We start from the raw sequence: 72,089 nt of genomic DNA, 5'->3' as shown, positions 1-72,089 counted from the left end.
TCTGCACTCTCTGCCTTCTACAGGCTGACTTTCAACCCAGAATTTCACCAACATTTACCACAAGATAGATGACATCACAAGCTTCAAAATGGCATATGGAACGTCCCTATCGGACCTCTGTGGAGGGAGATATGCTCTCTCGAAGTTCGCCGAAATTATGCCAATTTCTAGAAATTTCGCCAGAGTTTCCTTTGTTTTTACAAAAATCCCCAAGTTTGCTAATGTAATCTAGGACCTCAAATGTACCTAATAATCATTGGGTGGCACACACAAGGACCAACAATGTCTTAGGGCACTTACAATCCATCACAGTTTATTTTACATATATAAGATACTTATCACTTTGATTCCTTTATCAATACTTAGTAAGTTTCAATCATCAAAGTTCAATTGCATGCATTACTAATCATACACATAATCATAATCCTAAAATAGGCCTATTGCCCTTTTATCGTATTACACATGCTTCAAATTACACAAGGTCCATATACAATATTTACAATTATCCAATTACAACATAATCCATAAATCTCCAAATGCTATAAAATACTTGTATCTAGACTTAGGCAAAATAGCATGAACAAATATGAACATAAAACTCATCCTATCAATAAATACAATGTTCATGCCCTAAATCTAGCCTAGGCCCAATGGCCATCAAAATGCAAAAAACATAAAGTCCTCCAACGCCTCATCCTACGGGCTTCTTGCCCCCCGCTCCTGTGCCACTGCTACCTCCTGAAATAATGCCCCCAAGACGGGGTGAGATATACGAATATATCTCAGTAACACAGAGGTTCCGGAGAAAACTCCGCTCAATGGCTCACTTTGATGCATATAAATAATATAAAACAACATCTTGAAAAACGGGATAAGCAAGGGATTTAGAGAAACCGGGGATCATAGGAATATAAAATACGACGAAGCTGGAATGGTAGCTACTAATACCACGCAACGTCCTGCCTAATGGCTCGGCATATAAGCTTACGGGTCTCATCCAAGGCGTGTTCCAAGAACATCCAACCAAGGTACCCCTCCCATCCATATACACCCGAGACTTCCTAGTGTGCTCCTATCCGGATCACACACCACGACCCTAGGTCAACTGGAACTCCCTCTCGAAGACCTATCCAGTGGAAGTCCGCTACGCCCGAAGGCAAAACTGTCTACTGGCCAGAGACTCGGTACATCCTATGTACCAACATACATATTAAATGCATGATCATGTTATTCTACATTACTTACATACATTTCCTACCATCACCCTCAACGGGCATAGTGGAACACACAAGGGAATCAAACCCCAGTACCAAGAGGTTACCTTAGTAAACCTCTCCACTTAGCTCCAAAGCAGTATATTCTCCGAGCTCGTTACTCAATAGAAATGTCTACACAGAGGACATTCCCAATTACTTAAAACTCATATAAACACATGCAAGTTACCAATTATACAAGCATGATTCCAATCACTTACCTCAATCCCAGTTGGTCCAGGACCAAGGGCAATCCACCGACTCACGGTTTGAGGTTCAAATCAACGTACGACAACCTACAACAACCATGTACGAATCATCAGTACACGACATTCTACCAGAATACGAAAAACGTCAAAAACATCCCCTACACCTTGTAGGTTCGGCCAAACATGTGTAAATTCACATTTTATTTTTCTAAATTTTCTTTCTCATTTTCTTAGGCATCCTTAGGTTGCCGAAAGGCCATATCAAGTGTCGTTTTTCATTTTACGTCTTTTAAACGTCGTTTTGCTTAATATTTTGCTCTATGTCCAATTGAACACTCAACACCACCAACTATTTTTTCATTGGTTTTCCAACCTTCCAACCACCACACAACCCATCTAATTACCATTTAATTACACAACACCTCATCCAATTAATTTTTCAACATAAATCCTTCACTTTTCCCTAAATGGCCGAATTGCACCAAGACAATTCCCAAGAGGTTTTCAATCCAATTTCATTATTCCACATCTCATACAATCCTATTATAACATCATACAATCATACAACAACTTACCAACACAATCCTAACAACAATCCCAAACACAAAGTCATGACACCATCAAATTTTTCTAAGTTAAAAATCATATTTTTCACCAATAACTTTTATTGCATTTATGGCTTCTACACATCATTCTAAGACATATTCATGTACAAACATTTTCCATTTGAGCTCTCTAACAACCCAAATCAAGCATACAAGCTCTAGGTTTTCATGAAATTAAATCATCAAATCAATCCATGAAAGGTGTTGAATCTTACCCACAATCAAGTCACAAGAATCCTCCAGGTGATCTCCAAGCAATAGCTTAAGCAAACAACTTCAAAATCACAAAAATCCTCTCAATTTTCGTGACTGGTTTTGCCCCATATTTCTCAAATAAGAGGGTTTCAAGGAAATCTAATCGGTGGGTTGTGTTCAGATGATGATTTCCAACAACTTTGCTCACAAACTTTTCTTGATTCGGGGTTGTATGGAGGGAGTTATGAGGGAAAGAAATTTTGGAAGCAAATCTCCCCTTCCATGGAAGGCAAACACAGTTTGGAGGAGGAAGGAGGAGAGAGAAAAATCAGATTTGTGGTGTTGTCCAAGTGGCAAGGTCTACTTAAGTGAGGTGGGTCTCACCGCTACCTCACGCGATTTCAAACTAATTTGAATTTTTCTCCTATTTTGCTAAACGTTCACAATTTCCTAAACCAATTAGAAACTCTAATTATTAACATTAACCATTTTCCTTTAATTACCCTTGATCAGATGAATCTGGAGTTTTCCGGTCGTTCGGAGAAAATGTTGTTTTAAGCTGTTGCGCGCGCTGTTGGCACGCTTCCCAAACTTATTTATTTCCATCAAATTTTATAAGAAATCATATTCCTTATTTTTATAAACCATTTATAATTTGTATTCAAAACCTAGAGCTCAAAACTCAATCGGCACGTTTTACGGTGCAATTGTACCGCGATATTTTTACCTGGTAAAAACACTATTCACTAAATTTTTTGAAACTGGCCTAGCCACTCAATTTCTCGTTCTGAATCCATTTCCAGGGTTATTTTTATCATCTGAGACCTTCTACTCATTTTTTATCTTCCTAGGGTTGCGTGTTGGCTAATTACCCTTTTGCCATTTCTTTGTATTTTGTCCTAATTTTCAGGATTTTCACTAATTCTTCACTTTAATCCTCATTTAATATTTTAATATTTAATTTAAAATTGCGAGGTGTTATATTAGGGACAGATGGACCCCATTTGATTCTTTATGTTTATGAGTTAAATTGTCTCTGAGATTTTTCTCTTTTTATATTTGAACGAATTTATCTATTTTTCATGCTTTCTATGAGTTTTCTCCTTGTAGATTGATTTATGGGAATTGTATGAAAATAGGGATGTTGGTGCATGAACCTTGAGTTGATAAATTCATCATAATCCTTGTGATATAAGAATAGACATAGGGCAATTATGCAATCTTTGAATTCTTGATCTTAATGCATGTTTTCTTGAGGAACAACTTGAGAACTAGAATTCTTTCAAGATCACATAGAATTAGGGTAATAAGGGATTGATCCTTAATTAATCTAGAAAGAATTGATTGGCATTATATTAAGAGTAGTTTATTGACTGTTTAACTTATAGCATAAAGAAGAGATTGGGGGAAGCCAAACCCTTAACTACGTGTTTTTCTTGATGGTTAAAATCAAAACTTTTTCTTTGCTTGCTTTTAAATTCTAAATTTGCATGTTCTTGTTTGTTTTTAATTTTTATTCTTTTCATCTCAAATTTGATTGTCCAACTAAATTGTGATTAGTGAACTAGTGATTGAAAACCAATCCTCGTGGGAATGATCTCATACTCAAAGTACACTTTTATTACTTTTATGGCTGGTGCACTTGCCAAAGTCACGACATAAAGGTGGTGAGCTTTTTTGCACAAGGTAAAATTCTTGTCCTGGGGTTAGTCCCTTTGTGTGCTCCACCATGCTCTTTGAGGGTAATGGTTGGATTTATAATCTCTAATAATGCATTTTAGAGTATGTTTGTGCATATTGACATGTGTGTTGCATGTTTTGGTATTTTTACCTGTATCTCTTGTCAGTAGATAGATGTTGTAGGGACTTTCACTGGATAGGTCTTTATGGGGGAGTTCCAGTTGGTCTATACCTTAGAGTTGTTATCAATTGAGGAGCACTATAGGAAATCTCGAAAGGTATAGTTGGCTTCGGGCCTGATTTGCGTATTGGCTTTGGGCCTGATATACATGATGGCTTTGGGCCTGATATGTGTGTTGGCATCGGGCATTACACGTTGTTGGCTTCAAGCCATGTTGTATGTTGTACTTTACATTTATTATCGTTGCATGCACTTTGAGTGAGTCATTGGGCGGAGTGACCCTCTAGGACCCGTGGTTTACTGAAATGTTAAATCTCACCCTATGTTTTGGGGATTCACATTTCAGGTGCACATAGTGGTGTTGCTAAAGCGTTGGACAAGAGGCCCATATACATTTTGCATATTAGACTTAGTGCATGAACATTTTGCATAGCATGATTTGATGTATACCATGCATAGGATTTGTTGATGTATTATTATGGGGCTAAGTCTAATTGTTATGGATCGTTGGTATTTTGGCATAATGATGTAATAGTTATATTTGTTTAGTAGATGTGAATGTAATTGGATATATTGAAGACATTGGTATGTAATATTGATGTAGTGATGGAAGGGCTTTAGAACTATTGTAGATTAATATGGTATAATGTTGATGAATGCATGAAAATTGGATAATGTGTATGAAATGAAAATGATGACAATTGATTAAGTGGAAGGTGATAAGTATCATAATGAATAATTTGTGAATCAAGTTAGTGGTGGATGATGACTTGTGGTTTAAGTAATGTTTAAAACTGATGTACATTGTGGGTTGTAAGAGCACTAAGGTATGTTGAACCTTTATGTGCCATTCTATGGTTATTTAGGTACCTTTGGTGAATTGGAATATACTTGAATAAGGTGAGATTAGTTAATAAAACAAAAGAGATGTTGTCAAATATTCTAAGGAAATGGCCAGATATACACCTAACTTTGAGAGACCATATCTTCCTCCACAATGGTCCAATTGAGGCATTCCATACCTACCCAGCTTTCTTTTGATTGCGGATTGCTCTGTTTCGCTCGGTTGGATGCAGCCTCTGTCTGCAACTTTCAAAATTTCATATCTCCCTCATTTCTTATCCAAATTAGGCTTATAATATATCAAAGTAAATATTACGGTGTCCCCTATAACATATCAAATTTTTGAGCAATATGACTTTTAGATCGTTTGGAATCTCATAAACAGTGAGGGAGGTTGAGTGCCCTATTTTGAGTCTGTTGGCAGATTTAAAGAATTAACTTACAAAGAGTGTACCCGGAGTTATAGAACTCCAATTGAGGCGTGTGATACCTTTTTGGAAAGTTATAAAAGTCTAGTTTAACATATCAAAAGTTGGTCTTTTTTAGTACGGTGACTTAACTGCAGTTTAAATAAAACCGCAGTTACCTTAAGCTAGAAAAATATCAAATTGTATAATTATGATTCGTTGGTTTTTGGGAACCACTTAGCTACTTTAGATAGGTGTTATATGATAGTTTAGCATTAAAAATTATATTTTCACATTTGTATTTCAGTTATGATCACAGTTGGTAAAATGTTAAGACATATGTTTTATAAATGCAAGGATTTTTGTAAACGATATTAAAAAGAAAAAGTTTTTCCATATTTTTAAATGAGCTGCTGTGATTGTAACTGCGCTTAATATCATAATGGATGATAACATAACAGGATGCACACGAGGTGTTACAAATGACAGAAGTGAAGTTTGACCTCAGGAGTATGGGCTTCATCACACCCGTCAAATGGAAGCTCAGAACGATGAACTCGCGCATCATCATGGCCACCAAACCGACTTCATATGGGAAATAGAATATACTACATGGCTGGCCAACCCTGTGCTAATAAGAAAACCATATGGGAAATGGAGAATGTGCATGGATTACATAGACTTGAACAAAGTTTGTCCAAAGGATCTTTTCCTGATTCCAAGCATTAATCAGCTAGTAGACAGTGCATCTGGTTACAAGATCCTTTCTTTCATGGATGCGTATTCCAGATACAACTAGATATCCTTGTTCAAGGAAGACCAAGTGAAGACAACTTTCATAACGGGGGAGGCAGTGTATTGTTATTATAAGATGCCTTTCGGGTTGAACGCGAGATCCACTTTTATGAGGATTATGACAAAGGTGTTCAAGGAATAGATGGGAAAGATACTGGAAGTATATATGGATGACATGATTGTAAAGTCGACAAACATCTGGACGCATTTATCCGACTTAGAAGTGGTTTTTGCTCAAATCAAGAAGCATAATATGCGATTGAATTAGGCAAAATGAGCATTCGGGGTTCTAGAAGGGAAGTTCTTAGGTTTTTTATTGAATGAAAGGGCAATTAAGGCGAACCCTGATAAATGTCGGGCTGTGTTAGAAATGTAAAGTCCCAAAAATATTAGAGAAGTCAGAAGTTGAATATGCGAGTAACAGCCTTGTCCAGGTTCTTGGCTAAATTGGCTCAAATGCCATTACCCTTTCTTGCATTGTAAGATCCATAATCCATTTGAAAAGTTTGACTATTACTCTTAGACAACACAGTTGAAAACGCTCTGCTAGGGTTTTCCTTTTCATGGAGGAAAATATAGCTACTGAAGGCCAAACTTCAAAAGAAGAAGAAGATCTACTACAAAGGAGTAATAAGAGAAATAAAGATGGAGGTAGGGTGTTTACTGAATCACAGTCTAGGGTTCCTAGACATGAATCTTGGATGGTTGACGACGGTAATAAAAAGATGACTTGGCGAGAGATGCTCAGGCAACACAATGGTGAAACAAATGACTGGGAAGGAATGGATTGGAATTTGGAAGAAAATGTTGATCAAAGTGCACCTGCGGAGGAAGAGGATGTGAATTATGGTGGGATTAAAATGTGGACAGAGGAAGATGGTAGAACTCATTTTGGTTGTACTAGAAAAGCAAGAACAAGAATGCTGAAGGTTTGGGAAAAAGCTCTCATTGTAAAACTACTTGGAAGGAATACAGGAGTGGCTTTCATGAAAAAAGAAGATTGAAATACTATGGGCTAGAGCTGGAAAGATTAACGTTACAGATGTAGGTAATGGATTCTATGTGGTGCAATTTAGCAACAAAGATGATCTTCTTTTTGCTCTAAATGGTGGTCCTTGGATTATTTTAGGCCATTATTTATCACTCCGACGTTGGGAGCCAGCTTTTAGACCAAATGCTGCAAGTGTGATGAAGATTGCAGCTTGGATGCGATTACCGGGTATCCCACTGGAGTATTATGATGAAGCCTTTTTCCGCCGTATTGGTAACTGTCTAGGTAAAATGTTGAAGATCGATAAGACAACTAATGAGCATGTAAGAGGACAGTTTGCTCGAATTTGCGTGGAACTGGATCTTGCTCAGCCTTTGAAGGGTGAATATGTGTTGGACGGAGCAACTAAATAGATAGAATATGAAGGCTTAGGCCTTATTTGTTTCCATTGTGGGCGCTATGGACATAGTAAAGATTGTTGTCCTGAGATACCAGTTGAAGGAAAGGTTAATCAGCAAAATCAAGACGGGAAAAAAGATGAGGCTGAGTTTCAGAAAAATGGATTAGGTCCTTGGATGGTGGTGCAACGTCAACGTCGATCAAGAATTCAAACTCCAATAGCGGATAACAGGAAGCAGGAACCGGTTCGAAGGGAATCAAGGCGTAATCAAGGGAGTAATCAAGGGAGTAATCAAGGGAATAATCAAGGGAGTAATCAAGGGAGTAATCAAGGGAATAATCAAGGGAGTAATCAACCGCAATCAAATCAGCCGGTTATGATTGATAATCAATCAAATTCCCGTTACGCTGCTTTAATGGGCTCTAATGAAGATGATATTACTCATGATATCCCAGCGACTAATCCGGATGCTGTTATAAATGACGTCAATATGGTGGGCCCTCCTGTTAATATTGATATTAGTACATCTCAAGGGTCCAACCACAGAAACCCTAGAAGTCGTCCTAATGTTGAATTACAGGAACACCCCAACCGATTTACGTTAAGTGGGATTACGACAGGTCATGAAAAAGAGAATCAAATAAATGGGAAGATAGTTGACAGAGGTACCTCAAACAATAATACAACAAACTTGAGGAGGCAAGTTGCGATTCATAATAGTAAGGACATTGGAGGTAAAAGCGGTGGAGATTCCATGGTGGCCAGGAGTACTGTTGCTGATTATAACAAAGATTGTTATCAAATGGAGGTGGATAAGGATGGTCAAAATATCAACGACTTAGATCATGGCTTGTCCCAACCAAAAGCGCCTGATCCAAGTAGAGATAAAGGAAAGCATATCCCAATAAAACCATAAGCTCAATATTGAGGTGGAGATGATTTCAGAATCTGAAATTCAGTGCAATGACAATGGGATGGCAGTGGACCCACAATCCTGCCAAATTACCATTGATTAATGTCTTTAGTTACATGGAATTGCCGCGGGGCGGCTAAAAAATGCTTCAAATCAACGTTTCAAATGATGGTTCGAAGGCATAAGATTGAGGTGGCAGCTATTCTTGAACCTCGAGTAAGTGGTTCAAAAGCAAAACAGATAATAAAAAAGCTGGGTTTTAATAATTCAATAGTGGAGGATGCTCATGGATTTACGGGAGGTCTTTGGTTACTATGGAATAATGATAGGTGTCAGGTTAAAGCATTAAAACAGACCCATCAATTTATTCATGTTCGTGTTACATTGGCAGATCATCAAGCTTTTCTTTATACTGTTATCTATGCAAGTCGTAGAGAAGAAATTCGGAAGAGACTTTGGGATGATTTACTTCAGTTATCAGAAGATATCTCGGTTCCTTGGTTAATTGCAGGTGATTTTAATGAAATTGCCTTTCCAAGTGAGAAACGTGGTGGTGCTCCAGTTGATACTAGCAGATGTAATAAATTTTCTTCTCTTCTAACTGATATAAAGATGATTGATCTTGAAGGAATAGGTTCTAAATTTACATGGCGAGGACCAAGACTTCTTCATTTAGATAGAGTCTTTAAACGTTTAGATCGAGCTTGTAGCAATGCTGAATGGAGGTTGATGTTTCATGAAGGCCAGGTTCGAGTGCTTCCTCGTATTAACAGTGACCATAATCCTATCCTTATTACCTTAGAGCCAAGCAAAGTTGATGGGGTGGAACGCCCTTTCTGTTTTCATTCTTTTTGGTTGGATCATCAATTTTTTAACAATTTCATCAAGGAAAACTGGCGTCAGGATCAAAGAACAGTTGATAGTCTTCGTGATTTCACTCCTCTTATTAAGTAGTGGAATAAAGATGTGTTTGGTAATATCCATCATAAGAAGAACAAGTTGATTGGTAGGCTTGAAGGTATCCAGAGGGCAATTTCTGAGCAGAATAAAAGCCATTTGGAAAAGATTGAAGGCAAGATAAGGGGTGAACTTGAACAAGTTTTAAAACAGGAGGAACTTTTGTGGTTTGAAAAGTCTCGTGCTACTTGGATAGCTCAAGGAGATAGGAATACAAAGTACTATCATACAAAAACAATTGTTAGACGTAGAAGAAGCAAGATCTTGGAGTTGAAAGATGATGCTGGAAACTTGATTAGAGAAGATCACAACATTGCACGGGTAATAAATGCTTACTTCTCTAAACTATTTTCTGAAGAAAACCATGATCGTCCTTGGGTCCAGACTCTTTGGCCAAAGGTGGACGATGAGACTGCTGTTAACTTAGGTGCTCCAATTTCAAAAGATGAAGTCAGACGAGCTTTCTTTTCTATGAAAGATTCGAAAGCTCCAGGGGAGGATGGCTATACCGCAGCATTCTACAAAAAGAACTGGGAATTTATTGGTGAACAGATTTGGAGAGATATCAAGTATTACGCAGAAAACCCTTCCAGCATTGAGGAAGTCAACGGTACTCTGATCTCTTTGATCCCCAAAGTTCCTAAGCCAATGTATGTTTCTCAATTCAGGCATATTTCTTTGTGTAATGTCATTTATAAGGGTATGAGCAAGATCATTGTGGACAGGCTTAAGCTTACAATGGAGAATTTAGTTTCTCTTTACCAAGCTAGCTTCGTGCCAAATCATTAGCTTCAGGATAATATTATAGTAGCAAAGGAGCTGGTTCATTCTATGGGGAGAGTAAAAGGAAAGAAAGGTACAATGGCAATCAAACTGGACCTTGAAAAAGCTTATGATAAACTCAGTTGGAGTTTTATCTATAAAGTGCTTATTGAAGTTCAGTTTCCTGATTGGATGATTGGTGTTATAATGGCTTCTATAACTTCTAATCGTTCGAGGGTCTTGATAAATGGTGTGGCTTCGGATTGCATAGTTCCTAAGAGAGGAATTCGTCAAGGGGATCCAATCTCTCCTTATATTTTTGTGTTGTGTGTTGAGAAGCTTTCCCACTTGATCGCTGAAAAAGTGACTATGGGTTCGTGGAAGCCTATTAGAGTCTGCAGAAGAGGGCCGAGTGTATCCCACCTTTTATTTGCAGATGATATCATTCTCTTTGCGGAAGCAGATATGGAGCAAGCTAAGGTGATTATGGATTGTATTAATCTCTTTTGTGAGATGTCGGGGCAAAGTGTTAGTGCAAATAAATCTTTGATTTATTTTTCCCCGAATACTGATACTCAAGTTGCTGCAAGGATTATCAACAGAATGGGCTTTAAGCGTACTTCTAGTATTGGCAGATATTTAGGCTCTATTGTTAAACAAGGGAGATATATTAAAGCAAACTATGGAGCTATCAAGGATAAGATACGTTCAAAACTGGATGGTTGGAAAAGCCATTGCCTTTCTTTTGCTGGTCGAGTTACTTTGGTGAAATCGGTCATTGCTGCAATCCCTTCTTTCCATATGCAGAATGGTCTTTACCAGTAACGTTTTGTGATGAAATTGAGCAGATACAAAGGGCTTTCATTTGGGGAGATCAGGATAGCAGAAGGCGGGCTCATTTAGTAGCTTGGGATCAAATGTATAAACCCAAAGATAGAGATGGTTTGGGAATAATTAATCTTCGACTCCAAAATGAAGCTTATATTCATAAACTGGCGTGGAAGGTGTTAACTAAGAAAGATGATTTATGGGTTAAGATTTTAGTAGCCAAGTATGGTAGAGGTCAAGACTTAAGGAGAGGTATAAAGGCAAAATCACATGACTCTAAACTTTGGCGTGATCTTGCTAAATGTTGGAGTAATTTCCTTGCTGGTCTTAGATGGGAAATAACAGATGGTTCTGAAGTAAAGCTTTGGACTGATAACTGGTTGGGATGGGAGGAAAATTTGCAGCAATTGTCGAGCAAACAGGTGCCGTGGGAGGAGAGTCAGAAATCAATTGCAGATTACATGGTGGATGATGGTTTCCGTCTTGAAGTTGTTCATCAATTTCTGGAGTCAGATTTGGCTGATGCAGTAACAAATCATCTCAGGCTTATTCCAAGGAATGGGGAGGATAAATTAGTTTGGATCAATAATCATCACTCAACTTCTTTGGTTAAGGTCGCTTACTGTAATCTTATGAACTTCCCAGCAGATGTTCACACTAGCTTATGGAAAAAAGTTTGGTCGTGGAATGGACCTGAACGAGTGAAAGTGTTTATGTGGATGACTTTGCTTGCTAAACTTTCAGTGCGCAGCAGAACCAGTAAGTGGAGCGGAGGTTCAAATGTCTGTCCAAGTTGTCCAAATCATGAGGAAACTATTATTCATGTTCTTCGTGATTGTAGACATGCTAGGAAAATTTGGCAATCTTGGTTTACAGGTTCGATACCCAATTCCTTTATGAATTCGAATTTGCAGGATTGGTTGACTTTAAATATCGATAACATGTGGTCCTCCAATAAAGTGAAGGACTGGAGGGATATTTTCTTTACTACTTGTTGGTTTTTGTGGAAGTGGAGAAATTTGGAGATCCATGAAGATCACTTCTGTCATGATGAGCAATCGCAGACTTCAATTTGGATGTTTGTCCAACAGATTCTGCAAGCCCGAATTTATCAGCACCGTGGTGATTCCAACGATAGCGTTTGGACAGCCCCCAAGCAAGGGTGGGTTAAGTTGAATTGTGATGGAGCTTCTTCTAGTGGCATGAAAAAAGCTAGTTGTGGTGGTATATTAAGAGATCACAATGGATCCTTTTTGGGAAGCTTCTATTGTAATTTAGGTTCCTGCAATCCTCTTGATGCAGAATTATGAGGATTACTGAAAGGTTTGGAACTGCTTTGGGGAACATGATTAAAAAGAATAGAGCTAGAATGTGATTCTAGCCAAGCCATCCAGATGTTAAAGGAGCAGCATGAAGATCCTAGGGACTCTCAAGTCACTAGCAGATTGAGATTATGGTTAAAAGCAGATTGGACTATTCATCTTGTTCATACCAAGAGAGAAAACAACAAATGTGCTCATTGGTTAGCTAAAGCTGGACAGACTAATAATCTCCATTTCAAGATTTTTAAAGGTCCTCCTCCTCAGTTGATGGAACTTATAGTTGCTGATGCTAGAAATATGTCTAGCTTGTTAGTTTCTGATTTGTAATTTCTTTCTGTTTCTGGGGCTTAGCCCCTCTTTATTTACAAAAAGAAAAAGAATGTGAGGCCGATTTCAAAGATTTAAAACAAACATTAGTATTCACACCATCCTCAGTAAGTCGGAACCAGGTGAGATGTTATACTTATACTTATCTATTTTGCAGGAAGCAGTTAGCTCAGTCTTCATCTGGGAACATGAAGACGGAGGCATGAAGCCAATATATTTTATAAGCAAAGTGTTGTATGGTGCTGAAACTAGATATCAACAAGTCAAAAAGGTAGTATTCGCACTATTGATGATGGCTAGAAGGCTCAGACCTTACTTCCAAGGTCACCCGGTGGTTGTAAGAACCAATCAACCTATAAAGCAACTACTGAGGAATTCCTATTTGGCCAGAAGGATGGTAGCGTGGGCAGTCGATCTTTCCAATTTTGACATTCATTTCGAAGCTCGTAGTGCAATAAAGGCACAAGTTCTGGTAGATTTTTTTGTGAAAATGACCCACTTGGGTAGTGAAGATGCAGACATATGGTGGAAATTAAATGTTGATGGATCCTCGAATGAGCGAGGAAGTGGAGTCGACAATATAATTGAGAACCCGAATGGGGTTACTGTGGAGCACTCGTTGACATTTGAGTTGCCAATGAGTAACAACCAAGTTGAGTATGAGGTGATGAATACCGGCTCATTCACGTTAAGGAACTTGGAACTCACAAATTAATGGTGCGTATCGAGTAAGAGGGGAGATTATGATGAGGTATCTTGCAAAAGTGCAATAGTCGATGAAAGGGTTCAAAGATGTCTCGGTTGAGCATATCCAGAGAAACGAAAATATTCGAGCAGATGTACTTTCTAAGTTGGCGAGTACTAAATCCACAGGAAACTTGAGGACCATAGTACAACAAAATATCCGAGCTCTGAGTATTATGTGTGCAATTGAAGAAGCAACATGGATGGATCTAATTATCTCTTCTTAAGAAAGGAGAGTTGCCCGAAGATAAAAAAGAAGCCGCTAAGCTAGTATGAGGAGTGACTTGGTTTGTTATTTTAGAAGAACAATTATACAGGAGATGATTCAACTTGCCTTTGCTAAAATGTTCAACTTGCCTTTGCTAAAATGTATAGCCTTTCCAGCCACCGAGTACATTCTCGAAGAAGTTCATGAAGGCATCAACAGGCATCATTTAGGAGGAAAGTCGTTCGTGAGGAAAGTCATACGAGCAAGGTAGTTCTGGCCAACTGTCGAAGAAGATGTCAAACGTCATGTGCAAAGATGTAAACAATGCAAGAAATTTTCAAATGTTTTCAAAGCTCCCCCGGAGTTGTTCACTATTTTTTCCCCGTGGCCATTTTATAAATGGGGGATGGATCTCTTGGGTCCATTCCTAAGGGTAGGAGGAAAAGTGAAATACCTTATTGTTGCGGCTGATTAATTCATTAAGTGGATAGAGGCAAAGCCCATAACGACTATCATAGATCGGAACGTGCAAAAGTTTTTCTACAGAAAAATTAGCTACAGATTTGGCATACCCGCCATAATCATCATAGATAATGGTACTCAGTTTATAGATAAAAAGTTCTGGGAAGCGATGGCTAACTTGGGAATAAAGCATCATTTTTCAGCCATGTAACATCAGCAAAGAAACGGGCTAGTGGAGCCCGCCAACAAAATCCTCACCAACGGGTTGAAGAAAAGAGTAGAGAGGTGAAAAGGTAAATGGCTAGACGAGCTTGATAATGTGTTGTGGGGGTATCGAACTTCAGTCCGGTCTAGTACACAAGAAACCCCCTTTAAGATGACCTATGGGTTTGATGCAATGCTCCCAGTGGAAGTTAGAGAACCTTGTTAGAGGAGGAGAATCATGGAAGAAGAAAACGAAGAAGAAGATATTGCTCTTTTTGCTTTCTTTGCAGGAAGTTTTATCATTATTGATAACTCTAATTCTGATATGGGAAGTGGTTAGTAGGAACTCGGAACCCCAACCAATTGTACCACTACTCCGACGTCAGAAATTGAAAGTTGTTGGACACCTTAAAGTCTCGTTAGTACTAAATTTTATCCATACTTTAGGCATTATGGGGGAGTAATTTATGTTAGCTCATAAAAGGTAATGAAGTATCTACACGAAACAACTTTCATCATATCCGAACTTTAGTCACCTGCGTGTTATCTTGGCTATTAGAATGCATCTTAACTACAAGGAAGAATTATTTCTTAACAGTTTATACAGGTTCTTGATTAAACCCATCTTGCTTTTTATTATCTTTCATTAAATTCCCTAACAATTAACAGAGTTTCTTGCAAGCTTGCATGTTTTATATTTTTTAGGGTGCAAGACATCCATTGGGTTCATAATTCAAAGACAAAGCAATCACAATCCAGCTAGAAAAATCAAAGTCCCTTGCCGCCAGTAATTGGCCTCTTGGGCACCCGTCCTTTTCCTACTCAGAGGCGGAAAAATTGAAGTTCCTTGCTGCCAAAATTTTGGCCTCTTGGGTACCCTTTCTTTTTATACTCGGAAGCGGGATAGTTAATAAGTCTGTTACCACCAGAAATTGGCCTCTTGGGCATTTGTCTTTTTCCTACATGGAGACGGGAAAATTAAAAGTCCTTTGTATCCAACATTTTGGCCTCTTGGCCACCTGTTCTTTTCCTACTCGGAAGCGAGAAAGTAAATAAGTCATATGCCGCTAGAAATTGGCCTTTTAGGAACCCGTCCTTTTTCTAGTTGAAAACAGGAAAATTAATAGTCTCTTTATGTCAAAATTTTGGTCTCTTAGGCCCCTATATTTTTCCTACTCAGAGGCGAAAAAATTGAAGTCCTTTGTCGCCAAAATTGGCCCCTTGGGCACCCGTCTTTTTCCTTGTCGAATGCGAGAAATTTAATAAACTTATTGCATGAAAATGGAAAGAAAGCAATCAAGCATATCAAGCTCGGATAACATCCTAATAATAATTTATTAAAATAGGAAAGTGTTCAAGTCGATATCTCCGACCAGCAAACAAAAGAAACAAGCAAAAGAAAAAAATATTGCTTGATCCATCACCAGGGTTCAACAATGGACTACAAGCATAAAGTCATGTGCTCTTCTGAGGCCATGAGCAACTGCGTCCCTAAAGGGTCCAGGCACATAAGTCCTTATGATTAAGAATGAACCTGGCCATCGTTCAAGATACCGTATAGGGTTCTCACATCCTACTCACCTACGCAATAAACAATCATTTAATTTATTGTAGGATTGAGCTCACAATCCGAGATATCACCTCTGACTTCAAACTCGAAAGCAATTACAAACCTGGAGAAGACTATGAGCAACGAGAAACACGCCAAAGCAGCCGAGAACCCAGAAGTAGTCACATGCTGGATTTTCTTGACATTCATATCCTTTTGCACGATATTAAACACTATTTGATAAACACAGGAACTTTACTTTTACCCTGGCATGCCGACTTTGTGTAACACCCTGTGTATACCCGGTTTGTTAACATGTCATCGTATTAAGCTACGCTTAATTAAAAGTGCAGAATATCTCTTTCTTTTCAATTGTGGCGTCATTATTCATTACCAACTTGATTACTTAATCATTTTCAAAACATCGCCTGTATGTAAATTGCAAATAGACAACTAACTGAAATATCTCAATATATAAATAACATAAATGTGTCTCTAGTCACGGAACTACAACATGTAGACCGGACAACATCTTGACAGTCATACAACTTAACTATAAAGATACTAACATCAATGTGACATGGACAAACCCCATGCTCACCAAATAAGGCACAAAGCCCACAAAGTATCAACTAAAACAACAACATAAGGAATAACAGGCTACAACAGCAATCCAAAGATATATGCTAGAAACATAACAGCAGTCAACTAAGCTCTGGCCTCCTGCCGCCCGAGGTCTCAACCCCTAGGTTACCTGAACCTGAAATAAGCGCCCCAAACGTGGGGTGAGATCTCTAAATAGAAATCTCAGTAAGACAAGGGGTCATCAAGGATCTTCCACCCTAAGCTCACTTACATGTGCAATATAAGTTCCAAAAGCAGTTTAACAATATAATTTCCAAATCAGTGCAATGCAGCAAATAATCATGTCATGTGTGTTATAACTAATCTATTGGCCAGAGAAATGCAAGAATACGTCTATTACCCACACAGTATGCACCCATGCCGTACCTGCCCATAAGATCACATCCTGTTTAGGCGAACACCACATACATATCATGAGGCATTTGCACTTAACAGCTCAATAGCATTTCAAATATCAAAGCATGAAAACACATTATGCATATAACTATCCCCTATGGGACATGGTGGAACCAAACAATGGCTAAACCGAGGACACGAAAGCTTACCTTGCAAGTTAACTATCCAAGCCAAGAGTCCACACAAGCTCAAAGTCCACAAACGGTCATATCACAATCTGTTTTAGACCAACAATCATATCAATATTCATACTCTACACGCATACAATATAAAGACCACGCCTTTCCTTTACGTTTCATGTCTTTAGGCTTCTCACAAAGCCCCAAGCCCTTAATCACATAGATTCTGACTTAGATTAATTAATACAGAAGTTTAACTTAACCAATCTAGGGTCCATAACCCAAAATGACCTTTTGTATGAACAATATCGTTACTGTTCCGAAATTCCCAAAATATCGGGATATTTGTCGGGGACATATCCGGATATCCCATATCCGGATATCAATATCTGGATACCATATCCGGATGTCAATATCCGAATATTTCGCAACAGAATGCAGTTTCTGCATTTCGCAAGATATCACTCCAAAGGTTCAACTTTTAACCCATAAGAACGTCCAAGCATGCATTTTTATTCTCTTTTAAGTTCATATACATATTAGTTACTTAAACAACTCATTAACATGCCAAGACTCAACCTTTAAACCAAGAAAACTTATTATCAAGGTAGTGACACTTACCCAAGGTTCAAAACAGCAAACCAAAGGTGCTCTTGGAGCTCACAATGCAACTCCAAAATCTAACTTCAAGGTGTTCACGAAATGACCAACAAAGCTTGGTTCTTTAACATCAAAAATGGCTTCTTGAAGCTTAAAATGCCATGACAAAGGTTCCCACAACTCCTACCAAAGAGTCAGCCCACAAACCTCACTCAAACAAACACTCCAACTCAGAAAAGCATCCCCTTTTTCACTTCCCAAAGCTTGAATGCACTCATTCATAGAGTTTTTATGAAGAAACCAAGAGGAAATGAGGTCTCTTGATGTCTCAAATGGAGAGGGAAGAAGGTGGTAAGGTGACTGGTCACAAACTCAGAAAACTCACGTAGAATGGAGAGGGAGGCTGACCTAGGATCATGTGCCACTCCTATATATAGCCTCATTAAGTTTTAATCACACTGCATTAGCACTAATAGCTACACTTAGTATTTTAATCCCAAACTCAGGATTTTGAACCTACTCATTTTTCTAAGATTTGTCATATTTTTATTTTATTTTTCGCAACACCTTTTCGATACGCGCTTTTACATAGCCAGTATCATTTCTGGCATCAGTTCTTATTATTTTGACTTGAAACTTGAAATCACAGTCCTATATATTATTCTAGGAAATATTCATGCACTTATTATAATTTTCTGGGATACTTCACTGGTACACACTTATACCGCGGAGCAGAACCGCTATCTGCACTTTTCGTCAGAAAAACGACTTTCAGCATTATTAATCAATTACCATAATTATTTAAGCCTTCTCATAATTATTAGGGTCACTTATGAAATTATCTCATTATTCTCATAATTAATTAATTAAATTCTTTAATTAACGGTGCAAGTTCTTACACTTTGCACAATGCCAGGCTATGGGAGCTTATGTTATGGACCACTTAAGTGTACATGAAAGATCTCACTCCCCCACTCTCTCTCAACTTCCCACCACTACGTATAATCACCCACTATGCATAGTAAGAAACCACTAAGTCATCTGCAAAACTACCCACTATGTGCACAATCTCCTAATGCATTTCATCTATATATGGCTCCCCGTAACAAAAAAGGAGACATGTTCTTCAATTATCTCAGTACTCATAAGGCTTGGCACCATAGCTATAGCCTTCACACTTCCATTGCCATTCATTTGTACTATACGCTACTTAGATATAATTATCAGCATCATGTTCACCACCGAACAAGAATAAAAAATAAAATAAAAATCTTTCAACAAACCGAAACTAATCTCTTAATAAAGAGAAAGTAATATCCATCATTAGCCCTAGATGCTCTATCGAGGGGAATCGGGATGGAACGGTGCTATCACTTTCCATCAGGGAGGGGCGCTAGCGCAATGGTCTGGGATCTTCAATTCTTTAATTCTGTTCTCAACTTCAGACATAAATTTAGTTATATATTTTATAAATAAAAGTGTAAAATTATAATTATTAATTGATAAATTAAAATAATAAACATTAAAATAATTTTATATTTATCATATATATTTGATCATAATTTTAATCGTAAATTTTTTAGCAACATTATAATTTCTTATATAATGAATGAGAAAAATGTGAATCATTTTAAAGGATATAAAGTTATATCATTTTAACTTAGAGAAAGAGACAAATCATGAAAGAGAAAGTGAATGGAATTTTTTTTAAAAATATGAACCCCATCTTTTTGTGAGAATGAAAGAATATAAAATGTGTCATTTAAAATAATACACTTTTTTCCCGTAATGAATTCCTTCTTTCAAAATTTGTTGTTTCCGCTTTCCAGCGCACTAGCCCAATAGCAATAATAATATTTTCTATTATACCACGCGATACGCATGGATAAGAAAAAAGTGTACTATACTAGCATTCATGGTCAATACGGTAGTTGTTGTTTGTTGGAGGACAACATCATAATGGTGTTCGAATGTTGGTAGAGTCCAAAAAAGAAAAAAGCGTACTATTTGACCTTCCTTTGTTATTTATTCCTTTCAATTAATTCGGTGTCCTTTACAAATAATTTATCAAATTAAAATAGGGTTTTATATACGTTATGTTGTAGGACAATTTTAGTGTTATGTTACTCTAATACATTTGATGTGGGTCTCACTCAAAAAGAAAAAAGTTAAAAGAAAACAAGGTGGGTCTCATTTGTCATGTGAGAGTAACAGGACACTAAGAATGTCATACAACATGATATATATAAAACTCATTAAAATATTAGTTAGAAGTGCGTCTTTCTTTGCGCAATAAAAAGATCTCAAAGAAATAATTTTAAAAATATTTTAGTTTGATAAATTATTTGTGAAGAACAGATGTCCTTAATAATACTAAGTCATTATTTCCTACCATCTACGGATCTACCTATTTCATGAATTTATGAAGAATAATGTTATCTTTCTAATAAATCATTCTCACATTTTTTATTTATTTAAAATAAAAATATCGAATGAAGAAGGAAAAAGAAGTAAAATTGATATGGACCCGTGACTGCAGGGTCGTCGAGTCTAATAACAGTCCAAAGATCAAAAGATAAAGACATAATTAATAAGGAAATGTGTATATGGCTAGACTTGTAGCAGATTATGGCTTATTATCCTCCTTAATAACCAATAGTCAATTGAGATACATGAAATTCTAATTAAATCTAGAGTTTTATAAGAGTTATGTTGTAGGAAAAGTGATTGTGTAATATTATAGAGATTCGTTTTGCGTGTCATAGTTTTTTTTTCTTCAAAAAATATAGGCCCCACGAAATGTTGTGTGTGTAGAAACTTTTTTTATGTCATGTGAAATTATAGATGTAAATCCCTTAAATCTATATATTATAGCTCACCAAAAAATATCCAGAATGGTTAAGGGAGAATCTATCAATTATAGACATGTTACCGTATGTAACAGGGTTTGTTGTATCAGTGTGAGAGTAAGGAGAAGATAGGGTTGAAAGAGAGAAAAGAGAGAGAAATTGTTGAATTTTCTGTTACCCTTTTCTTGGCCTCATAGGCTATTTGTAATACAACTAATGGATACGTGGACTGAAAGTCTAAACGGTGGTAATTAAAAGAAAATATCACAGTAAAAGAGTGCCTCCTATTGGGCTATCGACATTCTCAGCCCAAAATAAAATCATTCAAGTGGGATGGTTTGTTAGTCACTCTTCCGCTTCTGGTTAACATGGGCTGTGGGTCTTCTTTCTTCATTAAACCCGTTACATCACTCCGCCCTCCCACAACAGACTTGTCCTCAAGGCTGTGTTGTTGAGCAAACGTGGGCTGCTGCGAAGGAACTAACACAGCGTGTGGCCCAACAGTGGGGTTAAAGGGTGGCAACGATTGAGTAGCTGGTAGTGGAGGATAGGTGGACTGCACTTTGGACGGTGGAGCTGCTTTGTTTGAAACCAATGCAATCTGATGCGTTGGATTTTGAGAGTCGTTGGCTGCCAGCTGTGATCCACTATGAACAGATGGTGAGGATTGCATCGACAGAGGGGCTTGTATCTTAGCCGTTGAACGTGGGAACTGGGGACTTGACGAGGAGCAGGCTTTGTCAGCTACAAGTGGGGTTGCGTGAAGCTTAGGATCATAGTGTCCAGTTTCAAAGCTTGTAGTGTCTCCCTCTGATTTCTTTTTTTTCCCTGTTACGACTGCGCTCTCTCCATGGTCACGCGTCTGGTTCTGTGTTTCCTCTCGCTCTGAGTGGTCGAGGTTAGCGTTCCGCCCATATTCATCCCCTTTGTTGTGAGGAAGGTCTGTCACAGATAACTCTGATTCGTCTTCCCATGTCGAGTCCTCTGGTGGTAGATCTGACCATTGGACTAACATCTGAGGAACTAAGACACCTCTCCTCCAAATATTCCTAGACCCAACGATAGCTAAAGGTGTGTGCTTAAGAGGGTTTTCCGCTGTTGTGGGTGGGAAAGCATGGATCTTGAAGGTTTAAGTCGATCGGAATGGCCTGAGTAAGGACACGTGAAACACTGGGTGGATCCGTGCTGTGGAAGGTAGTTGAAGGTGATACACCACCAAGCCCACTCGTTCTTCTACTACAAACGGGCCGTAGTACCTCAAGGCCAATTTCTGTGATGATCTGCGACTCACGGATAGTTGCCTGTACGGCTGTAGACGGACGAGTACCAGATCCCCTACGGTAAAGTTCCAAACTTTTCTTTTTTTATCCGCTTGAGCTTTCATCACTTGTTGGGATCGGACCAAGTTTTCTTTTAATGTTTGCATGAGACACATTCTGTCTCTGAGGGTGGAATCAACAGCTTCATTAGTGGAAGATCCGAGACAGTAGGCCAACAGGTTCGGTGGGGTTCTTCCGAACATAGCTTGGTATGGTGTGATCCCTGTTGACGAGTGAAAGGACGTGTTGTAGTGGTACTCTGCCAGGCTGAGAAATTTGGACCAGGACGAAGGGTGACTGTGTGAAAAAGCTCGGAGGTAATTTTCTAAGCACCTATTAACTCTCTCTGTTTGGCCATCTGACTGTGGGTGATAGCTGGAACTAAAATGGAGTTTTGTGCCTTGCAGCTTGAACAATGAGCGCCAAAAATCACTGAGGAAGATTGGGTCACGGTCAGACACGATGGACTCCGGCAAACCATGGAGTTTTCCCACATAATCCCAAAACAACTGAGCGACTTTGGACGCGGAGTAATGTGTGGGTAGGGGAATGAAATGAGCCGCCTTTGAGAATCGATCAACAACGACCAGGACAGCCGTGAACCTAGCCGACAGAGGCAAGTGTGTGATGAAGTCCATGCTCAGGTGAGCCCATAATGTCTCTGGTATTTGTAATGGTTGGAGTAGTCCAAAAGGGTAGTGGTTGGGAGGTTCCAATTTTTGACAAATTTCACCTTGCTGTATGTAATTTTTGATGTCCTTGCGTATCCCCTTCCAAGTGAAATTTCTATTGATTCTTTGCAGGGTAGCTTGGATCCCTGAGTGGCCACCTTGAACCGACGCATGGTACTCATGAAGTATGAAAACAATCAGTGAGGATTGCGCTGGAATATAGATTCGATGACGATGGAAGAGCAACCCATTGCTGAGTCTCCAGTCAGGCATAGAACTAGGAGCTTTCTGAATTTCTTGTAAAAGGACAGTAGTGTAGGGATCTTTTTTGTACTCGGACTGTAAAACATTTGTATGATTCAGTACTGGGCCAGACATGGCCATGCACTGGGGAGGTTGGTGGTGGACTTCCCCTGTAGGTATTCGTGAGAGACCGTCGGCCACTGTGTTGGTCTTTCCGGTCTTGTAAACAATGGTATAATTGAAGCCCAACAATTTTGACAAAAATTGTTGTTGCTCAGGGGTTTGTATGACTTGACCCATTAAGTTGTGCAAGCTTCTGTGGTCAGTGCGGATCGTAAATGGGGATCCAATGAGATACTGACGCCATTTACTGATGGCTGATGTAATTGCAAACATTTTGCGTACGTAAACCGACTGTCGTTGCATTGCCGGAGAGAGCTTGCGGCTGTAAAAGGCTATAGGTTTTTCACTCTGTAACAATACAGCACCTACGCCAACCCCGGAAGCATCGGTTTCAACGACGAACGGCTGCGAAAAGTCCGGTAACACCAGAATGGGAGCAGTGATAAGGCAGTTTTTAAGCTCACGGAAGACTCTGTCAGCTTCAGGCGTCCAACTAAAACCCGTTCGGGATAGTAAATCAGTGAGAGGACTTGCAATATAGGCGTATTTCTGGATAAATTTTCTGTAATACCCTGAAATGTCCAAAAAAGCTCGCACATGTGTGGTGTTAGAGGGAATGGGCCAATCAACAATGGCCTGCAATTTGTTTGGATCAGGGGCAACTTCGTCTCCTTTGATTATATGGCCCAAATAAGGAATTTCCCTACGGCCGAAGGAACATTTTTCTTGTTTTGCAAATAAGGAGTGAGTCCGTAAGGTGCTTAAAACCGCCAACAAATGTTCAAGGTGTTGAGCTGGGGAGGAGCTGTAAATTAGAATGTCATCAAAAAAGATGACTACAAATCTCCGTAAGTATGCTGCGAAGATAGTATTCATGGTGGCCTGAAATGTAGATAGGGCATTAGATAAGCCAAATGGCATTACAAGAAATTCAAAGTGACCATGGTGTGTGCGAAATGCTGTTTTGTGCACATCATCAGAATGCATTCTGATCTGATGGTAACCGGAGCGTAAGTCCAACTTGGAAAAAATAGTGGCTCCATGTAACTCATCTAACAACTCATCTATGGTGGGAATGGGAAACTTGTCTTGCACCGTGATTGCATTAAGAGCTCAGTAGTCCACACAGAAACGCCATGTTCCATCTTTCTTTTTAACTAGTAGTACTGGTGAACTGAAAGCAGAGCGGCTGTTCTGAATCACCCTCGTTTTCAGCATATCCGTCACAAACTTCTCAATCTCATTCTTTTGACAATAAGGATAGCGATAAGGACGAACTTGCACAAGTTTGGAATTGGGCAGCAAGTGTATGTGATGATTATACTCTCTGTCAGGTGGAAGAGAGGCTGGTTCTAAAAAAAATCAGCAAATTCATGGAGTAGCTGACTTAAGCCTGGGATAGCGTTATGCAGCCCACTATCGCCCACATGTTCCACTGATTGAGTAGTGAAGCACATCAAATAGGATGATACGGAGTTATGAACCATGAGCTTATGTAGTTGGGAGGAGCTTATGTGGCTAGGGTGGGTGTTTACTGCCCCTTGGAGTAAAACCTGTGTATCGTTGTGAACAAAGGACATTGTTAGTGCAGCATAGTCTGTAACAATTGGTCCCAATGTGGATAACCATTGCACCCCCATTACAATATCAGCCCCCTTTAAGTCAATCACATAGACGTCAATGGTGAACACGTGAGATTGAATATTAACAGGGATAGAATTACAAGAAGCAGAACATAGTAATGCATCTCCATTTCTAACCCCAACCTTAAAAGGGGAAATAGCATGTAAAGTTAGATGCAAATGAGAAGCCATACGAAAAGTGATAAAGTTATGAGTACTACCTCCATCAATCAACAGTTGGACTGGTTGGCCATAAATTGTACCTTGCAACCTGAAGGAATTGGAGGATTGGTGACCAAATAACGCATTAAAACTAATTTCATGCGGAACCTCTTGGGAAGGTGGTTCAACCTCTTCAACAGTATGGTTAGGCGTGTGGTCTGGTGGTATATCAGGTGGTTCATCATCAGTTCCTTCCAGGTACAATAGAGTGGCTCTGCCTTTGTATTTGTGACCTCGCACAAAAATCTCATCACAATTATAGCATAAATTCTTGTCACGACGAACTTGCATTTCTGCTGGTGACAATCATTTAATGGGGATGGGTGGTAAGGATGGGTTGGGTTTAAGATAATTGGAAGGGGGAACGGTAGTAATTGGTGGAGCTGCTATGGGTTGTGGGGACTGAGTAGTACGTGGGACCCATGGTTTACCTACACGAGCTTCAGCAAATTGATCTTCATAAATTTTGCAAAAGAAAATGCAGAGGTCATGTCAGTAGGTCGATGAACCAAGACTGCTCGACGGAGTTGTGGTTTCAAGCCCGCGATGAAGAGGCTCTTACGCATTACGGGAGTCAGATCTGTCACCCTGCGAGCTATCAACTCAAATGCCGTTTGAAACTCAATCACAGATCCGGATTGTTGCAGTTTGGCCAGAGATCCCAATGGATCTTCAAATTCTGATGGTCCAAAGCGTTGATTAATAGCCAAGACGAAGGATTGCCAATCAGGTAGCTGTCCGTGAGCAAATTGTCCTTCAAACTAACAAGCAGTTGGCATATCCAAATTAAAGCAAACTAGATCGAGTCGGTCCAGTTCAGGAATCTGATGGTAACGAAAATACCTGTCTACGGCGAAAAGCCAGGGGCCTGGATCTCCAGATCCAAAGCAGGGAAAATCTATTTTCATGGATTGAGCTGGTGTCTGTGGTCGTGAGGGTGAGGCACCCAGAATGCCAGGTTGTGGGTTTGTGGTCAGCGTAGTCATTTGGAGCTGCATATTTTGGAGTAACCCGAACACCTCTTGAAGTTGTCAGTTGAATTCATCTAACCGGTGCGCGTGTAATCTCTCAGACGTTTCTAGACGGTGGTCAATGGATCTTTCCAGAGTGGATAATTGTTGTTCATGAGCAGTAACTTCATTTGTGAGGTCCCTGAGTCTGGTATTTTCAGCCATGAGACAATGAAAGCACCAAATGTAACAGGGTTTGTTATATCAGTGTGAGAGTAAGGAGAAGATAGGGTTGAGAGAGAGAAAAGAGAGAGAAATTGCTGAATTTTCTGTTACTCTTTTCTTGGCCTCATAGGCTATTTGTAATACAACTAATGGATACGTGGACTGAAAGTCTAAACGGTGGAAATTAAAAGAAAATATCACAGTAAAAGAGTGCCTCCTATTGGGCTATCGGCATTCTCAGCCCAAAATAAAATCATTCAAGTGAGATGGTTTGTTAGTCACTCTTCCGCTTCTAGTTAACATGGGCTGTGGGTCTTCTTTCTTCATTAAACCCGTTACACCGTATTAAAGCGGTATAACAGGAGAATCCATCAATTATAGACGATGCCGTGTATTAAAGCGGTATAACAAAGCAACAAATATGTCATGCCGCTACAATAACAAAGAGGCTCAAAGCACAATCATCTTCTTCTAATTTATTTAAATTTATCATTCTAATATTGACTTGAGCATTGTAGTTACTTAAATTCATCATTTAAATACTCATTTGAGCATTGGACTACCTTATAAATACCCATCTATATCAGTCCCAGATAAACCATATTTCACTACAAGAAAAAATGTAAACTGCGACGGAATATCTGAGGCGGTTTCAAACGAACCGCCTCCAAACAATTATCAGAGGCAGTCCAGGAGGCGTTTATACTAACCGGCTGTAAATTAGTATGTGACTGAGGCGGTTACAAAGTAACCGCCTATATATATTGAATACAAAGGCGGTTGGGGAGGCGTTTGTGCTGTTAGCCTGCAGATCTTTCGATTATATGTACTTTATTCAGAGGCTGTTATTCAAACCGCCCTAATCTATTATTGAAAAATAGTAAAAAAATGCGTGTAAGAGGAATCGAACCTGCGCCGTATTCATTATTTTGGGAAACTACGTGTAACCACTGATCCAACTAAAAGTAATAACCAAGAAATGCAATATTTTTTTCTTATTTAAAAAGTGTGCGTTTCACTTTCATTAGGCGGGCTCGTTTCCCTCCGTCTGAAAAATTAGAGTGACTTTTTAATTTAGGGTTTAGGTATTTCCTTTTGTCCCTAACTTTGTCTCTTCAAATTGAAAGCCCTCTTTTTACCGTTTGTAGACATTTATCTCTCAAAGGTCATCGGCGGTGAAGGACGTCAAGGTCACTGTAGTTGTCCCATCAAAGGTCATCGGCGATGTCTGTGTAGTTGTCACGGTAGCTCTCAAAGGTCACCGGTGGTCCCATCATCCAATACTCAGGCACGATTTTGTCAAAACTCAGGTGCCTTCATAATACTCTTACCTGGCAATGGGTAGAGACTAAAGAATGCTTATTTTTCATTTAATTGTTTTTTTTAATCTTTGAATGTGTCTGTGTTGTGCATATCCTGCAGCTGATAACACATACATTTGTTACAGGGATTTATTTTGAAAATGTAATCATCATCGCCTGAACTAAACCTCCTCTCCCTTCCAGAGCTTAAAATAGACTTTTTGGAAGGAATTTCCCTGTAACTTGTGATTCCATCAATTCGACATGTAAAATTATGACTGTTTTCTTCAAATTCAATCAATATTTTTTTTTCTTCAAAATAATAGGACTATTGATTAATATGTTAGTTTTGGTTAAAAATATGGTTGCACCTATTAAAAAATAAATCTATTGGTAAGACGATTTATTTACCTACCATGGTCATTGTTGTTCAACTTTGAATCTGAAGTATTTGTTTACTCTTAAGTTGTAAGTGATTTTTAGATAGTAAATCTACACCTCGTTACAGAATGCATAGGTTATCACTTTTTTTTTTTGTTTCTAGAAATTTTTCATTTTTGCAAGGCTGTGTCACTGTCTATCAAACCATATATAAAGCTTAAAGAGTAATGGTACTTAACCTTATCCTCAAACTGCCTAACCAGTCCTCAATGTTTTGCTTCAAATTTGATCTTTCTTTCTTTTTTAATGCAGAGGTTCTTTTTTAATTATCTTAAAATGTACCTACCTCCTCTTGCTTTTTTGTTTCCAATTTGGTTAGTTGTTTTTGGGCATGATTGATGTTTCTTTTACCCCCTTTTAACACTGCTACATATTTCATCTTACCATATGGTCTATCCTTTGTATCCTCCTCATGATCTGAATCCTTAAAATCAACCTTGTTATACACCATTCTGATTGTATAGATGTAACTAGCTAGTTGTGTTTTTTTTTCTTTTGTATTTTATATATATGATGATATATTAATAATAAAAAATAAAATAAAAAAGTTTTCTTTTGTATGATTTGTATTATAACTATTTGATGAAATGGATATGAAGCATAAATAATCAAATATGTAAAATGGAGTAGACAAGGCAGGGCAAGAGCAAGGCATAGAAGGAGTAAGTGTATTTAAAGAAGAAACTTTGAGGGTACTACTCCTCAGAGGCACACATGGTTCTGTATTTTGATGACTTCATTTTCCTTTTCTTGAGGAATCATTCAATCAATCATGAATTAATGCCTTTCTGTCATTATATTTATTATTATGATGATTAAATTTTAGATATTGTTATTTGTAGTTTATCTTTGGCCCCTGCTATTATCAATAAAAAAAGAATTCTAGATTATTTATAATATGAATGAAATTGAAATAAGATATGTTGTTTGTATTAAAAAAAGGCTTACTATGTGGTCTGGTACTGTTTATTTCAGGTTCATCTTTAAAAAAAAAAAAAAAGATATTTCAGATTTATCACTGCGCTTTGGTTCTTGTGGTCATTCCAGGTATGTGTTTGATATATCTTACACCCACATATTTAAATGCATGCTTTGGAATTAGAGTTGGTTCAATTTATGTTAGCTACTGCTGGACATCATTATTTTTTTGAGGACTATGGATTTTTTGCACAACATATTTGTTTTGTATATATATTCTACAATGGTGACTGCTATTGTTGATGATAAATGTGTATAAAATGTTATGGTTTAAATTCTGCCATTTAATTTATGTTTCATGATTAACTTGTTTGATATCATGATTGGGTTGTATATGATGTCTTTAAATTAATGGTAATGCTGACATTTCAGTGGCAATGCTGAGATTGTTACTGATACAAAACATGTACATCTATACTGCTAACTTTGTCAAAATTTGTTAGCTCAGATACTGTATCATATCAACATGCTTTTTGAATCTTGTCCAATTTCAACTATTTTTTTTTCTTAGGTTGGTATTGGACAGCTTTTGGCAAAGTAATAGCACATGAAAACTCACTCACAACCTTTGTATTTGATTCTCTGGCACATAAATTTCAAGGATGCTCTACCAAAAAGCTTATTTGTTTGCTAAAAGTTCACCTTTTGTTTTTCTGTTTTGAATATGTATTTACTCTCATATAAGCATACATTGATTCACCTACATACTACATAATGTGTCCATTATTCAGCTATAATAAATAATGTTTTGTTGCTGAATGATAGATTATTTATTTTACACACCATAATGTTAGAATCTGTAAGTAACCTCTACTTAATATGTGACATTGTCAAATTTGGCATTTAATTTTATCATATTATATCTGCCTACAACTGTTCAGATTTTTGCATTTCAATAGCTATAGTTATTTATATTTCCTTTTTCTTTTTTTTCCAATGTATCAGGTTCCAGATTTAGGTTCTCCAGGGATTAGGAGATCTTCTCATGCAAGTCATGACCCTGCTTGTGAAGGACCAGATTCATCCCCTCAAATTCCACCTCCACCACCAGAGTTGAATATTTGATGTAGTCATTGATGTTGGATGTGTTCTTGACTTGATGTCATTATCATAGAGATTTTGATAATATATGCACTTTTTAATGTAGTTATTTGGATAATATATGCACTTGATGTCATTTTGGATGTTAAACATATTATGTCATTTTGGATAATATATGCACTCGATGTCATTTCATTTGATGTAGTTATGACATTGTTTATGGTTGTTAAACATATTATGTTCTATAATTTTGGATAATATATGCTGTAAGTAACTTTTTATGTTGGTATGAATTTATATATATATATATATATATAATGCATGTTAATTATTCAGGGATGATGCTAAAATTATATGTTCAAATACAACAATTAAAAAAAAAAAAAATTAAATGCACTGGCTTTTGGAGGGTTAATGTAAACTTATATTAACAAAATTAAAATAAATATATATATAAAAAAATAATTATTTATATAAGGAGGCGGTTCAAGAAAACCGCCTTCAACTTTACGGACAAAGTTAAACCATTTATAACCGCCAAATAAACCACCTGAGTACATTAGTAGTATAAGGCAGATTGCAAAACCGCATAATAATAAGACTACAGGCGGTTAACTGAACAGTCTACAAAAATTTTATGCAGGCGATTTCATAAACCGCCCAAGTAATTATTAATTGAGGCGGTTTATAAAAAAGCCTCAAAATGTAATACAGAGGCGGTTATATGAACCGCCCTTGATTCCTTACCAGATTCTTGTCTTGCTAACTGAGGCGTTAATATCCCCCAGAGAGTACGCCTCTATTTATTTGTATGCAGTTGTACCAGCGCTTTCTTTTAACCGCCCTAGTTACCGTCTCGACAGTGATAACTGAGGCAGTTGCTGAACCGCCTAACGTTTAAATCAAAGGCGGTTAAAACCGCCTCAGTTTTCTTGTAGAACCGCCTCAATATAGCTGTTTTCTTGTAGTGTTTAACGATATTAGAATCATCGTCCCGCTCATATGTCACAACAACCTATCCAGTCACCAACTTAGACTATATTCAATCATATGTGGTTAGACACAACTCCTTATCAAAACATTTGATAATATTTAGTATTTCGAGGTTTATAAAGAGAATATGGAATTATTGAGTTTGGAATCTCATCACAGCGATAAAGGGTTTGTCGGCATAATGATGAATGATTCTTTTCATGAAGAAAGGGAAATTCTGAAATTCCCTTATGATATGATTACTATTTTATTAAGAAAGGACCCACCATTGTGAAATGAAATATTCAGGATGTGTTTGGTATAAGAGTATCAAAAAGATTATGGGTAAATCTTCTTTGATAAATGTCAATTATCATGTTTGGTACAAATAATAAAAATCAATTTTCGGATATCCAAAATTTATCGGTAATTTGATTTACGAAGAAAAGTCACTATTCAGATTACTAAAAATAATATGGTAATTCAGAATTCTAAGTAAAGGAAAAGCACAACAATAATTTTTGAGATAAAAATACTCCAACACACGTCAAAACCTAGACCCAATCTATCAATTACAAAAGTAAAAATAGTTTAGGGTTATTTTTATAAAATAACCTCATATTTCAAGTCATATTTCGTTCTAAATTAAACATGAAATCAATAATCTTTATCCAATATTCCTGGTAATATTTTGACGAACCAAACATTTTTTTCGTAACATTCCGAGTAAATTCAATTTCTAATATTTCCAGTAATCGTGATTTCTGGATACCAAAAAATTTCTCTGGTACCAAACACATGCTTGGTGGATTTCAACTCATATTCTCTCACATCATGTTATATGACTTTATTAACGTCATAATTCCATAATTTTATTAACTAATTAAGCCGTATCAAGGGAAATCGTTGTCGTTATTTTATTTCATGCTGTTCGTGCTTTTGCGAAATTAAAATTATGCCCCTCACCCCACCAAAAAAAGAAAAAAGAAGAAGAAGAAGAAGAATATAAAAATATGACATGCATTTCGAAACGAAAGTAATAAAATGGAGAGAGTGGAAAAGAAAAGTGAATAGAGCTAGAAAACTTTTAAAAAGAATGAGAATAAACAAAAGAAAAAGTTTATATGCCTCGTCACATTTGGAAAAGGAAAAGGAAAAAGCAGAAGCTGTGTGTAGCACTTCCAAAAGACCAATTGAGGAGAGAATAGATTAGTCACAAAAAAGGAGAGGAAGCCCTATATATATATATATATATATATATATGTTAGCTATGCATGCAAAGCAATTCCCAAAGACCACTTGAAAAGAATGGGAAGCTTCATCTTTAACCTTCACCTTATCGTTTCATCATTTCTTCTTGTCACTTTCTTGCTCGAAGCTGTCCATGGCAGCAAAAAGGCAGGATCGTTTTGCTTATTGCTTATTTATTTTTAAGTTTCTACTTCGAAATTGTGACGATGATTTGTTTGTGTTGCTGAAGTAGTTTTGTTTTGTGATCATCACCTAAATGATCTTTTTAATACTTTATATTTTATTCTTTAACATATTTTTTACGCAAGAGCTCTCTGAGCTTGAAGTGTAGATATGACATAAGTCTATTTCATTTTTGGTCTGTCTTGTGCTGCACAAGCCCAATTTTGGTCTGCGGAGAGGATCGAACTCGTGACTTTATGGTCACTGAAGCTCTGATACTATGTCAAGAACCATTTCAACCCAAAAACCTTAAGGTGTTAGGTGACGGTCTTTTTAATACTTTATATTATTCTCTAACATACCCCTCACGCAAGAGTCCTTCGAACTTCTTGAAGTATGGATATGACATAAGTCCATTGTTGGTCTGCCTTATGTTGTACAAGCTCATTTTTTTTTGGGTCTGCCTTGTATTTTTTTTAATTCCACCCGAAAGTGAAGTTCTGATATCATGTTAAAAATCAATTCAACGCAAAACTTTAAAATATTAAGTAATGATATTTTTAATACTTTATATTTTATTCTCTCACAGGTTGGTTCTTTTATCCTTGTTTACAGTGTTACATTGTATACTTGGGAGCGCATTCTCATGGTCCTAGCCCTATGTCTGTTGACATTGAGCTTGCTACCTATTCTCATTATGATTTGCTAGGTTCGATCTTGGGAAGGTATAAAATCATGGATTTAATTTTAATTGGTTGCTATATAAATTTTTCTTTATTTTATTATCTAATCATATATTATTGGGTTCATTTTTTTAATATTATTTTAGAAAACTTTGTTTAATGTTCACTGAAATAATGTTGTTTTGGGATGAAAATCATGGTGTGTTTATAATTTTAATTTATTTCAAAGTTATAATAGTCTTTATCATTCTAATTTTTTTAGTTTTTCAACCTCAAAATAACTCGTTTCATTGAACATTAAACAAAGTTTTTTAAAGTAATATTAGATGCTTTATTTCCTATATTATTATGGGACATGACACACTTACCACTAAAAAAGTTTACCACCTTTACAGACAGCCTATCGCCGTTGATTTTCGTTAATCTAATGATTATAATTTATTAGAAATTAATAATTAATTAATAAGTGCGATCCAATAATTTCTAATAAATTATAACTGTTAGATTGACGGAAATCAACGGTAATTAAGTTGGTTGTAAAGGTAGTAAATTTTTTTGGTAGTAAGTATATTCTTCCCCTATTATTAAGGGATTAATGTTTCTAATGTGAGTGAGTGAGACAATATTAGGAGAAGAAAAAGAAAAAGAAAATTTAAGATCCATCCACTTTTACATATGTTTGCAAGAAATAAGAAACATTAAATCAAAAGAATTTTTACTATTATAACCGCTACTTCAACTTGGTTGATGACATTTCAACAATTTATTAGATAATAGTAAAAAAATATAGAAGAAAATGATGGATTAATTGTATAAATGTTCTTTCACAGCCGGGAGAAAGCAAAAGAAGCGATTATTTACTCATATAACAGACACATCAATGGCTTTGCTGCGATGCTTGAAGAGGAAGAAGCTGAAGATATTGCAAGTGAGAACGCTTCCAATTAATGTTTTCAACTCATTTTTCGTCATTGAAGCCCAGCGATGATCACCTAGTCAAATTCAATTTTGTTTCCAATTATTTGACCCAACGTTTTGAATGGGGCAGAAAACCCAAATGTAGTGTCTGTGTTCTTGAGCAAAGAGTATAAACTGCATACTACCCGGTCATGGGAATTTCTTGGATTGCACCGAAATAGTAAGAACTCTGCATGGCAAAAGGGAAGATTTGGTGAAAATACAATAATCGGTAACATTGACACAGGTAATTAAGCATTATGACTTTTCTGCACATTATATGCGCGTTATAATCCAATTATTATAGGTTAATTATTTTCTATTAACTTTTTCAAGGGAATATTTTTTTTGGATTCAAATGAAAATCGAACATATAATTTAATATAATCTATCCCTCACTATTAGATCAATTCTAATGACTTTTTTTCAAGCTAATGTACTAATGATGATTACCGATGTCAATTTTGCCAATAGCCGCAAACAATGTCATAACTTATGATAGCTCAGTTGGAATGTGAAAACTGAATACGTGTAAATAGAAGTAAATGTTTGATCTTTTTCAATATTATTTTTAGAAAAAATTTAAAGCCGCGAACAGAATTATCTTATTTGGTTGAAGAATACTTCTGATTTATAAAAAAAAAATAACAATGTTATGACTTGTTTTATTTGTGACTGAAGTATTGAAAGAGAATGTTGATGTTGACATAATGTTATAGAACTCCACACATGCATGCATAGACCATATTTGAAATGTAATTATTAGTAAGCGTATATCGACGATGGGGAATTGTTTTCTTGTAGGATTTTATAAGAGTTATCTTGTAGGAAAAGTGATTATGTAATGTTATAGAGATTCGTTTTGTGTGCCGTAATTTTTTTTTCTTCAAAAAGTGTGAGCCCCACAAAATATTGTGTGTAGGAAAGTTTGTTGTGTCATGTAAATGACAAATGCAAACCCCTTTCTTGTATTATATGATATAAAAACACTTTTCTACACTCACGTATAGAGAAATAGGATATATTTATATATTTTCTTTCATCTCTTCTCTATATGTGTGTATAAGAAACTTTTATTATTTTAGGTAATATAAGAAGAGGTAGGATATTCCTACTACCTATTTTTTCTACTATCACTCCACTACCATTTTAATTATCATTGGATTCAAAAGTTTTTTTTTTTCTCTTTTCATTCAACTTTTCCTTTAATCCAATGATAATTAAAATGATAGTGGAGTGGTAATAAAAAAAATAAGTAGTTAAAATATCCTAACTCATATAAGAAAACAATTTTCCATCCATAATTACTAGTTTACAAAACTTCGTGATGTGTTCAATATTTGACATTCTTTTAACACCTATTTCGTCCTTGCAAACAATAGGTGTTTGGCCCGAATCCAAGAGCTTCAGTGACAAAGGATTCGGTCCCGTCCCATCAAAATGGCGCGGGGGTAACGTCTGTCAAATCCCTGGCTCCAAGAAAAATCCTTGCAACAGGTTATTTTTATTCAATTCTTTCTTAGTTTCTTTGAAGCTTTTTCAATATATAATATGAAAAATTGTGCATTATTTTAAACAATATAAATTTAGATTCTTTTAAAAAGATAGATATAAAAAAATACGATCCATATTTTATGTTTTTTATTTTTTTAGTAGGACCCATATTTTTGTGTATTTATTTTTCTCTTGAAAGGATATAAGTTTATCGAAACACACTTTCCTCATATAATAAATGAGTCAGTAACTTAGTGTAATTTTACATCTATATAAATTACACTTAATTTTAATTATTGATTTTATTTATATTTTTACGGTTTTGATTTATCATATATGTGAGCCCTTGGATATGTAAGTAAATTAATCATTAAGATTTGAGGTAAGACTTTTTATTTTTACACTAATATAAAAATAACATGTCCCTAAGTAAATAGATAACTTACATTTAACAAAAAAAAATAAAAAATTCACAAGTTCTATGCAACATTAAAAACTAAGCAATGAGAAAAACATATGCAGCAAGATTCCTTTCACCATCAATTTGTTCTCTATAATAAACAGGAAACTAATTGGAGCAAGATTCTTCAACAATGCTTATGAGGCATATTATGGCAAACTTCCCACATCAAAACATACAGCACGTGACTTTGTAGGACATGGTACACATACTCTATCAATCGCAGGTGGCAATTTTGTTCCTGGTGCAAGTGTCTTTGCTGTTGGAAATGGTACTGCAAAGGGTGGATCCCCAAGAGCAAGAGTTGCAGCCTACAAAGTGTGCTGGTCTCCAACTGATCCAGCAAGCTGCTTTGGTGCGGATGTGTTAGCTGCTATTGACCAAGCCATAAGTGATGGTGTTGATATCATCTCACTCTCTGCTGGTGGCCAATATCTTATCACTCCTGAAGGAGTATTCACAGATGAGGTTTCCATAGGGGCATTCCATGCTCTTGCTAGAAATATACTATTAGTTGCCTCTGCAGGGAATGATGGGCCAACACCTGGATCTGTTGTCAATGTGGCTCCATGGGTCTTCACTGTTGCTGCTAGCACAATAGATAGGGACTTTAGCAGTACTTTAACTTTTGGTAACAACCAACAAATCACGGTATCACCCTTCTTCTTCTTCTACTTAGTATTAATTAGTCCTTTTTATTAATATTGAAATATAACTGTTTTTATTTTTTCTATTACCTGCAGGGTGCTAGTCTTTTTGTAAACATACCACCTAACCAGGCCTTTTCTCTTATCCTCTCTACTGATGCTAAGCTTGCCAATGCTTCAAATAGAGATGCGTAAGCACAAATCTCATAAGTTTTTCTTGAGAATACCTTGATTATTAAATGACTGTTTCTTACATATTTTTTTCTTTTTCAATATGTATATATTTTGTTGCAGTCAACTTTGTAGGCCTGGAACACTTGATCGTACAAAAGTAAGCGGCAAAATAGTGTCATGCCTTCGAGAAGGAAAAATAAAATCAGTTTCTGAGGGTCAGGAAGCTATGTGTGCGGGAGCACAGGGAATGATTTTAGGAAATCAAAAGCAAAATGGAAATACACTTCAAGCTGAACCTCATGTTCTGTCTACGGTCAACTATCCACCACCTCAACCAAAAAAGCATAATCGTGACATAACTGCCACGTAATTATATATTTATCTATCCTTCTCGAACGCCAACTTTTAATGTTATTAAATTTTAAATGACATGTTACAATTGAAGAGCTCAATTTATACACACACTATATTTATATTGCAGGGACTCTACAATAAACTCAAAAACTACAATAAAGATGTCCTCTGCAAAAACTTACCTTGGTAGAAAGCCAGCTCCAGTTATGGCTTCATACTCATCTAGAGGACCCAATAAGATTCAGCCATCAATCCTCAAGGTCTCTCTACACTTGGATTTCGTTATCTTCAGCTGAACACTTAATTTGTCTTGTTTTTTTCGATGACTCTGCGTTTGTCTTTTTGTTTCAGCCTGATGTAACTGCGCCTGGTGTTAACATACTTGCTGCCTATTCACTAGCCGCAAGTGCATCTAACCTATTATCAGACACTCGCCGGGGATTTCCATTTAATGTACTCCAAGGAACTTCTATGTCTTGTCCTCATGTTGCTGGCATTGCTGGACTTCTCAAAACACTTCATCCTAATTGGAGTCCTGCAGCTATTAAATCAGCAATCATGACCTCAGGTACTTATATTTATATATATGTTAGAAAATGTTTGACATTATGATATATAATATATCCATGTCTAATTTTTTGACCAAGATTTCTAACTTATTGAAATATATATGGTTGCAGCAACATCACTAGATAACACCAACATGCCAATTAGGGATGCATTTGGGAAAAAATCAGCAGATCCATTTGCTTATGGTTCAGGACATGTTCAACCTGACCTTGCTATAGATCCTGGACTTGTTTATGATCTAGGCCTTACTGATTACTTGAACTTCTTATGTGCTTCTGGTTATGACCAACAACTCATTTCCGCACTTAATTTCAATAGGACAATTATTTGTTCAGGATCTCACAGCGTAACAGACTTGAACTACCCTTCAATCACATTGCCAAATCTTGGGTTAAATGCAGTAAACGTTACTCGTACAGTGACCAATGTTGGGACACCAAGCACTTATATTGCAAATGCAAGAATGGCCGGATATAACATTGTTGTTGTACCGAATACCTTGAGTTTCAAGAAAATTGGTGAAAAGAAGACATTCCAGGTAATTGTGCAAGCAAGGAGTATGACTAATAGGGGAACTTATCAATTTGGGGAATTGAGATGGACAAATGGAAAGCACATAGTCAGAAGTCCTATTACAGTTCGGCGGAAATGAAAAGTGTCCTTGGGAGTTAGTTGTATCATACCAGTGTGGATGCATATGCAGTTATGTACGTTTGGCTATGGGGATGTCATGTTATCAGTTCATTGTGTTCCTTTTTTTTTATTTAATCCTTGTTTTAGTTGTTTGGCTAGCATAGTACAATGCGTTTTGTAATAATTGGTGCATGAGAATGCAACATCTGTATCATGTGTTATTTCTCTTCAAATATGGGTGTAATTGACAAATAATGCAAAGCAAACTCCAAGTTATATAAATAATTATGAGAAGTGTGAAAATATTAGTGTCAGTTAACTGGCAAGCAACTCTCTCTGGAAGAAGATTTGAAAGTGAAGCACTTTCTTTCTTCTAGTTATCAGAAAATTCCTGATACAGACGAAGAGTCTGTAAACAGTAACCAAGAACAATCTGTTATTTTTTGAATTTCGATAAAACCGTTCCATACAACTAACTTCCTTTTATAGTTGTTTACAAGCCACGTTGGCATTAACCCCTACCTTTTTTAACTTTCCCCAACTATTAACAACCCGTAACTATACAAAGATATTGGGCTTATATCGTAAACTATACTACAAGAGCCATTGGGCTTATAGGACAAAGTCCTTGACCCATATTGGACCACCCCTTAATCTAACTTCCCTTCCTGCTATCGTATCAACTGCCCTCCCTTCGACTGTGACCTTGTCCTCAAGGTGCAAATTTGGATACGCCTTGCGCAGCTCCTCAGCCTCTTCCCATGATGCATCTTCTGGAACTGTAGCTGACCACTGGACTAAGTGCTGCTGCCTTGGGATACCATTTACCCGCACTTCCCGCGAATCTAAAATGGCCATAGGTTGTTGAACCGGTCTGTTCTGCACTATTACCGTTGGGAGAGGTTCACAACTCACATCATTATTGCCATAAAATTGCTTCAACCTTGACACATGAAACACTAGATGGATCATACTTCCTGCTGGTAGAGTCAACCTGTAAGCTACAGGGCTAATGACTTTCTCGACAACATAAGGGCCAAAGTATCGCTTAGCTAGCTTATGATTTGATCTTCTTTCGACAGACACTTGTCTATAAGGTTGTAACTTGAATAAAACCTTGTCGCCAACCTTGAAGGTGCGTTCCTGCCTATGTTTGTCCGCTTGATGCTTCATTCGTTCTTGAGCTCTTCGCAGTTGAAGCTTCAAATAATCCCACACTTCCTGTCGCTGTTGTAGCATCGTGTCTACTGCCTCTATTTGAACTGCACTCTTATGATATTGTGGAATTAGGACTGGAATCTTCCCAAACACTGCTTGATAAGGTGACATATTAATAGCAGAATGCACTAAGGTGTTATAATGCAATTCTGCCCAACATAGCAACTGAGACCATGGGGAATTCTGTTAAGAGCAAAATGCTCTTAAATACTGTTCCAGATAGTGATTTGTGACTTCCGATTGGCCATCGGTTTGTGGATGATAGGCTGAGCTTGCAAGTAATTTAGTACCACTCAATTGAAATAAATGGCGCCAAAATTTACTCATAAACACTGCATCTCGGTCAGAAAGTAAGGTCCGAGGGAAACCATGATGTTTCACCATTGATTCACAAAATAGCTGTGCAACTGTTGCTGCTGTATAAGACGAAGGAAGAGATCCAAAATGAGCATATTTGGATAATCTATCCACTACTACCAGGACTGTAGTAAAACCATTAGATCTAGGGAGAGCTATAATGAAGTCAAGTGAGAGATCATCAAAGATAGCATTAGGAATAGGCAATGGTTGCAGCAATCCCAAAGGCGATTGGGTTGATGTCTTAATATGCTAACAAACTGTGCAGTCTCTAATGAACTGCTTTACATCGCTGCGCATGTTTTTCCAAAATAATGAAGTTGACAAACGTAAATATGTACGTTGAACTCTAGCATGACCTCCTATTGGTGTGCAGTGAGCTTCTTTTAACAATATCTCCTTAAGAGAAGAGCTTGATCCCAGCATACATCTATTGTTAGTAAAAATCATACCATGACGTTTGGAAAGTGCAGTTGCAGTATATGTACCTTCGTCTAAGGCTTTATGAAGTGCCAACAACTCTCTATCCTGTTTGTTCTCTTCCTTAATTTGCTCCCAAATTTCCAGTGTTGGTTTTGATCTCAAAGCATGTATTTGTGCCTTATCCTCCTCAGGAAATTGTCGCGACAAAGCATCTGCAACTATATTCGAAGCCCCTGCTTTATACTCAATCGTAAAGTGGTAGCCCATTATCTTGTAGAGATACTTTTGCTGATCTGCAGCATGGACAGTTTGATGGAGTAATTCTCTTAAACTTTGATGATCAGTCTTGATAACAAAGTGAGATCCAAGGAGATAATGACGCCACTTCTTGATTGCTTCGGTTAAGGCATACAATTCTCGAACATATGCTGATGAAGCTGCCATTCGTGGTCCAAATTTCTTACTAAAGAAGGAGGTTGGCTTCCCTCTTTGCAATAACACTACACCTGCTGCAATATTGGAAGCATCCGATTCCACTATAAAAGGTGATGTAAAATCTGGCAGCTGTAATATGGGAGTGGATGACATTGTTGTCTTCAATGTTGTAAAAGCCGAATCTGCTTCCTTGGTCCATGTAATCTTGTCTTGCTTTAGTAATTCAGTTAAAGGATAAGCTAAAGAGGCATAGTTGTTTACAAACCTTCTATAGTATCCTGTTAGACCAAGGAATGCCCTCAATTGCTTGATTGATTTGGGAATTGGCCAATCTATCATAGCTGCAATTTTGTTGACATCTACTTTAACATTAGTAGCAGTTACCACATGACCCAAATAAGCTATCTCACCTACTCCAAACTCACACTTACTGAGTTTAACAAAGAACAAATTTTGGAGCAAACAAGTCAGTGCTATCTGGAAGTGGTCAACATGTTTCTCCAAGGATACACTATAAATCAACACATCATCAAAGAATACTACAATAAATTTCCTTAGAAATGGACGAAGAAAACCATTCATGGCAGCTTGAAAGGTCGCAGGTGCATTAGTAAGACCAAAGGGCATGACCTTGAACTCATAACGACCCTTATGAGTTCTAAAAGCTGTCTTATGTATGTCCTCTGGGTTCATGCGTATTTGATGATATCCTGAACACAAATCCAGCTTAGTAAATACCTTAGCTGCAAAAAGTTCATCCAATAATTCATCTATGGTTGGAATAGGAAAAGCATCTTTGATGGTCATGGCATTTAAAACCCTGTAATCCAGACACATTCGCCAAGAGTGATCCTGTTTTCGAACTAATAACACAGTAGAAGAAAAAGCACTATGGTTGTGTTGTATCCATCCATTATCCATTAATTCAGCAACCTGTCGCTCAATTTCTTCCTTATGATGATATGGGTACCTATAAGGCTTGACTTTAACAGATTGCGAATTATCTAGCAACTGAATGTCATATGTGCTGTCCCTAAAGGGTGGTAACACCTTTGGTGTAGCAAATACTTGCTGACAATCAACCAAAATAGACCACAAAGGTGGAGGAATCTTTTCTTTTAAAGCTAACAAGTCAGTATTTACCTCCTCATAGGTAATATTGTCATGGCTTCCAAGAAAATTGCAGCTGGCATCAACAACAGAATCAAGTTGTGGCTGCTGTGGTTGTTTACCTCCTTGTAATGTAATTAATTTCCCTTTCCAAAGGAATTCCATCATCAAATCCCTATAGTGATGAGTAACTCTGCCCAAAGTCACCAACCATTGCATCCCCAACACTATACTGAGATCACAAAGCTCCACCACAAATAGATCAGTTTCAAAACAGTACCCTTGAATACTCAAACTCACTTTAGGACATCTTTTGTCACACTTAAAAACTCTCCATTACCCATAAAAACTCTCATCCTTGGAGATTTTATTATTGGTAATTGAAGTTGTTCAGCTACTTCTCTCCTTATAAAGCTATGTGAATTGCCTGAATCAATCAAAACTTGAACCTCTCGGTTGTTAACCTTTGCTATCAGAACCAATGATCTAGCATCTGCAGGACCCGACAAGGAATGTAAGGCAGCATCTATTCTAGAGCCTTGGTTATCATTTTGACACCACAAGATCTCTTCCTCAGATTCCCATTCTGGTTCATCCTCATCTACAATCATGAATAACATCTTGGATTTGTAACGATGTTTATTGGTCCATTTTTCATCATATGTATAACACAATCCTAACTCCCTCCTTTTTTGTAAATCCTCAGAAGACAATTTCTTAATTGTTAATGATTCAGTTGCAGTTGTAGAGATAACATTATTCTGTGACATTAAAGGTGGTGAAGAAGAACCTACCTTATTAGTAATACTGAATTTTTGAAAAGACCTCTTTGGTTGATTCGTGAGAGAAGACCTCAACTCGCAATGATGGCTATCATATGCAATAGCTAACTGCATGGCTTGATGCAGTGTGGTTGGCCAACGTAACTGTATAGCCCCTTGAAGACCTGGTTGCAAGCCAGCAATAAAAAATGTCATTAACAAATCATCACTTACATTGGTGACTTGATTCATCAATTTCTGGAATTCTGCCATATATTCTGCCAATAAACCTTTCTGCTTCAATTTAGCCAGTACTCCGCGAATATCCTTGTAACTGGAAGGACCAAAACGTTCGTGTACTGCCTTCATAAATGTTTCCCAACATGTGATGGTTCCACTCGTTGAAATCCACTGAAACCAATCAGCAGCTACTCCATCCATCCGCAACCCAGCTAGATCCACCATGAATGTCTCTGGAACTTGTTGGATCTTGAAAAACAACTCTGTTTTGAAAACCCATGTGTTTGGTTCTTTCCCATCAAATTTGGGTATTTCCGGCTTCACAAACTTCAGCACTGCTCTGGGATCATCATGATGTCCCCCCGAATTTTCACCTCCACGAGAGTGATGAGAACTATTCAGAGGTGTAGTTTCTGCAGATTTTGACCCATGCACCATCAATTTGCGAAAGTTCGATTGAACTTCTTGAAATCATGATTTCATGGTGACCAATAACTGTTCAAAACGTTGATTAGTCTGCTCTCGATATTGTAAGAATTCATCAGCAAGCTCCTGCATCTTCATTTCGGGAAGAATAATGGAGTCCACAACAATGAAAAAGCACCAAATGATACAGACGAAGAGTCTGTAAACAGTAACAAAGAACAATCTGTTATTTTCTGAATTTCGATAAAATCGTTCCATACAACTAACTTCCTTTTATAGTTGTTTACAAGCCACATTGGCATTACCCCCTACCTTTATTAACTTTCCCCAACTAGTAACAACCCGTAACTATACAAAGCTATTGGGCTTATATCGTGAACTATACTACAAGAGCCATTGGGCTTATAGGACAAAGTCCTTGACCCATGTTGGACCACCCCTTAATCTAACTTCCCTTCCTGCTATCGTATCAACTGCCCTCCCGTCGACTGTGACCTTGTCCTCAAGGTGCAAATTTGGATACACCTTGCGCAGCTCCTCAGCCTCTTCCCATGATGCATCTTCTAGAACTGTAGCTGACCACTGGACTAAGTGCTGCTGCCTTGGGATACCATTTACCCGCACTTCCCGCGAATCTAAAATGGTGTTATACGAGGAATAACACCATTTTAGATTAATTTGTTTAGGTTCCCGAACAAATAATAACCTACAGAAGATTAATTTGCCCAAATTATGGTTTGGCTTTCTCAATGAAAAACCAAATACACTGAGGAATACTTGTTACTTACTATTAATTTTATTATCCATTCCATTATTTTTTAATTGCTATTCCATCTTCATTTTATTTTATCTTTAGATGTATATACGAGGAATGTTATATTTTACAAAAAATTTATTTTCAAACTCTTACAAATTATATTATGTCTGATCAATAATATATTTTTGAGTAGAGTATTACAGGTTAGATATAGTTTAATTTGTAAATTTCTAAAAAAAAAAAATTATCAATATAATCATATTTTATAAAATATACAACTTTCATGTACTAATTTGAATCATACAATTCAATCGGTTATCCGAAAACAATACCGGTGATTCATCGATTGAATGAGTAATCTATAATCCAATACCCTGCGGATTAATAATCGGGTTGGGTTCGATAATATTGGAGGAACAAGTGGTTCGAAAGCGACAAATTAATATCCGTTAGTCTAATGAAAAAGGTGTGATCTGTAAGGCATAAGCATGCCTCCTTAACTATCCTGGGACAACAGGTCTAAAATATAGTAGTAACTATTGCACTCTCAGTGCTCTGTTACCGGCCACTTTATGACACTTTGGAAGAAGTCCATTCAACATAAAAATAGACGCAAGCCATGAGAAAGAAAATAGATAATTAGTAATCATGTTATTGTACTTTCACTGCTCAACTAACGAAGAAATTGTAAAGAGGGACATAAGCCATAAGAGAGGAAGTAGATAATTAGTAATCAATATGAGTGTAAATAAGCTAAATTAAATTAGGCTTTAACTTAAATAATTTAGGCCTATATAAATAAATTAGACTTTAACATAAATAGTCTAAGACTAGACGTGATATTTTGACAAATATTACTGTTCGCGTGATATACTAATAAAAAAGAGATCAATATATGATACATTGATCACTGTTCCTCGAATCAACATAAAAATAGACGCAAGTCATAAGAGAGAAAATTGATAATTAGTAATTATATTATTGCACTCTCACTACTCAGCTAACTAAGAATTTGTAAAGAGGGACATAAGCCATAAGAAAGGAAGTAGATAATTAGTAATTATATTATTTGAAAATTTTGTGTTTTTTTTTATTCTAAATATTCAACCTCAGCATTAAGAGAGAAAGATATAAAAATTTTCCGTAACAAACTCATATAAAATTTTAATATACAGTTAGAGAAATTTAATATAATACTATTAGAGTGACATTCACCTAACAATTTACATTTTTGAGTTAAAATAACTTTTTACATGATATCATAGTTATGGTGATTAAGGGATATGAATTTGATCTTCACTATCTTTATTTTATTAATAAATAAATAATTATTATGAAATTAAAAAATTAATATAAAAAATTAAGAGGAATTTGACATAAATACAAATATACTCAACATAAATACCATCTTCCACCCAATGGATTGGGCCATTGATGTATCACATTATTTCATTAGACATGAAAACTATTTGTTTTGCTTATTAGAAAATGAGCGGGCAACTCAAAAAAATAAAATAAAAAAATCCTTCCCTAATGTGGAGTGTACATTTTTAACCATAATTCTCAATATGTGTTTACGTTAATATATATATATATATATATATATATATATATATGAGGAGAGATCTTTTTTGTGGAATATTTCGTCACAAAAATATTTTTTCGTCGGAATACTTTTTGTCGAAAAGCGACGGTATTTTTTCTCTAATGAAAATTTTTACAAAAATAAATTTTCTATCAAAATTATCGACCAAATTTAGTTTCCGTCAAAAGTTTTGACGAAAATGATTTCCTCCATCAAATGTTTTAAACGAAAAAAGAATCACGTCTCGTTCAAAATTTTGAGGGGAATGTGTCCTGACGAAAATTGTTTTGATGGAAATGTTTCATTCGAAACTTTCGACAAAATTTAGATTCTCTAAGGAATTTTGATAGAATATTTTTTCCTTCAAAAATTTTTACAAATTTTTTTGACAAAAATGTGTTCCGTGGAAAATTTTGATGGAAATGTTTTTCATCAAAAAACTTGACGAAAATATTTAGTCGAAAATTTTTGATTAAAATGTGTTTCGCTAAAAATTTTGACGAATTTTTTTTTTGTCACAAAATTTTTTTTGTTAAAAAGTTTAACGAAAATGTTTTTGTCGAAAAATTTCGCCCAAATTTGAATTCTGTAAAGAATTTTGATGAAATTTTTTTCCGTCAAAAAATTTCGATGGAAATGTGTTTCGTCGAAATTTTTGATGAATATATTTTTTTGTGAAATAATTTGACGAAATTTAGATTCCGTAAAAAAATTTGACAACAAATTCCGTCAAATTTTTTTTACATAAATGTTTTTAGTCACAAATTTTGATGAAAATATTTTTCGTACAAAAATTTTGCGAAAATTTTTTATGAAAATATTTTCCGTAAAAAATTTTGACGTAATTGTTTTACGTTAAAACTTTTCTTTTAACATAATTGTGATTTTCTTTTTCTTTTCTTTTCTTTTTTCACATAATGGGTGTGGATCAAGTTTTGGGTCAGTGGGTCATTATTAAAATCAATCAGGTCTAAAACTGACCCAAATAAAAGTGAGTCAGTATTTAAACTAGTTCAAAAAAAAAAGATATTTATGAATCAGGTCAAGATCAGATCAAGAGTAAGACAAGTGAACCAGTTTTTTTCCACACCCCTGTACTTTTATATATATCAAAGTAAAAAAGGGGAATTAACGGGGCTATGCTTACTTTCACTTTTAAAATGCTTGACATCATCTCATTTCCTGTTCCTCTCTCTAACTTATCGAGAAAGTAGCCACCTTTCATTATAATTCCAGCACCTCCCCCACATGACACGTGACATCCAGAAATAATGTTCCATCATCATAGCATTTTATTTTATATTACAATGCTTTAATCCCGTCTATGTATAGCATCAACTTTATAGGATGGAAAAGCTAAATATAAGCTTTTTTGGAAACTTGTGAGAAAGGACTTTAAGGTACTTAATGTAGTTTTTTTTTCTCTGCTAATTCATAAATCAGTTTTTTTTTTTTTTCATTTTGGGACTAATGGAAAAGTTAATCATTACTTTACTTTTATTCAAAGCTTGTAGAGCAAAATTATATTTACAGCTTGCTCACATCCCACTGAGGACTTCCCATAAAAGATAACTAGTAACTACTACATGAGTACACAAAGACAAAACAAACAAGCTTACAACATAAGATAAATGATGAGTCACACATAGTAGAAAACAAGAAAAAACAAATGTTTAAAGCAGTTTAATGTTTTATTGGAGTTGTCCAAGTTTGATCAAGGGGAACTGGTCCTCTAAAGGTGATTTTCTCATCGCAAGCTCTTTAGAGACTTGATCCATGGTTGGGCGAGAAGATGGATTTTCATTCAAGCAAGAAAATGCCAACCTTGCAATCAAGATGACATCCCCAACAATTGGCTTCACAGGTTGATGAGGCCGTTCGTCCAACACATCAATCAATAGCAAATCATAACTCATTGATGTTGTAGATGATGATGACAACGAAGAAATGAGATCTCCTGGATGCTTTCCCATTAGGATTTCTAAAGAAAGTACTCCAAAACTGAAAACATCACATTTCTCGTTCATTTTCATTGTCTGGGCAAGCTCTACAAGCAATCAAAATTTTAAAGTTACACATAAAGCAATGTATATAGGTTTAAATTGAAAAAACATGTTTAGTAAGTGTATTTTCAAAATGGATATTGATATTGGCACATCACTTTTGCATACTTTAATTCTTGCTTAGGGATTAGACCTATTCCTCTGCGGGTCAACCAATCCTTAAGTTGAACTTCAATATAAAAAGTGGTTTAAATTGTATTGGTGTGATCACTTCCATTTCTAAATGCAAGGGAAAATGGACAAACCTGGTGCAGCATAACCAAGGGTGTAAGCACATGTGGTCCAACTTTGTGAATCAGGCTTAAGAAACTTGGCTGTCCCAAAATCAGAGACGTGTGCTTCATATTCTAAATCCAAAAGAACATTCTTGCTCGATATGTCACGATGAATTATTGGAGGTGAACAGTCATGATGCATATAAGATAAAGCATTGGCCACACCTTTAACGACATTCACCCTCTTTTCCCAATCAAATGCAATTGCTAGTGTGTCATTGTTTAGTATCTGATCCAAGCTACCACCTTCCAAAAACTTGTAAACCAAGAATGAGAACCGTGAATGTGAGCAAAATCCATATAGCTTTATGATGTTACGGTGCCTGATTTCTGTCAAAGCTTGAATTTCATTTTCAAAAGCTTTAAAGTTGGGCTTCTCTCCATTTGTTTCTGAATGAATTTTCTTCACCGCAACAACCAGACCCGAAGGCAACTCAGCCTTGTAAACATAACCTTGTCCTCCCTTTCCAATGAGATATTTGTCATCAAAATTATTGGTAGCTCCAATGATATTTTCAAACACCATTTTTCCATCATGACTCCATATGGAAAAGAATTCTTCTGATTGTGCTTCTTTAGTCTGGATTTCTTTGTTTCTTGCTCTTCGACAAAGAATACATATTGAAACTCCAACCCCACAAAGTACTAGTATTAGAGCACCCAAGATGATGAATAGTACCTGAAGGATCACCTTGTGGCTCTTTCGACTGTGGTAGGTTGGACAAAGAACCAAGCCAGAGACGTTACCACACAAGCCTTTGTTATTTTTCAATGACTCAATTGGAGCATTAAGAAAGGCTTGATTTTTTGGAAGAGGCCCTTCTAACTGATTGTATGATATGTTGACCGAAATCAAGCCTGGCATGTCATCAAAACTGGATGGAATGGCGCCATGAAGATTATTGTGTGAGAGATCCAACCATTGCAAATGAATCATACCTCCAAGCACTGTTGGTATTATTCCACTCAGCAAATTCCTGCTAAGATCAAGAGTATCAAGAGATTGTGATTTGCCAAACTCAAAGGGAATGCTTCCTGTTATTTTGTTGTTGCTCAAATTCAATTTCACTAGTTTGGGAAAACTCACGACTTCCTTTGGTATTGTGCCATTCAACTGGTTTCCTGCTAGATCCAACTCTAGAAGATTCTGCAGTAATCCTATTTCTGTGGGAATGTTTCCTGAAAAATGATTGTTGCTAATGTAGAGTTCCACTAAGTCCTTCAAATTCCCAAGCTCCTTCGGAATCTCTCCCACCAAGTGATTGGAAGAAAGGTGAAGACTGCCAAGGTTGGATGCCCCAACAAGTTGTACAGGTATACCACCAGAAATATTGTTGTTGGATATCTTGAAGGTAATAAGATTAGGGCACTTCCCCCAGTTTGGCGAAATGTGGCCATAAAATTTATTATCACTCAGATCAATATAATTCAAATTCGGATATACACCAAAATCTTGCTCTAAATCTCCTTGCAGTTGGTTTCCCTGAAGCGCGAGTTGAGCAATACTGGAGGAGCTCTTCAAGTTTCTAGGTATTGGACCCGTTAAACGGTTGAATTGAGCAGTGAAGTACTCCAATGACCCACCAAAGCAGATTAGAGGTGGCAAGTGGCCAGTGAAATCATTATTGTCTAAGAACAAGGAATTCAAGTTGGTAATGTTATTCATGACCTGTGGAATGCTACCATTAAGTTTGTTGACGGACAATCCTAGCCAGGTGAGGCTTATCAAATTTCCAATTGTGGTTGGAATAGATCCTGAGAGATTATTTGCATGGAGATCGAGAGAAACCAAATTGATCAAATTTCCTATGGAGGGAGGAATTGATCCAGAAAGATCATTATAGCTCAGGGATAACATGGTGAGCTTTGTCAAGTTTCCGATGGTGTAAGGGATGGAACCAGAAAGTTGGTTGCCATCAAGTTCAAGGTCTTCCAAATTGGACAAATTTTCTATGGAAGTAGGGATTGGTCCAGAAAGATTATTGCTATAAAGGTTGAGAATGATCAAGTTAGACATGTTCCATAAGGAGGGTGGGATTGGCCCAGACAGCTTAGTGTTATTAGAAAGGATAAGTGTATTTAAACTGCTGATATTACCAATTGTATTGGGGATGGTATCAGAGAGAGAGTTAAGTGACATATCAATATACCGAAGCTTTGTCAACACTCCAATTTCTTGGGGAATGGAACCGAAAAGGTTATTATCTGAAATGCTTAGATGCTTTAAGTTGTTCAATTTTCCAATCTCCGGAGGAATGGAGCCGGAAATATTGTTGGTTCCTAAATCTAGATATGATAGGTTGGTCAAGTTTGCAATGGAATTAGGAATTGCTCCACTTAGTTGGCATATGGAAAGATCAAGCCCACGCAAACTCCTCAATGTCCATATTTCTTTAGGGATGGAACCATGGAAAGTATTTGTAGACAAGTTCAAATCTATTACTTTGGACATGTTACCAATTTGTGGGGGGATGGTTCCATAAAAGGAGTTGTTGCAGATATTAAGCCTGAGGAGGTTGGGCAATGAGGAGAAGCTGAGAGTTTGGAGTGTACCTTTCAGAAGATAATTTTCAAGATTTATGCTGGAGACAGACTCGGATTTGTCGCACTGAATTCCCTCCCATTTGCATGGACTAGTAGTACCCGTCCAAGTTGGCAAGAGAGTTTGGCTTTGGTTTTCAAGGCTGTGTTTCCACTTTAACAGAGCATTTGCTTCACTTTCTTCAGCTACAGCTTGATCATGAAAAGTAGCAGTGGTGGGAGCAGGGACCAAAGAAGGGATTCTGGGAAAACCAGCAACTTGAGGCGAAGAGAGTGTTAGAATGACCCAAAGGAATACGAAGGGAATCTTCCAGCAGGCTAGAATCTTGATGAACGTTCCATTTTCAAACATGGGTACCATGGTTCAAGTCTAACAGGAATAACAGGAATTTTGGATAAAGAATTAAGAATACAATCTAAGAGTGCAGATTCTTGTAAGTGGATAGCATATTGTCTTGATGGTAGAAGTTGGTGTTGGGAGATCCTTATAAAGGAAATAAACCAAACATGATACACGAGTACACTTTTGAGAGTCTTGCACAAAGCCAATAAAAATTTATCAGTTGAGCTTTCCGAAAGACACCTTTTTCAAAGTTTGTATTATTTAGTTCTCCACTTCTCAATTCACATTACTTTGAAGAAAAATGTCATTGCTTTAGTATAGGGACATATATTTTCTATTGACCAAAGTCACGTCAGAACGGGACGCTTATTCATTGATTGGAAAATGAGAAACGAAGAAAAACCAAAAAGGAAGAAGACCCAAAAAAAAGATAGAAGACCCAAATAAAAATTTAAAGATCCTCAAAACAATTTTTATTGACCCATGCTTCTACTGCTAGATATAACAACTCCTAAATAGTTTATTAGAGGACTTATCAAACAGGATTTGAACTTGTGTTTTATTGACATTTGAACTTGTGTTTTCATTTTTAGTGTCTAAGATTGCCTACCACTTCAAGTCATTCATACTATAGTATGTGAGATTTCCTCGTACTTGAATTTCCAATAGCTATGTTTATACACAATAAAATCAACTAATATTTTCTTTCAACATTTCACAAAAAGTTCATTATGCCTTCAGTTATGTTTATGCTGTTGCTTCCATTGTACTTCATCCTGTGTCTTTTTTCGACATAAGCATTGCAACCGTTTATTGTATATCAAGAACAAACATAAAGTTAACTAGCAACTGCTTTTCATGTGTTTTTGCAGGCTCAGACTACGATACACACACATCGACACGAGACAAGACACTATACGACACGTCGACAGATTAATTTTAAATAATGTTATTTTCCGACAAGTCAGGACACGTTTTGATATTAAATAATATTTTTGATATATAATATAATTTATATTTAATACATAAAACAGTCCACAATAAGTCATATAATCAATCAAATATTCAAATTTCTTAACATAAATATAAAGTAAAAATAATTTTTCATACGTTGTTAATTTTTTATGTCAAATTCCATAATAGAAAAAAGTTGACTTATAAATTAATTTTTTTTTAATTAATAAAAAAAATTTAGACCTTAAAAAAAATGTGTTGAATGCGTGTCGGAACTTTGATCACGTGTCGAAAAAAATTGACTGCGTGTCGAAAAAACGTGTCGAAGCGTTGACCGCATGTCCCAAATGTTGACCGCATATCAGACATGTGTCAAAGCACACCGACACGCAAATTTATTTTGAAATCGCGTGTCAGTGCATTCTAGGGCTCAGTTAGACAGCTCACTTTGTGTTAGAACAATAATCTTGATTTTGATCCATTTCCCTTTTTCTTTATTTGCTTTTTTGTTCATTATCTCTTACAGAATGGGAGTGGATTCTCTCATGTGCTAATTAACATGACTATGTCATGTGGGGCAATCATAACCATACATGGGTGAGTTAATGGTGATAAGGGAGGAAAAAAAAATAAGGATAGGAAGTTACACAATCATCACCGTTAATTTAATTATTAATGGTTAAGATCCTCCCACATGACATGATCATGTTAAATTACACATGAAAAGATACATTTTATAAGAATACACGCGTCTCATTCCACACTCCACCAAATTATAAAATTAATACATAAACCAAGAACTACGAATGTAATTTTTTATAAAAAAATAAGAATGTCAATCTAATGATATTAATGAAAAAATAAATTAGTATAAGCACTGCATTTGTTTTTGTTTCTTTTGATAGTTTTTCTGTTTTTGTATATTCATGTGATGTGATATCATGTAGTCATTCAGCCTGACCATAAAACTCAAATTACAAAATCCAAGAAAATCATTGATCTAACTTTCTCATTATTTTATTGTTCTTTTTAGAATAAATGATCATGTCTATCTATTAGTCATTTTTGACCATTTTGCTCCTAATTAAATAATTAATAACCAATTTACCCCTCCCCCAGAACTATCCACCATCCTGCCCCCATTTAGTCGATTATGTTGCACTTTTAATCGACTAAATGGGCTAAACTCAGAAATTATGAAACGCGAATTTTAGTCGACTAAAAACTCACCTTAATCGACTAAATTGTTTGCACTTTTAGTCGACTAAGCACATTATTTAGTCGACTAAATGTCGCAGATCAGGTTTTTTAAAAACCCCCCCATTTCGCAAATGGGGTTATTTTCAAACCCTAATCGACTAAAAGGCTGCATTCCGTCCCCTCTCTCCAACCAAGTCCGAATCTCAACCCTTGAAGGTGCGATTGAAGCTTCCTTGGTTCACACTTGCGAAATCGACATTTAGGTAACGTATTCTGACTTGCATTTGGTTTTAAGTTTAGTTTTTTTTTTGGTTTTCTTCATGCATTTGATTTATGTTTGCGGTTTTGTGGATTTAGGTTAGGGGTAGGGTGCTAAGTTTGTTGTGAGGGTGAGGGTTAGGGTTGATGTGGTGCCTTAGGCTTAGGGGTTAGGGTTATGTTAGGGTTAGGGTTAGGGTTTACGTTGCTGTTTTGTTTGGGTTGTAGTGTTTAGGGTTAGGAATGGGTTTTTGTGTTCTGTTTTAGGGTGTACGGTAAGGGTTAGGGTTAGGGTTAGGGTTTCTGTTTCTGTTTTAGGGTTAGGGATTGGGTTTCTGATTTCTGTTTTATTTTAGGATTAGGTTTTGTTTTTTATATTGAATTTTAAATTTTTTGATATTGTTATTGTTCATTGATTTTTGTTTCCACTTGCATTGTAGGTACAGTTGTTCCCATGGCTGGCCGTAGAAGATCGTCTAGCACTGGAAATGAGAGACGACAAAAGCTACGACAAGACCATCCGTCTTCGTCAAGGCCACAAGAGGAAGACCCCGCTGCTGTGGACCTCCCATTCGGATACTTGTTCGAGAATGACCCGGTGGTTCATGAATCTTTTGTCCGTGACTTTGTTAACCGACCGATTTGTGGGGCCAAATCACTTGATACAGCCTTTTTTGAACAAGAAGGTTTTAACATTGTGAGGTGGTTGGAGGAATCACATCTTAGGACCTTGGCTGAACTGTCGTGTTCATATTGTGAGCTGCATGTACGGGTCTTCTACCATAATCTCAGCTACCATCACGGTGAGCTGAGGTCTAGGGTCTGCGGGGTGGACATCATCATGACGGCTTCGGTATGGTTGGAGTTACTGGGGTATGACTTTGATTCTGCGCAGACTGTGAAATATGACGCAGACAGCGGGACCATACTTCCAGGATATACACACGGTGATGTCGTGCAGGAGCAGAGGAGAGTCCGTGGGCAACACATTGCCTATACGGTGGGGTTGCTTACTGTGGAGTTCCGCATACTACACTATGTCATCACCCACATTTTGTTTCCGCGAGCGTTCAATCATTCCAGGGTGTTGGAGCATGACATTCCCATCATGTGGGCTATCCGACATGGTACTTCGGTGAACTGGAGGCACTACGTGTGTTGGATGATGTATAAGGCCAAACACAAGGGTGCACTTCCATTTGCTTGTCTTGTTCAGAGGATATTGGAGCATTTTGATGTTCCCATGGGTAATGTGACCTTGAAGAAGACCACAGGGTATAATCATAAGTTTGGAAAACGTCTACTGGAGCAGTGCAAGATGACAAAGAACCCCCAAACAGAAGTGTGGCAGTTCCCAGTCGCCAAACAACTTCACAATGGCCTTCATTTTAGCCTTCCAAGCCTTCCTATAAGATATGTTGTATCCATACAAACTTTGTACCCTCTCCTGAATAAGAACTGGTTTCGTGGATGGATCTTCTTTTAACATACCTATACAAAATTCGAAGTCAACACAATCAATAAATATACCGAAAAATTAAACCATAAACAAAAATGAATGTAATACATACTTATAATGGCTGCACAGATTATATCAGAATCCAGCTGTCTATGGTCCCGAGTAAGGCCTTGGTTTAGGCAGGTGTGTTTTTTACCCCACTTACTAACAACCCAACTATTTCCATTCTTGGGCAACATAGCCCGCACGTACCAGGGACAACCATCATTATGGTGTCGACACTTCATCACAAATCTATGGTCATCACTTTTTGCCACCACAGCAGTACGATGAGACTTCATACAATATAATTTGACAGCATGTTGCATTTCAGATTTAGTTCGAAACTCCTGGTACAAATATAATGGATCTCCTAAATGCCAGCCACCGTGGATGTCATCGTCGCCATACAATATCTCTGTCTCATCATTAGGGTGAGCCCAATTAATGAACGAATAGTGTGGGCTGTCGTTCCAAAATGGCTCAATCTCAGACCCTACGTCCAAATTTAAACTTATCCGTCAGTACGAAAGAAAACACAAATATATATATATGCAAAATTAAAACTTTATATTACAATCTTACCACTGCTAACAGGGTCAACACGGAGCGGTGGCATAACCTGGGAACTCAAGTTTCCTGAACTAGTATCAACGTCAAAATTCCCCTCTACGTCCGTATCTGAGGTGTCACCCAGCGGAATAACACTCTCGGGTTCACCATCGTCTTCACTGTCCATATCCTCGTCATGCCCATCCTCATCCTCGTCTATTTCCCTCAGTGGTATCTGACTTAAGACAGGTGCAGGTGCAGATAAACCGACCACTCTGTCTTCTTGACTTTGACTACTTCCATGCACAGGTGCAGATGAAGATTGACCACAGTCTATTTCAACATATATCTCAATAAAGTTTTGAAATTTTCGGTCCACAATTGCATCTATGACACAATCCACATCTTCATCGTCACATATATCATTACCAATGTAGAATATAGCATCCTTACCAACTGTAGACTCTACCCTGGCGATCATCCGTTGAACGCCATGGCTGCCGTGTAGCCCCAATTTTTGGTTAATCCTCCCCTTCAGCTCATTGTACGTAGTGCCCCGTTTGATTTTCAACATTTTCGTTTTTCCTTCAAATTGAACACTGTTGGGGCCTTCATAATGCTTTCCATCATAGTAAATCATGGTAACATACATGTTTGGACTTGAGCTCATCTTTCACACGAATTTTGGGGGTAGGAATCAGATTTTAGGGGTTAGGGTTCGGATTTGGGGGAAACAATTGAGAAATAAAGGAAAATGACAATGATTTCACAATTACTATGTCTTAGAGGTGGTGGGATGAAATGGAAGGGTGATTGGAAGGTTCCCAGCTGACAAACAAGAGAAAGAGACCAAGAGAGAAGTTTTGATTTCGAATATTTTGAAAATAAGCCCAAGAGAGGTCTGGATATAGGGTTTTTCGCGATCTTTAGTCGACTAAATAATGTGCTTAGTCGACTAAAAGTGCAAACAATTCAGTCGATTAAGGTGAGTTTTTAGTCGACTAAAATTCGCGTTTCATAATTTTTGAGTTTAGCCCATTTAGTCGATTAAAAGTGCAACATAATCGACTAAATGGGGGTAGGATGGTGGATAGTTCTGGGGGAGGGGCAAATTGGTTATTAATTATTTAATTAGGGGCAAAAGGGTCAAAAACTCGTCATCTAGCCTAAAGATTACAAAGGCTGTGAGAGTCGCATATGGTAGTAATAATTATAAATGACAAATTATTTAATACTTTTAATAAATAAATAATGTGATGTTACTTATACTCTTAGATAATTGAAAAAATGTTATATTAATTCTACGTATTTTTACGGATAATTTCATCATATTTTTAGTTTATTTCTCCAAACTTATATTAATAGGAAGTAAGTTGTTGTCAACAAATACGATTAGTAAAAAGATAAAAAGTTGAGTGGTTGAGGGTGGGGTCTAAAAGGATGGACTAGCTAGACTTGTTCGGCACTAAATCGAATTGTTTCACCGTAGAGATATGAACAATGTAAAAACAAGTATTTGGTTCACATCTAATAATACAAGTTACATTTTTTCCCCCATCACTTTTCCCCCTTTTTCTTTCTCGTAAAGTTCGTGTCAACTTTTTTAAGACTCGTTAATGATGAATTCTTCTCTAATTTTATTTTAAAAAATATTGTTAATTTAAATTAATAAAACTAGGGTCCATCATCTAATGAGGAGAAAGAGACAATAAATTGGATAGAAGTGATGAGCAGCAGCTATCCTACATAAGAAATTGTGGCGCTAGTGGCAATGTTGTCCGACTATTACAAGGTTATCGTAGCACTATAGCTAGGGGAGATAATAAGGTCAGGGCCTGGCTTTCATCGGCATGGCCTGATCTGTTTTTTTTTTGTTATTGAATTCAGACTTGTACTTATATAAAAGTTCATTTAGTTAAAAGGCTTCAGGCTCTATACGAAATGCTTGCTCTTAAAGTTTTCAAGGCCTGCATGTTAATTTTTTTTTTTTTTACTAATTATTCAAAAGTAACTCTTTATACTCTCTCTCCTCAACATTTCTCATCGTCCTTGACCGATAACACATACCCAAATATTTCTCTCCATTTCGACTCTTCTTTGTTGGAGGCACTTCGAGTTGTCCATGAGAGCTGGTATAGTCACAAGAGTCACAAGTCACAACCCACCACCTAGTTTGACATCATTGTAGCTGAGGAGTTAGTTCAATCTCATTTCAGGTTTGAATTTTTTGAAACCCTAACCATATTTGCTTTGGGTTTTTTTCTTTTACCCAACCTATTGGTTCAATCTTATCGACCATTGCTCTTGCTGCCATTGTACCCCCACTTATTTCTTTTGTGAAAGATCTCGATGTCTCTCGATTGCTACCTAACGATAGAAAACAAATTGGCATGTCTCTCTGTAGTCTATAGCCGTTGATAGCAATCTTATTAAACCTAGCTCGGTTGATGACTCGATCGAGGTATTGGATTATTAGGTTATTGGTTGAACCAGTAGATTATTGATTTAATTGCATGACACAGTAAATATATGTAAATCTATAATTTATATTAAAAAAATTATAAATATACTCAAATACCTATAAAAATGATGTCAATTCCAAATATTTTAATATGAAAAAAACAATAAATTACATCATTGTCCAACAAGATCAATCAAATATATAATATTTGTGATACTGATTCTTCAGGTTCAGTAGACGACATCTTTAACTATAAATCTAATCAAAATTTTCTGCATATTGCATAATCAAGAAAATATTAATGTTGTAGGTACATAACATAGGTAAATCAATAAGCAACAGATCACTCAAATATTTTAAAAGAAAACAAACTATTTGTGTGTGAGAGTGAAAAAAGAAAGACATCAATTGATAAGAACAATTTTTTTTAATGAACTGGGTCGGGTCTTCGGTTGAACCGACCAGGTCATTGGTTTTTATAAAAACTAGCCGGGTCGCATCGGTTCCATTTCATGGCCGGTCCAATATAAAAATCGGACCGTTTATATGACAGGTTCACCGATTTCCAGATCGACCCGTTAATAACATTTGTTTAGAGTTGAAAAAATATTTTTGAAATTAAGAATTATGTTTAAATTTTTTAAGATAATAAATAAGTTTTCTAAATAAAAAACTATAAAGCAGTAATTTTAAAAATATTCATAAGGTAAAAAACGTTATTTCTATTTTTTTTTTAAAAATTAGAAATAAAAATATGTTTTCAACTCATTATAAAACTAAATATAAACTAATTTTAATTTTCTTAATCTCAACGGTAAAATCAATTTTTTAAGGTATTATTATAATTATAATTATTAAATTGAACTACATTATCCATATCCACCGATTGATTTGCTTTTAAAGTCTTACAAATTCCCAAAAAAAAACTCAATTTTCGTCATTAATCCCAATGGTAGCTAATGTTATTGATACACATCTTTAATAAAATAGAACCGTTAAATGCAAATAGATAAATAATTGAAATTTGTTTTAAGATTAGTGTAACATTTCTTATCCTCTTATTGTAAGTTAATCCCGCTTATATGAAAATAAGAAATATTGTTATCAAAAAAAAAAATAAAAAAAAATAAGAAATATTACAACTAGTCTTATTTGTTCATCCATTTGTATTTAACAAAACACATTACTAATAAATTAAATCGTTGGATAAAAGTGAGATTAAGAAGTTAAATGTGAACTATTAAATCACATTATTATCTAGTCAAAACATGCAAACTTAGGGTTATTTGGTTGAAAAGCATGAAAATCGAATTATGAACTAATATAAATTATTCTTCCTTGTTTTGTAGGTAAATTGAGATGAATCGAGGCAAATACGATCTCGAGCATGAAAAATAGGATCAAAGGAGTCACCAAGCACATCTTAGAAGCAATTTCAGTACCTGAAGAGAGTGTTTTAGGCTGTGCATGACAATCTTCTCAGAATGAGTTTTTTTTTTTAATTCCTGTTCTCAGGAACAGAAATGGATAGAAAACTCGTTTGGTAAAACCGTTTTATTTTTTTGTTTCCGGAATGAACCAGTTTAATTTTTGTGCTGGGGAATAAAAAAAATGAAAAAATTTCTGCTTTTTTGTTCCCGGGCACAAAATTAGAAACACTTGTCTCTATGAATCACACCACCACTACTATCATCACCACCACCACCGCTACCATTGTCGTTGTTGTTGTCTCCACCACCATCACCTTGACCTCCACCCATCGCCACTATCACTACCACCATGCCACCGTCACCACCACCACCGCAGCCACCACTACTACAATCACTGTAACCATCATTATCACCACAGTTAAGTGTGCTTGACTTGAAACAATTCTGGGATGAGTGACCTCTTGTGAAGTTTTCTTAAGAAGTGTGAGTGAGGACAAAATATGCTAAAAATTCTCGTGTTGGTTTGTGGGGACAGTCTTGATCCTTGAAGTGGCCGGACGTTACAAGTTGTATCAGAGCAAGGCCTTTCTGTCAGTACAGTGTGGTTCGAGGACGAATCAGGTGGAAGCTAGTGGGTATTAACATCCCAAGGGCTGGCAAGGGCATGAAGTGATTGCAGGTGCAAAAGAGGTACAGACAATGAGCGGCTCATAATTGGTACTGCCTATACTAACAAGATGCATCTACTTTTTGGTGGCCCGGAAGTCCGGAACAGAAGAACTCTATAGTTAAGCGTGCTTGACCAAGGTGACCTCCTAGGAAGTTTTTTCAAACAATGTGTGAGTGAAAACAAAGTACTTTGAAAAGTTTTGTGTTAATTTGTGAGAACAGAAATTGATCCTTAAAGCGGCTGGACGTTACACAAACCATACCACATCTTAATCCAATTAATGCAAATCCTTTCATTTATGCTCATTTAGTCCATTCCCAATTAATGTAAGACTTTCTCAGTTGAATTTCCAATCCCTATGTTTTTACAAAATAAAATCCACAAATATTTTCATTTAACATTTCACAAACAGTTCATTATGCCTTCAGTTTTTTTTTGCCCATGTTTACGCTGTTGCAAGCACTGTACTCTCCTTCGAGTGACTTTTTTCTATAAAAAGGTTGGCAATTGTTTATTGTTGTTCATGAACAAAGATAAGCCTAACTGGCAATTGTTTTTCATGTCTTTGCAGATTAAGAGTGGTAAGTCAACTCAATTTCTCTGTGTTTGCCAAATCAACATTTGCTTCATCAATCAGCATTTTGGTACCTATAACACCTCGTGATTCTAAAGATGAATTTATATGTTATAATGTGAATTAAAAGGGTAGGATTAGCGAAAATCCTGAAATTGGGGTCAAAATATGTACCAAGGGCAAAATGGTAATTTACCAAACACGTAATCTGAGGCATGAGAAATTGAGTATGAGATCTCAAATGATAAAAATAATGCCGGAAATGGATCCAGGACGAAAAATCGAGTGGATAGGCAAGTGTCAAAAATTTTGATGAATAGTGATTTTCCTGGTGTAAAAATACTGCGGTATAAGTGTACCGATAAGCGTGAAATTTTCATCAGTATTTTTAAGAAACAAAAATATGACATGAACGAGAAAAATACGTAGGTCATGAATTTGTAGTCAAAATTTGGTGATTGATTAAAGTTAAAACGTGTGTGGGACCCGCCTGTGACTTAAGTGAGTCAAACTCACTTTTTCCTCACACTTTCTCTCCTTCCCTCCCTCTTCTTCCCGTGCGCACAGCCCTTCCCCATTGTTCTTCATGCAAGTTTTGTCCAAAACTTGTCTCCCTCCTAACTTCATCATTTCTCCACCAAATCTAGCAAAGTTTGTGTTGAAACTTGATGGAAATGGTCTTCTAAACACATTGGCACTAGTGGCAAGCCTTGAATCTAGCTCTATTTTGCGAAATCTCCCCTCCGAGGCCGCGGCTCAAGCTTGTAGATTTGTGTTCATGGAGCTTCTAAGTGCTCCAATGGTGGAGTATGTTTGGAAGGAGCCTTGTGCCTTGCATTTGGGTGAGTTTCCTTGTATTTAAATGGTTGAATCATATGATTTGAATTATTAACCCTAAAGAGGGCTTAGTTGATTGATGTGCTTAGAGAACTCTATTGGGAAAAGTTTGTACATGAATGTGTCTTAGAATGATGTGTATTAGCTAGAAATGCAATAAAAATTATTGAGGAAAAATATGGATTTCATAACTTAGAAAATTTGAGGGTCATGATATAGTGAAGTTGAATTGTGTGAGGATTGTGTGGTGAGTTGTTGTATGATGTTGTAATATGATTATATGATGAGTATGAGTGTTGAATTGGATTGAATACCCCTAGATTGATGGGCATGAGCAATTCGACCTATTGAGGTCATGGTTGGTTTGATGAAATAAAAATGGTATAATTGGTGTTGTATGAGTGTAAGTGGTGTTTAAGTGGATGATAGGTTGGTATGATGTTGTGAAATTGGAAGAATATTGGATGTATTGAGTATGTGGTAAATTGGCCTATGATGATGCATAAGGAACAATAAGTGTAAATAACCCTTTGGCCTAATTGAATGAGTTTGGGTATTAGTATTTTGGAAATTGAATTGTCGTCTTGGAATTGATTGATGATCATGATTGTTGATCATTCAGGTTGCCTCTCACGGACGCTATGGAAGCGGATTAAGCTTGGAGCTTACGTTGTGGAGCATTGGCTTCAGAGTTGAGGTAAACCTTTGGAACTTGGGTTTAGTCCCTTGTGTGCTCCACCACACCTAGTGGAAGGTTGTGGTTGGAATTTGTGTTTTTGAATATGGTGTGAATATGTATGTTCATGACTTATTGCTTGATTGTGTGACATGCTTGGAGCATGTTGAGTGTGAATTGTTTGATCTCTGGCCAGTTGATGTGTGTTGGTTTGGACTTCCGCTGGAGATATCCTTTGGGGATTCTGGTCGGGTTGTTGCTGTGGGGCCGACTCTGGGAGCGATACCAGGATGATCCAAACGTGAGACTTCCGCTGGATAGGGCTCATGAGGAGTTCCAGTTGGGTTTTGCCATGGGGTCATCTCAACCATGGGAGAGGCACCAGGAAGATTCTGGGAGTTATACGATGGGGTCTTTGAACGGAATCTTGATGTGGATGTTCTTGGATTTGTCCCCAGTTGTTTGTGATATTGTGTGCCATGCATTTCATACTATGTTATTTGTTGCACATTGAGTGAGCCATGGGGTGGAGTGATCCTCTAGTACCCTTGGTTTACTGAGATATATTTGTATATCTCACCCCGTGTTTGGGGGACATTATTTCAGGTTAGGTTGAGCCTGGAGGAGTGGAACATGAGGTGCATATGGAGGGCATAGCATGTTAGAGGATTCTGTTGGATACACTTAGCATAGGGTTTAATGTTTTGGATATAGATCATGAACTTGTGCATGTTGAAAATGCCATGCCCTTGTATATTCATGACTATATGTAAGTCTTCCAAAATTGATGTATAATTATGCCTTGGCTTATTTGTATACCCTGTGTGAGCATAGAAATTGTCCATAGCCACCTATGATGTAGTTGAAACATGTATAATGCAATGTGAAGGGCTATAGCCTATCTTAGAAATTGATTATATGTACGGATAACAAACGTGTGTAACTGAGTTTGATATTTGAAACCTAATAAATATTGTATATGTAAAATAAACTGTGATGGGTTGTAAGTGCCCCAAGGCGTTGTTGGTCCTTGTGTGTGCCACCCATATGATTTTATATACCTTGATGTCTTAGGTTGCCTTGGCCAAACTTGGGGAATCCTTGTATAAACAGAGGAGACTCTAGAAAATTTTCGAAAAATAGGCATGTTTTAGGCAAACTTTGGGAGAGCGTATCTTCCTCCACAATGGTCCAATAGGGACGTGTCATACGTCATATTGGAGATGGGATTACCCTCTTATCCGTGTCAAAATCTGTGGTTGATTGGAGTTAGGAATTGGATTGCATGAGCCAGAGAAACTTGGGGAGAAACATTTCTGCATCTGGTGCAGGGCGCTAAAGCGCTGACATGGGCGCTTAAGCGCGCTGCACACAGAAAACAGAGAAAATTCCCCCTGCCCTTGAGCGCTAAAGCGCGCTGATGTGGGCGCTTAAGCGCGCTGCAAACGTGAGACATAGGAAAGTCCCCTGCCATTGGGCGCTAAAGCGCCCAATTGGAGCGCTAAAGCGCGCTGATACCTGTGAAGAGCTAACCTTGTTGCCACTGGGCGCTAAAGCAAGCAGTTGAGGCGCTTTAGCGCGCTCCCTGAAAACAGCACAGGTGAAGTTTGGGAAAGCTGCCATAACTTGAGCTACAAAGCTCCAAATTGAATGCAGTTTGAAACCACGTGTAGTTAATAAATAAAGCTATAACATAGTAAGAGATGAGAGTCAAAAGTAGGTTTTAAATTAATAGTGTAATCGAAAAAATAAAAGTGTATGGTATTAGACTTTGGTATTAATGTTTCCGCATAAAGTATTGGGTTATGATCACAGTTAGTATATTGTCGGATGCGATTATTTTAATGGTGCAAACGATGTTAAAAAGAAAAAAAGCTTTTCCGTAATAACAAATGACTTCTGTGTTTGTAATTGTGCTTAATATCATATTTGATGATAACACACTGGTCCGGTAATAGGGTGTTACAGTACCTGCTTCACCTTGGTGCTTGGCGACACTTTAAGGTTCATTTCCCTTTTTTAATGCCTAATAACAAATTCTTACTTATTTAAGCTAAGTGTTGCGGTTCTTTTCTACTAATATACCGAGACTAATATAAGAAAATTTCATTTACTAAGAATGAAGATGTTAATTACTATTCATCACCAATCCTAAAGCTAATGCATATAAGAATCTTTTGGAAGTGTCAAGCCATCTAGAAATTGGCAAAGCGTATGGTGGTGATTGGTTCATGGGAACCAAAAATTTCCCCATGCAAATGAAGATGGTTTTCTAGAAAGCACTTGTTTGGTAGAGGGATTCAACCAAGTTCCCCATCAATCACAAATGCATACCATTCCTAGATTTGGTCATCGATAACCAGGCATTGTCACTGTTTGCAAAGCCAAGTTGGGGGTGGTTTTTTGAGGAAAGCTGGGTAAGTTGCACTGTGTAAAAATAAAGGAGACGAAAATACCCTGTGAAAAGATATTTTTATCGACCTTGTGTGGTCAGCAAAGCCCGTGTGAAGTGATTCAGGTTAGAAGCTAAAACTTCGTTGTGTGGGTTGAAGTGCAAATCTCCAGACGGTGAGGCTTGATCGGAAGTGACATTGTTGTTCACTCAAATCTTCAACCTCTCCCCTTTTAGAACCCACCTTTATGGTGCTTTTGATCCTGTTTTCTGTAACTTGGAAATAGTATCTGGAAGATAAATTACAATCAGCATTCTACGGATGGATTACTATAATCAAGACAACCCTGCCATATGTTTATGCAACCTGCAGTACAAAAAATTTAAACTTTCTAACAGTACCATATCATTGTACCCTTCATCACACCATATCAAATATAATACAAAACAAGCGTGGTGATAGTAGTTTCATCAAATATACAAAAACCCTATGTTTAGGAGCTCAAGCGGACGATGCAATAGGCCTGGTCACCGACTTTGGAGGTAGCAAGAGAGGAAATGGTCACCGACGAAAAAAAATTTTCGAAAGTGGAAAATTACCGTTGGAAGACAAATGGCAAACGCACCTACTTGTTTTTAATAAAGTAACTAATTCGGGGTTATATTGGTAATTATATCCCTTTTACCCATCAATATTTTTTCATCAACCAAACATACATTTTAAAAACCTTTATCAATTTGCCTGGTAATATTTAGCCCAACCAAACAACTTTTTTTTAACTTTCCTACCTAACTCACTTTTCAACCATTTTCTAATCAATTACATTTCCCTAGTATTCAAAAAAAATTTCCTCAACCAAACGCCACCTATGTGACAAGTTTTTTGTGTTTCAACTCACTTGCAAAGCTGGAAATTCAATTTAAAGATTATCTATATATCTAGAAATTAATAGCTGCATGTGAGAGTTATAAGCTACAGAAAAATAAATTTCTTTAATCGTAATTAAGTCCTGATTTGGGATTAGTTTTATAATTAATTTAAAAAATTAAAATTTTTAAGAATATTGGGAGCTAATTCCTCTCAAAGAAATAATTAGGATCAGTGTTTGAAATTTAAATAAATAAATAAATTACTTTTGATTAAAGACGGGCTATTAAGGCAATAACTAATGGGTTATATTTATCTTATGTTGTATAAGATAAACAAGTTTCCTACACACACAAAGTGAAGGTGGGTCCCACATTTATTTTTTCTCTTTCCTCTTACATGTGGATCCCACTTGTAATTTTATTCCCCTAACATGAGACAACCATTTTTCTACAACATAAGATAAATATAACCCGTAACTAATACCCCTTAGACAATGTAGTCAATAGGCAAAAGATTGGGAAATTTGAGAAATGAAAGAAATAAAAGAGCCGAATTCAAACCCAATCAAACACGTTATTCTTGGCCCAGTTCCTAATTAAGCTCATTTGACTGAAGAAGTGAAGATACATTGCCCACCTTAGGGTAATTCAAGGATCCAATTTATTTGTTCCTTTTCAAATATAACTCAGGGAAAAAGGTTTATTCTTGTAAATGATATAAATTACTTTTTTTTTTGGGTAGACTAAATTATATTATTTTACTCTAACAAAGAGGTAAAATTTATATTTATATTTTTTTTTATTCATTTTCTCCTCCCCATGATCTATTTTTTTTTCTCATTTCAAATGACACAATTTTACACCTTTTAAAATAATACATATCTTTCCCTATAACTAAACCATAAAATGGCAATTTTAATTTCATTATTCGGATTTCATCATCGTGGTGCTCAAAGACCACAAATCACTGAATGCATTCCCCTTTCTCTCTATTTTCTTTTTATTCATTATCTCAATCTAATAATATTAGTGTAAAAATGAATTAGTATGACCCCTGCATTTATTTTTTTGTTTTTTATTGTTTTTTTTTTTATAATATTTTTGTTTCTTTTGATAGTATTTGTGTATTCATCCGACATCACGTAGTCATTCAGCCTGACCACAAAACTCAAATTACAAACTCTAAGAAAATCATTTATCTGACTTTCTCATTATTTTGTTATACTTTTTAGAGTAAATGATCATGTAATCATGTTTATCCATTAGTCATTTAGCCTAAAGATTACATAGGTTGTGAGAGTTGCAGATGCCAGATGGTAGTAATTATAACTGACTAATTATTTAGTACTATTAACAAATAAATAAATAAAATAAATAATATGATGTTACTTATACTTTTAGATAATTAAAACAAATGTTAATAAAAAGAATAATCAAAATAAAATAATTTCTACATATTTCTAATTTTCTACGGCTAATTTCATAATAATTTAAACGTATTTTTATGTTATCGCGTCATTTGATTTCGCCGGTGTGTTGTTCCTTTTGTTTGTTTCATGTTTGGGCGTAATGCCCTCCCTCAATACAAAAAAAAAAAAAAGTAAAAAAAAAAACAAGGAAAATTTATCCTTGTCATATTATAGAAATGATATTGTTTCGTCCTGTAACATAATTCAATTTCAAATCTTGATTTTTTAAAAAAAATTCAATTTTGGATTCTGATTTTTTTTAAAGTGTAGGACCCACACTTAATTTATGTATGCAGACAAAAGTTCTTGACTTGACATGACAAAAAGCGAATTCAAAAAACAAAAATAATAAGTAAATCGGGAAAAACAAGGGTGTGGTCTCAAAGATGGATTAGACCTATTCTATACTAGGTGTTAGTTTGGATGTGTTTTTTCGTAAAAAAAAAAAAATTGCTTTTTTTTAAAAGAAAAAAAAGTTCCTTTGGAGAAATTTTAATGTTTGGATAATAATTTTAAAAAAAATCAGAATTTAAAATAAATGTTAAAATATTATTATTTTTTAGCCAAGAATTGATTGCTTTTGAAGAAAATATAAATCGAAAGAAAATATAATTTTTTAAAATATTAATTTAACCTTATCGAATCAATTCCGTTATTTCTCCTCATCCCACTATTTTTTATTTTAGTTATAAGTCTTCCGACTATCATTTTACAATCAAACATCACTCTCTTTTTAGTTTTCATTACTACCATATATTCTTCAAGGTATAATTTTGTTTCATATCTCTCCTCATCTCACAATTGCTATTTTTAATTCCTACCATTTTTACTTTTGAGTTCTCATAGCAACCCAATCATCTCATGGAAAATACTTGAGAGAAATTCAAATAAAAAAAATCCAATCACCCTAAACTTCACACAACAGTGCCATTAAAACATTATTATTGTTTCCATACATAGGCGACTGTATTATCTTGTATGGCTCTACTAATTGGAATGTTGCAGTACATGTTAATATTTGTGGGTTGTCTTATTGAGTGGCCTTAAATCACATTAAATTTCACATTTAAATAAACCTAGATATTATGTTTAAAAAAAAGTTACATGTTCTTTTTAGTAATTTTGTATATAAAAGTTTTTTTTTTAATTTTAACATCCACATTATATTTTTTATATAAAAATAATTTTTTAATCAAAATAACTTTACCTTCTTTTAAAAAAAAGAATGCATAATTTTTTTTCCAAAACTTTATCCTGATGGACCCTAAATCAAATTGTTTCACTGTAGAGATATGAAAAATGTAAAAAGAAATATTTGGTCTAAATCTTATAATAAAAGTTACTTTTCCCCCATCCCTTTGTTCTCTTATTCTTTGCTGTGAAGTTTCATGTTAACTCTTTTTAAGACTCGTTAATTGTGAGTCCTTGCCTAATTGTTTAAATTTAGTGTAATAAAACTAGCGTCCATCACCTAACGAAGGAAAGCCAGAGAGGGAGAGAAAAAGGACAGTAAGGTAGATAGAAGCAATCAGGAGCAGGTGAGCAGCTGTTTTACATAAGAAATTATGGCTCCGATGTTGCACTAAATTAATTAAGTTTAGAGCCGAAAAAGTATTTTTTTAATTAAGTTCATATTTACAAGAAAAGTATAATTCACAAGTCTAAGCCTAAACTACTAAAAAAAAAATACGAGATTCACAATAATACTAAGCCTTCGAATTTTGGGGGAGCCCCACAATCTTATTGGAACGACTCCCCCAGACCCCTCACTTACCGGGGAGTGAGACTTCCCTTGACTTTCCTTGTGTCCCTCTAACAAGAGTCGTCATCTGAATGTGAAGTATGAGCATACCTAATAGTCCATAGGAGGAACTAGGGAGGCTAATGATGGCCACTAGGAGTGTAAATGGGTCAGGCTAGCCCGGCCCAACTTACAGCCCGGCTTACATTGAGCCTGGCCTAGCCCGACCTTTTAAAAGTAGAGTAGGGTTAAGCTTCTAAGAAAGTCTTTTAACAAATAGGCCATAGGCCAATTTTGTCAAGCCCGGCCTAAAGCCTTGTAGGCTGGCCTATTTAATTTATTAAAATAATATAATATAATAATACTCTTGTAGACTTTATGATGTTACTAATGAAGCAATGGGTATCTTACTGGATTATGATGTTACTCATGAAGATCTTTCAGTAATACTCTTCTTCCCTTGTTTTGATGGTGATTTAAAGATTTTTAGAAGAATGACATTCTCTTATAGACTTTATTTCAGCACCCAATAATTGTATTTTTCTTATTTTCCACATTTCTTTAACTCTATTCCTCTATGATATACATTCTAGAGCTGGGGGTATTATGTTGACTCTTTCTTGTTTGTCATTTTTTCATTATGAGAAGTACTAGTGCATGCATGAATGAAACTTTCTTTACTCTATACAATTATTTTCTTTGCTTTGTATCTACAGTGAGAGGCCTACAAGGCCTGTAGGCCATATCAGACTTTCTTATTTTTAAAATTAGGCCAGGTTTGGCGTACAAAAAAGCCTTTAATAGGCCAGTAGGCCAAATAGGCTGAATTTTTTTTACGTAGGCTTGGGTCAGGAAGGGCAAAGCCCGGCCTAGCCCAGCCCATTTACACCCCTAATGGCCACTAGCCATCACTAAATTTTGAATCATTTTATTAATATATATAATATAGATAAAGACTCTTTTTGGTCCCTAACAAAAAACACGGTCCTCATTTTCTTCCTTTACAAAAAAAAATCCATATTAGTCCTTTTTTAGGATATAAATTGGGTCTTTATTAAATTTCTAAGGAATCATATTTTTAAAAAACTGAAATTGTAGAGGGACCAAAAATTGATTTTTTTTTTTTTTGCAAAGAACGAAAGTGAGGACCATGTTTTTTGTTAGGGACACAAAAGAGGCTTTACTCTATAATATAATATTATTTGAATAATATTTATAGGTTATTAGAACTAAAAATTAGCCCCTCTTTCAAATTAAAAAAAAAAAAAAAAAACTTACAGAAAAATATATCCCTCACCCGACTACCCTTATTTTTCTCGTTCTATAACATCTGTTTCTCTATATTTTTTTGGTTTAATACAAAGTGTAGTATATTTATTGTTTCCTTTGCTTAAGAAATTGATTTCTTTTTGCCCTTGCACTATTAATCAACAAACATTTGTTTGTACTCTGTAGGTGGCACAAGGTAAGCAATTTTACCTGTGTTTTTAATATTAACTTGTTTTATTTGAAATTAAACGAAAGTAATTTTCATTTTGAAAAAATAAAATAAAATGATACAAAAATATACATCTTTATATTTTTCAATCATTTGACACACTCATTAATTGGATTCATAACTTCTTAATGTGAAACAGTAACATTTATAGTCATTTCAATGATTAGTTATTTCAATTTATAATTATTTAATATTTAGTATACATTAACTTCAATGCTTAGTAATGTAGTAATTACTTGTAGTTAGGACATGTTTGGTGTAATGTATAAGGCTGGATAATATAAGCTTATACTATACATTATGATCTTATACAATACATTATGACATTTTCAGTTGTTTGGAGTAACCATTGTATAATACAAGCATATACATCAAGATCTCTTAATACATTAAAATGATGTATAAACCTATCAGGTCTTGGGGGGTGGGATAAGTCCTAGTAAGGGAATGATGTATTGATAAACCTTTAGTTTAACTTGTTTTTATAGACTAAAATAATAAGAATTATCAAGTTAAATGAGTAAAAACTAGGGTTTTGATACAAAATACATGAACTTAATTATGTATTAAATAAAAGATATTTGCTATTTTGAAGGGATTGGATGATAAATGGAGTCAAAGATGAAGATTGGATAAATGAAGATCAAAACTAGAAGATATAAGGATCTATCTAAAGAAAATCAAGATTATCAAGTTGTTGAAGAGGAGGCTTAAGCCCCCATTTCGAAGCTTAAGCCTCCTGAAATTCAAGAAATTCCAATCAAAGAGCAAAAGCCACTGCCTTAGGAAGCTTAAGCCCCCAACTCAGGGCTTAAGAGCGGCCGAGAGAAAAGTTGTTGTTCGAAGAGCGCGCTCCATCGCGCTTAAGCGCGCAACGTGAAAATTCCATGCAAATCTTAGGGGGCTTAAGCGCGAAGATTCAGGCTCAAGCGCCCTAGAAATCCAACTTAGGTCCATTTTGAAGTATCCACTTAGGGCACGGATTCTTTAACTTTAAAAACACATTTTAGGTCAGAATTAATTAGTTTTTGATATTCTTGGAGAGCTCTTGGTACTTGAAGACAGAAGGAACGCGGAGGATTCATCGGTTTATGTTCGTGAGCGGCAGAGACAGATCAAAATCAAGCTTGCACAGGAGATATTGAGGATTCACCAATCAACTATGGAGTTTGGGGAAGCTTTTATATTTTCTTTTGTTCTTGATCTTGCTATGTCTGGCTAATTCTTTAAGTAGTTAAGGTTAGATGGAATTCAATCAATTTATTATGTTTTGAACAATTCGTTATGTTAATTTTCGTTTTTATCATGAATGAAATTATCTGTTTTTAATGCTTTATATGAGCTTGAATCTTATATATTGATCTTAGGTAAATGCATGATAATAGGGATGTTGGTGCGTGATCTGTATCTGATAATTTCATCATAAGCTCTATGATTCTAGGGATAGACATAGGGTTTGCGTAATCTTTATGATTCTTGAATTTAATGCTTACTTTCTTGAGGAATAACCGGGGAACTAAGGTTCTTGCAAGATTGTAAAGGTTTAGGGTAACAAGGGATTAAGCCCTAATTACATAAGAAAGAATCAATTAGATTGAGATTAAGGATGGTTAACATAGAGAAGGAATTCAGACGTAATAGAAAGATTGAGGGAAATCGAAACGCTAGCTACTTTTCTTTTACATAAGAGAAGAATACCTAAAGTAATCAAATAGAGAGTGAAAAATAAGTCTCACACCCTTAGCCAAGAGCTTTTGAGCCTAAACAGCGAAATTATTTTTGGTGTGAACTTTACTGTTTGTATCACTCTAGAACTTGTTTTGTTTCTCCTTGAGATGGTCTGTGGTATACAATTGTTGAAATGATAGAGGCAGTTCTTTCTAAAAGCTAGATAGCCAAATAGCTACCCTGATGTTTATTCTTAGATTAAGCCCCTTTGAGCCTAGGCCTGTTTGTTCATTGACAGTATATTATGAATAGGCACTCCATACACATCCTCACCTGAAGTGATTGATTTTCAAATTTTAATGAGGAACAAGATATGATTAGAACAAAAAGAGAAAATCGAACTCTAGTGTATGAAAGAAAAGGTGAAAAGAAGAAAAAAAGCCAAAAAGTGGTGGAAAAAGAAAAAGGTTGAACTGTGTATCTGTACAAAAACAGAAAAAGAAAAAGAAAAGGAAAAGAAAGAAAAGATTCATGTTATATGAATAAGTGTAAGAAGAAAAGAGGAGAAGGCAAATAAGAAAAATTCTGTTTACTATGTGTTGAACATCTATATTAGTTCCTCTTTGAGTATTTGAACTTTGATCAGTAAGCCACTTATCCAAATAATTCTTTCCCTTTTACCTAAGTCACGTTACAACCTTAACAAATACCTCTTGATTGACTGTGGAGAGTGAGAATATAAACAAGCCTATGGTAGTGTTAATTCAGTGAAGTAAGAGTGAAACACATACCCTCAAACACTGAGTGTGAGTGAATAAATAAAAATCCCAGTGAGAGGGTGTTGTGGATTTACTACTCTTTATTTTGAGA

The 72,089-nt window shown here is 36.2% G+C and overlaps 2 protein-coding genes across 2 annotated transcripts; one reads left to right on the top strand and one right to left on the bottom strand.

Moving 5' to 3' along the window:
• The first annotated feature begins 31,842 nt into the window (after window positions 1-31,842).
• On the top strand, window positions 31,843-38,170 carry LOC133306365 (subtilisin-like protease Glyma18g48580). The gene is made up of 11 exons (XM_061506674.1): window positions 31,843-31,950; window positions 32,581-32,690; window positions 33,479-33,576; window positions 33,697-33,852; window positions 34,988-35,102; window positions 35,664-36,210; window positions 36,303-36,397; window positions 36,501-36,746; window positions 36,862-36,994; window positions 37,086-37,302; window positions 37,415-38,170. The coding sequence occupies exons 1-11, from the start codon at window positions 31,861-31,863 to the stop codon at window positions 37,954-37,956; spliced, it is 2,349 nt and encodes a 782-aa protein (XP_061362658.1). The 5' UTR covers window positions 31,843-31,860; the 3' UTR covers window positions 37,957-38,170.
• Window positions 38,171-46,888: 8,718 nt separating this feature from the next.
• On the bottom strand, window positions 46,889-50,489 carry LOC133306369 (MDIS1-interacting receptor like kinase 2-like). Its single transcript, XM_061506677.1, has 3 exons — window positions 49,728-50,489; window positions 47,558-49,580; window positions 46,889-47,296 (listed from the first exon to the last, which is right to left on the bottom strand). The coding sequence occupies exons 1-3, from the start codon at window positions 50,487-50,489 to the stop codon at window positions 46,941-46,943; spliced, it is 3,141 nt and encodes a 1,046-aa protein (XP_061362661.1). The 3' UTR covers window positions 46,889-46,940.
• Window positions 50,490-72,089: the final 21,600 nt, after the last annotated feature.

The sequence above is a fragment of the Gastrolobium bilobum genome, unplaced genomic scaffold, assembly GCF_033153095.1.
Source record: "Gastrolobium bilobum isolate Gb01-03AN ecotype WA unplaced genomic scaffold, APGP_CSIRO_Gbil_v1 utg21117, whole genome shotgun sequence".
NCBI classification, from domain to species: Eukaryota; Viridiplantae; Streptophyta; class Magnoliopsida; order Fabales; family Fabaceae; genus Gastrolobium; species Gastrolobium bilobum.
This window is presented reverse-complemented; position numbering and strand designations above follow the sequence as displayed.

Excerpts from the sequence above, each read along its gene's own strand:
- LOC133306369 (XM_061506677.1), bottom strand. The coding sequence starts at position 50,489 with ATGGTACCCATGTTTGAAAATGGAACGTTCATCAAGATTCTAGCCTGC. Across the intron at positions 49,581-49,727 it reads CAAAGCTTCGGTATATTGAT|CTTTATAGCAATAATCTTTC; the intron begins ATGTCACTTAAC and ends ATCATTCTCAAC. Across the intron at positions 47,297-47,557 it reads CCTTGGTTATGCTGCACCAG|AGCTTGCCCAGACAATGAAA; the intron begins GTTTGTCCATTT and ends GATTGCTTGTAG.
- LOC133306365 (XM_061506674.1), top strand. The coding sequence starts at position 31,861 with ATGGGAAGCTTCATCTTTAACCTTCACCTTATCGTTTCATCATTTCTT. Across the intron at positions 35,103-35,663 it reads AAGAAAAATCCTTGCAACAG|GAAACTAATTGGAGCAAGAT; the intron begins GTTATTTTTATT and ends TATAATAAACAG. Across the intron at positions 37,303-37,414 it reads ATCAGCAATCATGACCTCAG|CAACATCACTAGATAACACC; the intron begins GTACTTATATTT and ends ATATGGTTGCAG.